We start from the raw sequence: 54,028 nt of genomic DNA on the forward strand, positions 1-54,028 counted from the left end.
ACAGTAATTGTGAGAGGGACCTTGGAGTCTTAGGGGACAATCACTTAACAATGAATCAGTAGTGTGCGGCAGCAGCCAAAAAAACCTAATATAATCCTTGGTTGTATAAACAGAGGCATAGAATCAAAATCATGTTAAGTATTAATATCGCTTTATCGCCTTAGTAAGACCACACCTGGAATGCTACATCCAGTTTTGGTCACCTCATTACAAAAAAGATGTTGAAACTTTAGAAAAAGTGCAAAGAAGAACAGCTAAGGTGATTAAAGGCCTGGAGACTAAAAGATATGAAGAATGGTTGCAGGATTTGGGTTTGGCTAGTCTAGAGAAAAGAAAGACTAGGGCGACATGAAAGCAGTATTCCAGTATTTGAGAAGTTGCTGCAAAGAGGAGAGGGTCAATTTATTTTTCAAAGTACCTGAGAGCAAGAAACAATGGATGGAAACTAATCAAGGAAAACCAACCTGAATGGAGGAGTGAGGACAATTAACCAGTGGAACAGCTTGCCTTTAGAAGTTGTGGGTGCTTCATCACTGGAGGTCTTTAAGAAGACACTGGATAGTCACTTGTCTGAAATGGTATAGAATCTCCTGCTTGAGTAGGGGGCTATGATCTTTACTGTACCTTAACTCTTAATAAATACTCTGCATATAAATATAATTTACCTTGTACATGTGTGCATACTCATATGTACACAGGCACAACACACACACACACACACACACACAAACACAAACACACCTAACCCAATGAAAAGACATAAAAGATTGTTTGGAGTGAAATACTTGTCAAAATATCTTAGTCTGGTCAGAACTATTTTAAGCAGACCTACCTTACAGGATAGAATTAGCTTAAAGAGGAAATTTGGATATGCCTTCTATCATACTTGCATTAATTTAAAGGTTCAGACAAATGGAATTAAATTGCATGCTGATAAATATTAATGTTTCCTAATGCTAGAAATATTTATATTCATTACCAATTGACCTTTTCACAATAATGTTGAGTTTTTGTTCTTTTTTCTTCTTGACTATGTATCTTTCTTTCCTCCCTAATAATCACTTTTGGATATTGCAAAAGAGGCTTCAGCAGCCAAGTGAACTCATTACTAACAAACCTGGATTCATTTTTCATTTTAAGCTCCTCTGGCACTCATCACTGTTGAAACAGTATTCAAAAACTGACATGCTTACTCTTCATATGTCCTCTTTCAACCAATCATTCAGTTATAAAGAAAAATTAGGTTGCTAGGCCTGTACTTCTGGTTTAAGCAATTACAGATAGCATCAGGATGAAAATATATCCACATTTCAACAAAGTCCCAATCCTATGTGAGCTTGCCTGCAAATAAATTCTGAGTAGTGACAGTCAAAATGATTGAAAAAACTGTTGGCAGGACACAGTCCAAGGGTCTAGGAATCATAGGTAGGGTATCAGATGGATTCTGTGTGAGAATTTTGACAGGCAAAACCCATATTTTGAGATGCACATTCCAGAGTGTTTCATGAACTAATAATGGCTCTTAAGTATAGCCTATGCCAGAAATTTTTCAGTCTTGCAAGACAGAAATTAGCTCATCAGAGTTATCCAAAAGAAGAGCAACCAGGAACATAAGCACCATCTGTATTGTGAGGTTACAATGTAATGACATATAATCAATCACTCATTGGAGTTCTGGTTTTAGGTAAGGACTGGGGTAGATGGGAAGTGAAGGACAGAGGGGGTGGAATGCATTACTTGCTTTTCTCCTATCCTTAATATAGCCATAACAAATGAGGGGCAGGGGAGGATGGAAAATAAATACAGTAAAAGTTTTGGTACAGCACAGCATAAGGCAGGCATTTCTTCTAAATCAACAGTGGCAATTATATTAGGTTCATCAGAATTAGACTGCAATGCTCTAGATGACTAGGAGATGGTAGTAAAAAGATATTTAAAACTCTTTGCTGCCACTTACTGGTCTTCTGAAGTTTTGCAACCCATGTAGCATGTGACAACTTTGAAGTGTATATAAAGAGGGGAAATCAAATATTCCAGACATGGACAGGAACAATTTATATGATATTTAAATGTTAGGCTTCTCTTTGAGAATTTGTTTTTATTTATTTGTATCCTGCCTTTATTATTTCTACAAATAACTCAAGGCAGAAAATATATCCTATATAACTACAATATCCCCACAATTATAACTCTGTGAGGTGGGGTGGGGAGAGAAAGAGAGAGGGAGGAGGGAGGGAGGAGAGAGACTGGCTCAAGGTCATCCAACCAACTTTCATGGGTAAGGTGGGACTAGAATTCAGCCTCCCACTTTCTAGCCTGGTGCCTTAACTATTAGACCAGCATGATTATCCTGGATAATATTAATGCAAAATTCAAAAAGCATACTGACAGTAATTTTCTCTCTTTCACAGAAATCCATATGCATTAATTACTTCTGATAGTAAAATCCTGAGAATAACTCACAGAGGATACAAAAAGAGGTAAAACAGATGGTGATTCATGACACAAAGAGGAAAGAAGTATTGGTCAAGAAAATTGCAGTAAGAAGGCGTAATTGTTCCATAGCTCAGCTCACAAGCTACTTAACAGATATCTGATTTTTTCAGTGTACTAAATTACTTTATGAATTAAGCTTCCAGAATCTTCAATAAAAGGGCCAAATAAAAGTAATTTCTTCACTGGAAGTTGAAATATCATGTTTATCGAAACTACACCAAGAACAGCTGGTACCATGTCCCCTCAGATTCATTAAAGACCCTGAACAGTTAGCAGAAAAATTGGTTTTAGAGAATTAATATTCTTAGGGAGAAGTTTGGTAAACTCTATTGGCTCCTATTGTTGCTTGAATTACTTGAAGAGGGTGTGTGATTTCATTTGGAATATGCATATGTTTACTCATCACTGAATGTCTTTTTTAAAAAATATGCATGGGGATCAAATAAGCAATATATTTTGAGAATTATTTAAATTGATATAAATCCTGAAAAGTAGACATTGTTTACTTTATTTACTTCTGGAATATTTCTCTGCTTTCCAAGGCAGAGTCCTCCAAAATCAGCTCACAGAATTAAAACAATGCCATTTGTAAAGACTGGGAGTTGAATTGTTGTAATATATTTAACAGATCAACAATCTTTGACACATTGCAGATCCTGAAACCAAAATATCTGTAGAATCATTTTATAGTTAAATGTGGGAAAATGTATATTTCTTCAGAAAAAACAAAAGTCCAAACTAGGAGACAAACTAATAAACCAGATTTTTGGGGTGATTGCAGGATTACAAACGGATCTAAAATCTAAATATATAAAAACGGCTGTGTGTGTGTATGTTCTAGCACAGTGGTCCCCAACCTTTTTATCGCCACGGACCAGTCAGCCTGTGATAATTTTACTGTGGCCCGCTGAGCGTGCGCAGGGGTGGGGGGGCATTGTTCGCGACGACACATTGATTGTTTATATATCAGATTGTTTTGATTAAACAACTTTTATTTTATTGTATTTAAACATGCCTTACAAAATAAAATACAATTACATAAATATAAAGTGCTTTAACATTTTAACAGTTAAACTTTAACTAAGCGCTCTAGTTACTAGAATCTAGTGAATCAATGAGAACCCTGAGCTTGTTTTTCTGCAACGAGACGGTTCCATCTGGGGGTAATAGGAGACAATGACACCCGAAGTGTCTTGCTTATGTCCAGTTTATTTCGTTGTTTTGTTTTGGTTGCTGTCACTGCAGAAAACCCCGCTTCACACAGATAGGATGTTGGAAAAGGCAAAAGGGACTTAAGAGCTGTAGTGGCAATCTCAGGATATTCTGCCATGACTTTAATCCAGAACACCGGCAGAGTTGTTGTCTCAAATGCAGTTTTAAGGCCGCCGTCATTTGCAATCTCCAGCAGTTGATCTTCTTCTTGTACAGACATGCTACATTCGTCTGGTTTGTTGACAAATGGGTCGTGGATCCATTCCTTACCAGTTCGTGGGTCTTTTGTGGTTGGGAAGTAGCGCTCAAACTCTTCTAAAAGCAAAGACAGGTGATCGTGCACCAACTGGGAGAATGAACGCTCAGGCTCAGTCTCTCCTAAAATCCCCGCTAATGTCTGAAACATGTCCAAAATGCCTCTGTTCACACGCCGTCCCCACAACTCCAGTTTGGCTTTAAATGCAGCTACTTTGACAGCTACCGTCAGGCTGTTGCTTGTAAACTGGACTAACTATTTCTAGTTAATTTCTAACTATTTGAATGGAAGATTATATGCTTATAGTTTCTATTCTTTTGTTAACACACAACCACATTTTTATTCTTCTACAGACACCATTTTTAATTACCAGGATAGTACACCAATGACAGCACCATGATCAGAAAATGTTAGATGTTGCATTATTTTCAATATGTATTTGTAAATATATGCCAAATAGATTGCAATCGCTTTCTGGACTTCCTTTAAATTTGCAGGTAAATGCTGCAATAGATATATAGCTCCCATCAGATTGATGATCACCCAAAAATGTTATTCATTGAATTCACTGTGAATCCTTTCTTAGTAAGTGCATTCAAGCCAGCCTACTACTAGCTGGTAGCCTCTCTGTCCATTCACCAAATTATCTGGGACAGGGGTGTCAGAGTGACATCGAAAATGTCAAGGTAATAGCCATGACTATGAAATTAAAAGCCTATTTATTCTTTTATTTGCATCACATAAAAACCAAGATGGTTCCCATCTTGAATTTTTCTAAATACATCCTACATACAACCATGATGCAGGAGTTTTCATTCAGCAAGAAAAAGGAACCGGTGACTTGAGCCAAGTCAACATCTGGAAATCTTATCCCAGTCATATCCAACCTAGCTTATTTTTTGAGATAACCTCAAGGCGAGCTGGAGCGGGACGCGCTGCGCCACGAGTTGGAGAGCTTGGAGAGGCTGAGCGCGCAACTTGGAGAGCTGCGTCTCCGCCGCCTGGAGCCCGAGCTGGCCCGGCGGCGGCAGCAGCTGGAGGGGCTGTGGGCCGACTGCGCCGCTCTGGAGGCGCTGCTGGAGCAGCTCCTGGCCGAGCACGAAGGGCTGCAGGAAGCGCGCAAGCAGCGGCCGGCCGCGCTGCTGTCTGCCCCGCACGTCCTCCGGGCCGGGCGCTCCAAGAAGCGGCAGCTGGCCTCCGACTACGCGCTGGTGCTGAGCTGGAGCTGCGCGCAGAGCCTGGAGCGATACGAGGCCGAGTTGCGGGCGATGCAGGAGCTGAAAGGGGGCCGCCTGGGCCAACAGGACCTGCGCAAGCTGCGCGCGCAGAACCAGGAGAGCCGCCGGCGCCTCGAGGAGCTGTGGCGCCGCTGCCGGGAGCTTTGCGCGCTGGGCGAGCGGCTGGAAGAGGAGCGGCTGGCGCAGCAGGAGAGCCACGGCGCCCAGCTGCAGGGATCATGGCCCCCGGCCGCTGCGCGGCCCGGTGCCAGGTACTCCACGGCCCGGCACCGGTCCGCGGACCGGGGGTTGGGGACCACTGTTCTAGCATAACTCTGGAACGCTTCTACCGTGTTTCCCCAAAAATACGACATGTCCTGATAATAAGGCCATGCCATATTTTTCTGGTGGCCAAAAATATAAGCCCTCCCCCGCAAATAAGGCCCTTGTACAATCCCCCACCTCCGGCCAGGCAGAGCACCGCTCACCAACCTAGCAGTATCCCGAAGGTGTCAAGCGGCGGGAACCAGGGGGGAGGCAAAGGTGATTGCATTGCTTGGCATTTTCGAGATACCGCTAGGTTGAGCAGCGCTGTGCCCAGCTGAAGAGGGGGGTTGCTGGGCAGCTGCTCTCTTGCAAGCGGGCTCTCAAAGACAGCCTCATGGGTTGCGCTGTCGCAGCAGCGCAACACAACAGCCATGAAGCGACCATGCTCACGAGCAGCTACCCGGCAAACTCCCTTTCCAGTCGGGCACAGTGCCATTCACTGACTTAGGGGTATCGCCAAGCCACGTGAGCGCCTGTTCGCCACCGCCCGGCTCTCGCAGCTTGGTGCCTTCAAAATGCCAGTGAAAGGCACTCTGCACAGCTGGAGAGGGGGGTTGCATGAGCAGCTGTTCCTCTCCTGCTTGCGCGCCTCCCAGCCTCACGATGCCCTGGCCCAGCTCTCCCTGCAGAGCCAGGGCACCTCTGCTGCCGCCGCCATCCCAGCATGGCTTTTTCAGTGGCTTCCAATCCGAGTCTTCCAGCAGTGGCCGCTCTGGGCGTACACTCTATGGTTGTGAGCCAGATGTCGGCAGAGCGTACAACTACAGAGTGTATGCCCAGAGTGGCCACTGCTGGAAGACTTGGTTTGGAAGCCACGAAAAAGCATTGAGGCCCATGAGGCTGTGCCCGGCTCTTTGGAAGCCTGCTCAGAAGAGAACAGCCGCCTGGCAACCCCAAAACAATAAACCCTCCCCTCATAATAAGGCCTAAGCCATATTTTGTGGATAAAAAGAAAATAAGACCCTGCCTTATTTTTGGGGAAACATGGTAGCAATTTCAATGAAAATTGGTAACAGATGACTTACCTTCTGGAAACAAATACTGTGGGGATAAGACACCCCTAAAACTTCTTGGGGTGTGTGCTCTGTTAAGATACAGCCTGTTGTGCATTAAAATGGTTTCTACTGTACTGCTGTAAAATGGCTTCTAGTATACAGAGCAGTGAAGTTGCCATGGTAATGGCTTTACAGTACTCCACAAGGGGGCTCCCTCTGATAAGTGGGAAAATACAACTTTAGAAATTACGTTCAGTCTGGACATTTCCCCCTATAAATAAATACCCGGGCAACACCGGATTATTGGCTAGTATGAGCTCTAAAGGCAGCCATATCTAGTCTCTTGGAGGGGAAGCAGCTATGAATTTGGGAGTATGGTAGAGAATGTTATGTGTCTTGATATCACACCAGGTGAGTCATAAGGTGTAGTCCACCATGGTGCCAATTTCACGATTGTCTACAAGACCTAGGGAATGCTGATCTTGCTCTGCACCAGTGTCTAATGGTGGGGCCAGAAAAGAAGAATACCAAATGCAATATTTGTATAATGTTCCAAACAAATGATTTTCACATTAATTAGCAACAAATTAAAATGTTTGAACTACAGTTTGTTCAAAAACAGGACTTATAGTGAAGAGTGCAATAATTTATACTGGATACTAATGGAAGATAAATAATAGTGATAGATTTGCTTTTCAGAAATAAAGTCTTACATGCTGAATTAACTGATGTTTTTCAAAAATTCTGAATCTGGAAAAACTCCTAGTCGACATGATTTACTTTTTAGTGAGTTCAACCCCCCACCCTCTATATATACCGGTATCTATCAAATATTGTCTGATACACAGAACATCTGAATTTTCTGCTTTCACTGAGCTGCCAAACTAGCTTAAACCATTTAATTAAGAAAATAAACAATATTAATAATTAAAATTGTTATAAATATTTTATTCTTTCTTTATGCAATAAGAAATAATGATTGATGAGCTCTGTCTTTGTCTTCAGTGTAAGAGGGAAATGGCTTTGCACATTATATTAAAAAGGAAGCTTTACTATTGTGCTGAGAATTCACTTTAATATGTTGCATTAAGCATTCATAATAGTTTCAAATGACATAAACTTTGGCTCAGCTTTCCCCTCGAGCAACATTAGGAACTATGCAATAGAGAAACAGTTCTCTATTGTATTTTAGGATGTCATCTATTTTAAGAGGCTTCAGAATAAATATGTGATATTAAAAAGTACATTTTGAAAGTACATTTGGCCATATCAAAGTTCAGTTCCACCCCCCTTTTAATGTTGTTTGATTTAGCAATTAATAGTAGATATTTCAATTCATTTCTAGCAGAAATATCAATTAGTGGGTCCTAGCTAAGCCTTGAGAAGGGAGCATCTAAAGCAGGGATTCCCAAAAGTTGTGGTATTTTGATCTAATAAAATTATAACTTGCATGATACATCACCACCACCATTACACTACCCCATTATAGAAATACTGGATGCCATATTGGAAGTCACCAGCTGGCACAGTCCTAATAAATTTATGAGAATCCCTTTCTCAAAGGAAGAATGTATAGGGAAGACATATTCCCTATACAGAGACAGAGAAAAATTCAGGGCAACTCCAATTTTCCATGTTCTGTTAATTTAAATTTGCATATAAGTTGATCTTCCCAGTAATGGTGTACATGTGACATACTTGCAGGATCCTTGCTTTTACAAAAGGCATAACCAAAACTGCAATCACAATCTCCCTATCTCTGTGGGATTCAAGAAGTTCAAAATTACAAAAGAGAAAGTTTTGCTATCGAAGGGCAAGACAGAAAATCAGCTTGACTATCCATTAGGGACAGTAACATGACAGAGGGACCAAGGCAGGGGTGGATGGAAATGTTTAGGTAAGGTAAAAGTTCCCCTCACACATATGTGCTGGTCGTTCCTGACTCTAGAGGGCAGTGCTCATCTCTGTTTCAAAACCGAAGAGCCAGCACTGTCCGAAGACATCTCCATGTTCATGTGGCCGGAATGACTAAATGCCGAAAGCACACGGAACGCTGTTACCTTCCCACCAAAGTGGTCCCTATTTTTATACTTGCATTTTTAGGTGCAACCTAACTGCTAGGTTGGAAGAAGCTGGGACAAGTAATGGGAGCTCACTCTGTTATGCGGCACTAGGGATTTAAACCGCCAAACTGCCAACCTTTCTGATCGACAAGCTCCGCATCTTAGCCACTGAGCCACCATGTCCCATACGTGAAATGTTTATGCAGACATAAAAACATATCATACCTTCATTATGTGGTGACATGATAATGGTGATAAGAATAGTAATAAATACTAATTAAATTATATATAATAAATAATGATGAAGAAATATGGATCATGGAGACAAAACCATGCAAATTAATTTACATATTGGTGCAGCTGGTGCATATTCCTCAAAACTAATGGATCAGAGACATTTGTAACCATTTCCACCACCCTTCCCTCCTTTACCCAAGTTCCCTTGTTATATTTGTCTTCTGTGCATTTGTATCCTCCTTTTTGGAAATTACTGGCAGAGAGATGACTCTGTCAAAGAAAAACCAAGCAAGCATAATCCCAGTGCCTCTCGCTCTTAGATTTGAGTTTTATCACAGGGTCATCAGGATGCTGCCAGAATTTGTTCCTCTGAGCAACCTGGGTTTGTAAGATGTGACTCTGTATAGTTTTGTCCTTGGACTCAGTATGCTTTAGCCTCTCCATCATTTTTTTCTGTGGATCATTGCTGATCTCTGCAGGTGCAGGTAGAGATGGAGAAGAATACAGTATATCCCTGCTCTCTCAGTTGTGTCAGCCTAAAATTTGCTTACAACCTCTGCATATTTCAAAATCCCTTCCCTATAGTGTAATACACCATAGGAGACACAATCATTTTGTGAAAATGTAGATGTATTCTTGACAATGAATATATTTTTGCATTTAAAAAACCCTATTCTAGGTTACTTTCTAAATGGTATTTTAATTGCATTTTCTCCTGTTGTGGTTCCTATCTTTATTGTACAATTTCATGTGAATTAAATGACTAAAAACCTGCCCTTTTCTCTGGATGTTGTTTACAGGGTATAATATATAAAGAATATTATATGTACTGTATATTTTAGATACTACAAGGTCAATACAAACAAAGAAAAAAAGCATATAAAGCCTGACTTTGAGATTGTTTTCCCCAACTATTTTACTAGGAATGCAGGGTTTTTTTTCTGCTGCATATCGCATTACGGTACTCTGTGCATTTCTGCTCTCTCTTCATTTTGGACTTTCACTGGTGTCTTTATCCTGTAGTCTTCAGAGTTATCCAGACGCAGACTGACAGACAGAATTCTGAATGTCATCAGACACATTTCCTTCCAACTTTCCATTAGGCTGGAAAGAATAATAAGCTTAGGAAAGCATGTTGAGCATTGCTTTGGGCATTTTTTCTTTAATAAAATTTCTGCTTTAGAGTAGCCCACTCTAGGGAACTTAGAGAAGAATTATTTCTTGAATGATATTGACCTGTCACATGGGAATCTAACCTATTTTCAAACTGATTTCTTTTGGCCACCTTCTCTCCATTTGACTGCATTTAATTTCAGTTTTGGAGGGTTATCCCACTGACAGATGGATAAAGGTCTGATCCTTATAGTGGTGGTTTTTTTTTGCAATCTCCAATGGAAAGAGGTGTTGCACTACAAGTTCTGCCCTTATTGTTCATTCATGTTCATAACAAAGGGGTAGATATGTTTCATGAGGAAACATATTTTCAGCATTCTTCCCCCATCTTACTGTTCTACAGTACATGAGGAGCTTTTCCAAACTTCTTATATAGTTTATCTATTTAACACATTAAAGCATAAATGAACTGTTTCTTTTTCTGCTCTGAATAAACTACGATGTATTAGGTGATGTATGACACTGTACCTTGTGAATTTAGCAGCAATATCCACTGAAATAATGGAAGTTCTTACAATATTTGATATTTCGGTTCAACTGCAAAAATCCAGGGATCTTTTCAAGAGTTGTCTTTTTAAAATAGACCAATGAGTGTTTCAATAGAGCTAATGACAAAGCATTGCTGAAAACTGAACAGTCCTTTGCTACTTAAAATAAGCCTGCCTACCTAATAAGCAGTATTCTTTAAATATCGTTCTTCTTCCAGGAAAGGTAAAGAAGTGATGACTGAATTATTCTTTAAAACAGGATGTAAGCCCTAATAGGGGAACCCTAGCCAAAAATATAAAGTGTAGTACCTTTTTCCAGGTCTTCAGATACTGTTTACAGTTTCAGCCTTTTTATTAGGCTGAAAAAAAATGGCTAATGGATCAAGGCTGTCTCTCTCTCACACACACCCACACACACACTTTTTCTAATTACCAAGGCAGAAAAAATGGGGCAATTTCTGTTTTATTTAATAATTGAACTGAATAAAGTACCCAAATCTACCACATACTCGCCTTTTTAAAGATATTTGATATAGCATTGAAGGTCTGTTTTTCTGGGATTAATAGAGCAAATGCATTCCACCTGACATTGTTTGGAAATATGCCCACATGTTTTCAATTATTGTAGTGCACTGATTTCCTCCCTCCACATTCTGAAATTTATTGGTCATCTTATTCTTAAATATCTCAGCAGCAGATATTGACATTAGTCCAATACACTCTACATTTAATCAGATAAGATTTCATCAATAGGGCAAAGCATGGTATCTAGATGCAGTGTAGTATAGCAAGGCATAGCACAGTAAAGGTAACACATGCCCTCCAGCACAATCCTATTCAAAATAAAGAGCAACTAAATTGAATGGAGTTCTCATGAATAAATGTACAGACTTTAAGAAACTAATTACCAAATTCAACTTAAAACATGATTATATTAAGATTCCACTGCAGAGTCTATATAAGTAAGAAAAAAGGTCATATCTCCAGAAGCCTATTCTTTATACAACATTTCTTCTTATTTTTTTAGCATTTTGGAATATACTGCATTAGAAACGCGAACTTCAAAATAGGGGGAAGTAGTTGTGAATTTCAATTGTAATATTAAGAAGAAAATTTCTGGATTTTTTTTTAAATCCAGACTCTTAACATTTCTTCTGAGTTTAGGAAAGGATATTTTATTGCTGATTTGGAATAGTGGAGAACTGCATCAATAGAGAGGGATTTTTGAGACATGACCTTCAATAGCAGTTATCTATTGTAAACCAAATTGGGATAATTTCTCTGTATGTAGACTAGAAGAAGAGGATTCAATAGCACTCCTGTCTTATAGCAAATCAATTTCTCTTTGTTTGTTAAGTCAGCTTTTCAACTCCTTGTGCATGTTTTAAAATGTTACAAATACAATGCAGGATATTTGTTGGGCAGTGATATTAAACTATTATGATTTCTATTCATCTGCTTAAAACATGAAGAATCAGGATGACCTCTGGAATCACTGTATGCTTTTAAATTTCTATGACAAGAGATCAGCATTATGGCAGGAAAAATGTCCTTGTAATTCATTTCTTTTGGATTCATAATTTTTAAGAAATTCTGTAGAAAATAGCTCTATCAGAAAATTTAGAGGAACGTTCAAAAGCAGCTTGATGAACACAACCATATGGCGATTCATGTAGCCAAAATACTTTTTAGACAATCTCTTAAGAGTTGTATCTTTTCTGAACTATTCTTTTCCAGAGGAAGATGCAGAGTGACCTGAACAGGATGTACGGAAGGCTAAGATTACCTGTTGTTAAGAACATACCTTTGGCTCATTCAACTATTATTATTACGGAAACTATTTATGTTAAGAATGACCATCTTCAGGTCAGCATTTAATATATAACTGACTTAAAATCATGTCATTGAAATGATCTGCAATATCTGATTGGAATAAACTAAATGATTTTAATAATAATAATAATAATAATAATAATAATAATAATAATAATAATAATACTTTAAAACTCCGCCATTGCCGGTCCCAAGCCCGGATGAGAAAGGAGGAAGGTTGGGATCAGGTTGGCATCTGGTCCCGTAAAAAAAAAACCCCGCCAACCCATACAATATGGTGAAAAAAACAAATAAGAATTCCATACCGCATCGGTCGTCGCGCGGGTTAACAAGGGCCGCGGCGGATGTTGGGGTCCCTGGACATCCGTCGACAAGTGGGCTACAAGTGGACCAGCCAACAAAACGACAAAAAAATATAGTGCAGATGAAAACCGTGCCATAATGGCCTGTTACTACAACTCAGAGCCAGAAAAAAGAGGCTATTTAAAGCGAATGTATGAATTATGGAAACAACAATATCCAGATTCAAATGTTAGTGAACAACGACTAGCAGATCAAAGGCGATTTATTATACGGAATAAAGTGTTTAGTGAAGTTGAACATGAGGAAATTCAGGCAAATTGCAAAACCCAAAAAACAATATCACAAGCGGAAATAACTGATATTCAAGACACAACTAAAGACATTATAGTAGAACTCCCAGAAGAAGCTCTTGGGGAGGAAATAACATCACCACCACTAGAACCAGTTATCACTGAACCAACTGATGAACTAACTCAAAAACAAAAAGAATTGAAGGATAAGATCATGGAGCATTTTCTGCTTAATGAGGAAAGGCAACGTTTACCATCACTAAAAACTGTGCCGAAGAAAATTTTGGCCCCTATCATGAAAATGGTTAATGCAGTGTTTTCAACAATTGAACCAGGATCCATCTTGGAAACAAACCAGTTAATGTACAGCGCAGCTGTAATAGTCACTAATGAACTAGGCATTAAAATTAAAGTACCTAGTCATACAACAGAAAAAGCATCAAAGCCAAAGTGGAAAATCCGTTTAGAACAAAAAATAAAAAAATTAAGGGCAGATGCTAGTAACTTAAAGAACATGCATGAGCAACGGCTTAAAAACAACAAAATCATAGATCGGCTAATCAGGAGATATAGATTGGATACAAGAAACATCAATGAAGCTGTAGAGATTGTAAAACAGCAGATAACAGCAACAGCTAGAAAAATTGAAAGATATGAGGCACGAATCATCCAATATAAACAAAATCAGCAATTTCGATCAGACCAACAGCGTTTTTATCAAAGTCTTAATGTAAATGGTGACACCAAAAGTGAAAAACCAGAAAAACAGGCCACAGTTGAATTCTGGAAAGAATTGTGGGAAAATGCAAAGGACTACAACAAGGAAGCAAAGTGGATACATGACTTTGAGAAAAGCATTGGCAACAAACAAATGCAAGTATTAGAAATAACAACTGAGATGGTCAAAAATCGAGTTAAAAAGGTAAAGAATTGGACATCACCTGGAAAGGACCAATTACATGGTTTCTGGCTCAAATATCTGACCAGTTTACATGCAATATTGGCCAGGCAACTGAATGAAATTTTACAAAAGGGCCAAATTGATGAATGGTTGACAACTGGAAAAACATACTTGATTCAGAAAGATCCAACTAAAGGAACAACACCTGAAAACTATAGACCAATAACATTCTTGCCAACAACCTTCAAATTACTCACAGGCATTATTGCAGATAACATGATGGATTATTTGGAAACAAACAACATCTTGCCAGTAGAGCAAAAAGGCAACAAAAGAAGGAGCAGGGGCACAAAAGATCAGCTTCTAATTGATAAAATGATATTAGAAAATTGTAAGAACAGAAAAATGAACTTGAATATGGTCTGGATTGATTACAAAAAGGCATTTGACTCACTGCCACATAGTTGGATCATAAAATGCTTAGAAACAACTGGCATTAGCAAAAATATTACATCCTTTACTGAAAAGGCAATGAAACAATGGAGAACTGAGTTGGCAGTAGGGAATGAGAGCTACGGAATGGTTAATATCAAGCGAGGAATTTTCCAGGGTGATTCACTTTCACCTCTTCTCTTCATCATCGCAATGATCCCACTATCAGTAATCTTAAAAAAAATGAAATTAGGCTACCAAACAGCCAAAAAAGCTGAAAAAATTTCGCATTTACTATATATGGATGATTTGAAACTCTATGGAAAGTCAGAAATAGAAATCCAATCATTGACAAATACAGTCCGAGTATTCAGCACCGATATTTCAATGCAGTTTGGCATGGAAAAATGCGCCACTGTATCCATAAAAAGGGGCAAAATCACTGCATCTGAGGGAATTGAAATGCCCAATGGCCAACTAATTAAATGCAAAGAAAATGAAGCCTACAAATACTTAGGCATTCTGCAGTTGGATAACATCAAGCATGGAGAAGTAAAAACTATTGTCAGACGAGAGTACACCAACAGAGTTAGGAAAATTTTGAAATCTAAATTGAATGGTGGAAATACAATCAAGGCCATAAATACCTGGGCAATACCAGTTATAAGATACACAGCTGGCATAGTTAACTGGACACAAGCTGATTTGGACCTTTTGGACCGAAAAACCAGGAAACTAATGACAATGCACTACAGTTTACATCCACATGGTGATACTGATAGACTATATCTGCCCCGAAAATCAGGTGGCAGAGGATTATTACAAGTGAAGCAAACAGTTGAAGAAGAAAAACGTGCACTGGCTGATTATTTAAAAGAAAGTCAAGAACATCTATTAATCGAAGTAAAGAACAAAAATCTACTGAAGGCCCAACAGACAAAACAAGAATACAGAAAAGATGTGATAAAATCAAGAATGGAGAGTTGGCAGAACAAAGCACTGCATGGTCAATTTCTGGAAAAAATAAAAGATAAAGTGGACAGGGAACAAACTTGGTTATGGTTAAAAACAGGTACATTAAAGAAAGAAACAGAGTCACTAATCCTGGCTGCGCAAGAACAAGCTATCCGCACAAATGCCATTAAGGCCAAAATCGAAAAATCCTCTGATGATGCCAAATGCAGACTTTGCAAAGAAGCTGACGAAACTGTTGATCACATACTCAGCTGCTGTAAAAAAATCGCGCAGACTGATTATAAATTGCGGCACAATTCAGTAGCACAAATGATCCATTGGAATTTGTGCAAAAATTATAATATTAAAACAGCAACAAACTGGTGGGAACATCAGCCTGAAAAAGTCACCAAAAATCAGATGGTCAAGATCTTGTGGGATTTCCGTATACAAACCGACAAAATACTGGCGCATAATACACCAGACATCACACTGGTTGAGAAAAATAAGGTCACAATCATAGACATCGCAATACCAGGTGATAGCAGGGTCGCCGAGAAGGAACATGAAAAAATCGCAAAATACCAGGACTTAAAAATCGAAATTCAACGACTATGGCACAAACCAGCAGTGGTAATTCCAGTGGTAATTGGCACACTGGGTGCTATTCCAAAAGCACTGGAATTACATTTAAAACAGTTAAAAATTGACAAAATCACCATCAGTCAAATGCAAAAAGCTGCACTGCTTGGATCTGCACGCATATTACGAAAATACGTTACGACGTCCTAGGCCCCTGGGTGGGGCCCGACTAGTAACCAATGCCAAATCCGGCGAAACAACTGGCCGCTGTGATACAATTGTACAATAATACTTTAATATCCATAATTTACTTCAGAATGGCTATCTTTGAACTAAACAATGCTAAAATGCTGAGATTCTTTTATGGATCCTTTTAATCACATTGAAGATATTAATTTAACAATGGCAGTATTTATTTGCTACATTTATATAATATCTTATTCCCATAGGACTCATGACAAAATGTTTCTATTATCACTGAAACTGCCTTTTTTTGACATTATCACTGTTTTGTCTTTTGCTGTCTTACGATTTCACTACAATTCATTCACATCTTAGTGTATTATTTAAGATTTTGTAAATTGTGCAATCCACAAATTAAATCTATACATATACAGTATCAATATATACAGTATACAATTTTGAGATCTGCTATAAACATGTATGTAATACAGTAAATCTGCTGTAGTGTATATACACATGCATCCCCAGAGAGAGAGGAGGTGGGGAGGAATCAGGAAAAGAGTGAGCTAAAAGACAGGATATAAATGAGAATAAAGAAATGAATTAGCTAGCTAGCTAATTGACATGCTGAGCGGGAATTCTGGAAGTTGCAGATCTAATGCTTCAACAAAATGCTAGGATGGAGGAAAACAGACATAGGTCAACATCCCCAATACAGTACCATGATGTTACCTCAATTTTTAATATAAGGTACCGTACAATTATATGTGCAGATATTACTTCGTATTAAAATCTACCTTTAGGGAAAACTAACATGTTTAGGAAGAACTATAACTCAGCTTGTCCAAACACCATGTTCTGTATAATGGTAAAAGTCAAAAATCTGTAAACTTATCTTGGAATATAAATCCTTTTCAACTCAGTAATGCTTGTTCAAAGTACACATGTATAAGATTATATATGCATGCAGAATTTTCTGACAAATTATTCTCACTTTACCTATTATAAAGTCTTTAAATTAAACAACTTCTGCTAATCAGAATTCAGATATAATTTACAATAAAGCATGATTACAATTTTTTGATTCATACACCAAAGAATCAAGATGCATATTATTTAAGCCAATCAACACAAGCTAAGCTGTATATCAATACAATATGGTATTTAGTATAATTTTAGAGTACCTTAGTCTCTGCTGCATTATAAATGCATTTCTTGCAGAAACTGTTCAAAATTTTGTTTCAACACATTCAAAGTGGGCATCTTGTCTATTTCCGTGCCAAGGAATATAAGTACATGCCAAAATAGGGTGGATTTGAATTTAGGCCACTATTGCTATTTTAAAGCTGTATTTTACCTTAGTCTATTTAGTAAAAAATGGATCTTAATAGGCAAAACTGTACTTGCTTTGCATTGTGAAATATGACTTTTAACAATGGACACTACAGATAGTCCTCAGTTAATGAAGGCAATTGGAACTGGAATTTCTGTTGCTAAGTGATACAGTCATAAAGTCATTTAGCAACAGCAGTTCCAGCACTTCCAGGTTGTTGTTGTTAAGAAATCCCAGACCTCATAAAGTGAGGACATCACGTGGTCACCATTCAGCACCGTCCTAAGTTTGAATACACTAAAAAAACCTGGTAATTAAATTAGGTTCCCCTCTATATAGTTATCATTTTTATAACTATTACATATGTATAACTTCTTTGAATAACCTCTTGATATATTATAGATGCACACTGCACATTTATGATCATATATATACCAATCAAAATTAGGAATTGTATATTGATACAGAAAGGAAGGAAAGTACACAAGAATGTTCTTTTATTACTTTTCAGAGGAACAAATCAACTACAATAATTATGTAACAACTTTTGAAGAGCAGTGTGTGTTTTGATTTATAATCACATAAATATATTGTTTTGTCTATATAAGAGAAGTATGGTTTCTTTACAGGACAGAGGAAATATGAAACAAAATCTTCAAAAATTAATAAAAACAGTCTGAATAATAACTTTTAAAGGAAGTATTAAGAATTAAATTCATGCTTTTAACAAAAAAATATCTTTTCAACAACAGCAAGAACAAAAACACTATTTCAAATCACTTTTGTTGAGTGAACAAATATTGGAGGTTTTTTTTCATCCCATTAGGAAATAGTAAATAAACCACAATTCATGACATGTGCGGACAATTGAATATATGCTTTAGAGTGAAAGTGGAAAACTCTTGTTGCACCTGCAGTCCTTCACCTTTTCCTGTCATTGCTGCCTTAGATTGGAGTTGGCAGATGACCAATATGTTTACAATTTTATTATAATTATAATTCCTGGTTTAAATTGAATGATAAGCCAGGATTTGAATAAAATAAACCAGAATCCTATTTCATTCTTCCTCTTAATGCAGATAATTCAAATTGTATATCTGCACCAAAAACTTCATGGTTTTCTTTCTGCTGGGATGTAGAACAGTTAGCATTGCATATGAATAATAGCAGTCTGTTTGGTCATACTAAATATACATTCAGAACATAAGAACTATAGTGGAGGTTATTGCCTTACTGTTTTCATTATTTTCAATGCAAATATTTCATAAGCATGTGTATTACCGTATTTGCTCAGAGAATATCCGTTATTGGCAGCTTAGAAATTTAATCAGTAATTTTAATTTACACATAGAATAACTATGTTGTATGAGTTGGATTCTATGCACGAATTGGAGACTTATTTGTCTGTTTGAATGTATATGGTTTCTTGACTGCTGTGGGAAAGAAATTGGAACTTGGCCATTTTCTAATCATAAATTATTCAATCATGAAACAGGAAAAACACAATATGAATTAAATACTTCAAGTTTTAAATGAAAACACCACCACCACCCTTTCATGGCATAGTTTTCACAAACCTGCTGTTTATTTTCTCTTTTGCATCTTTTTTCTACTTTGATGATTTACTGGTTCTTGATTTCTTAGGTTTTGCATAGCTTTGTTCTTTTTCCTGTCAATACAATATATTAAGCATTAAAGTAAATTATATTTAAGAAATTAAAGAAACCAAAATTGCTATCACAAATGTCATCTCTGTCTACTACTAATTTATGTTAAATGCATATGTATGTATGTATGTATGTATGTATGTATGTATGTATGTGTATATATATATATATGTGTGTGTGTGTGTGTGTGTGTGTGTGTATATATATATATATATATATATATATATATATATATATATATATATATATATATATATATATGAATGATTTTCCAATAATGGTTGGCTTGTTATCATTCATTTGTCTATCAAAAGCTATGATTTAAAAAGTAATCAAAGTATCCAGTACATCTTAGGCATAAAACTAAATGTTTTACTATCAATAACCATGTAGCTAAAATAAAAGCTGAAAAAGCAGTGAAATGAGTTTTGGGTTTTTTCAAATTTATGTAGGGGGATCCTTATACTATACTAACAAATCAATACTTAATAATCTTAAAGAATATTTCTTGTTACATTTCTTGTTACCTTAAGATAAGATTTATTCAAAAATATTTTATAATATTCAATGGACACGTCAAAGAAAGTTTAAAATAGTGAGGCACATTTGCTTATGTGATATGAACCTGATCTACTGTCATCCCATTTGATTTATGTATGCCAAAATAGTTTTGGGAAGAGTAATATGATTTAAAGATGTGGATGTCATGATGAATTATAAACCAAAAAAAATGGATTTTATCCCTATTTAAATCTCTGAATTTATTGAGCAAAAAAGAAGAGTGGAAAGACAAAAAAGAAAAGACTGTGCTGACCCAGATTTACAAAACTAGATTGATATTCTTCTTTTGAGCTGGCTCTTTATTCGTGTAATGGAAAGTCTGATCAACATTATTTTCTGTGCTCAAGGCTTAAAGCTATATTTAAAAACTTATGGTTTTTTTAAAAAAATCCTTTTTGTTGCTTGTGTATAACCTCGCCTTTTTGGATATAAATAAAAAAACACAAAATCAGAATATGGAACAGGGAATGTGAATATGAATATTTGTGAACAAATATTTATAAAAGCTGTACAGCTATTTTTCAATTAGTCTTGTTTTAATCTATTTTATTTCATTAGTTGCTATGCATAATAATATTCATCCTGGACCAGTTGATCCAAAATGATGTGGTTGCTTTTCTTGGGAAAATAACTTAGTAAAAGATTTTGAGACTTATTTTTGCAAAATTATTTTCTGGACCTACTTCTTTCAGGCTTTCTCTCAGGGTATGAGGCTGAGTCTTCTTTGTTTATCTCAAAAGATGACCTATATAGAAGGAATGTAATTCTGCTAGTTCTATTGGACATGTTGGCATCTTTTGCTATGGTCAAACATGATAACTTGAGCTGTCTGGTTGTGTTGGGCTTTGGGGTAATTATTTTGCAGTGGCCCTGGTCTTTCTTGTTGGGACTTGATAAAAAGGTGGTGGTGGGGGGGGGGACAATGATTCAATATCTAGGCCAGTAATTAATATATTCCACAGGATTCTTGTCTGTTATATTAGCATTTACATGGAACTTCCAGGCATGGTCACTCATAATTCTAGAATGGGACGCCATCAATATACCAATAAGACTTAACTCTGCTACTCCATACTCTCTAATTTGAAGGGACCATTGAGCACTACCTAATTTGAATAATGGGACAGGAAAACAATTTGAAATTTAATGCATAGGTGGTCCCTGGGTAAGGAGAAAGCTGAATTTCCAAAACGAGATGTCTCCCTTTCACTGAACTGTGAGATTGTGGATAGTAACTGTGATGTGGGGCATGTCTTATATAATTATGCTTCCTGTGCCAGATGAAGTAAAGCGACAGTTAACTATCACTTTATCTTGTTTACAGCTTTCTTGATGAATGCAATTGCTTTATCGCTCTCTCTTTCTGGGTCTTTATTAATAATCTTACATTTCTATAGCTTTTTAAAAAATGCAGACTTCAATTCAGTATGAAACAGCATGCTAATATTATTTTCCAAATAGTTTTATAAACAAAATTTGGAATATCAATGACTTGACAATATCAATCTAAAATGGTTATATGTGCTTTTAAATATATTTGACGTTTACACTGAAATTCAGAAGTATGTATAACAATCATTAAATAGTTAAATGAATTATTGTGGTCATTCATTCTTATGCAACATGAAATAGTTTCCTTAGGATCAGCAATAGAAATCCAGAGAGCTATTTGCCATCCCCCAGATTATACAACTGGGATGGACTACAAATGTTTTGAGCAATCCTCCAGCTGTTTATCATCCTGGTTGATGGTGATCAGACTGAAATATCTACATGGTACCAGTTTTACATTCCTAGCTTAAAATATTCAATTCTACAACCAGTTTTTAGGATATCAACCATTAGATTGCATATTCATATCAGTATCAATTCATATAATGTTGATTTTCAAAGAAACAAAATATATTCCTAACAACCACTTTCTCTGTTTCTGTTTGTCTCTATATAAGACAATAGAAATTCAGAGAAAAATTTGGAAAAGTTGATAATTTTTCCAAGTTAGTTCCTAGGCCTGAAATTGATTCTGAATATTAAAAGGTTTTAAGTTGCTTTGAACTTTTTTCTTTGAAAGATTGATAATGGAAATAAATGTATCCTAAAATTAAAAAGAAGTGTACAGCAGGTTATAATATTTTAAATTAGCTTTTGTGAGAAACATACAAATTTCAAAGGTTATAACAACTAATATTTTCTGCCATCTAATGTCATATAGTTCCTATTAACTATTCTTATTAAAGTCAGTTTCTAAGATTTATTCATTTATAACCTATAAAAGGAACTTCATGAAAGGTAACAAAGAGTTAATTTTATATTATGCTATTGCACAAATCAATACTTTTAATTTAAGAAGCTCAGAGATTCTCATGATATACAGGCCAGGTGGTTTTCTATCCTGGTGCTCACTGCCAATGCATTATCAATATCTGGTTCAGACCAATGTTTAAAGAAAAATCAATACATAACTTTTCTGTATAGCTCAAATACTCCCTTTTTATGACCCTGTAATCCTTTAATTCGGGATAGAGTCAGGGTGACTGGATGGAGCTGAGTGCTTACTGGCCGGATGCCCTTCCTGATGCCATGTGGAGTTCCCATATTTCTTTGCATTCGAGGAGAGAAACATCTGCTGCTATCTAGGATTGAACTTTCAACCTTCCGAGTGGAAGGTGAGAGTCTTCACCATTAGGCTACCATGCCCACTCTCTGTATATCTCAGATCTGATTTGATTAATTGACTTGATACATATAGACCACATAGTTTCATATGAAAAAGCAATAGTGTCATTACAAATTTCTGGTTAAGCATGAGGAGTAACATACTAAAAGTATACACATGGAACTCAGCAGTCACATGCTTGCTTTTTATTACTAATTGCATAAATTGGTATAATGAAACGTTCTTGGGCTGCCATGTTATGGACATCTATATTATTTACTGTACCTGCAGATGAGGGCTTGAGGTCTCAGTGATGTCTTGATAGTACACTGGTTCCTTCCAATCTCTTTTTCTTTTGGATTTATTGGATATTGTCAGTCTTTCAAATCCTGAACTGGTTAATCTGTAAGCATTTGTTTTTGTTTCCTTCATTGGATTTTGTATCCGATTTTGAAATACTCTAAAAGCTCCTTCAGCTATTTCATTAGTTTTCTTCGACAGAATATTTTGACCAGCACTGAGATGTGCAGGTTTATTTGAAAGCTGACAGATGCTTGCTGTGTGATGCTTTGATTGGTTATCAGCAGATATCAAAGAAAAATGTAGCTTTGTAGCTTTGGTTTTGCTGGAATGTTTCGTTAAAATTGTTCCATTAAGTAAAGGGAAGTTTAATGGATACCCAACATCTTTATTTTCTTCTTTTAATAGAAATTTGTTAGCTCTAATATTTTTTCTCACCTTCTGAGAAACAGTTTTATTTATAACATTTTGAAATGATGTATCAGGTAGTGATTTGTTAATCTGATCTGCATTTGAACTGAATACATTTGATTTAGAAATTGCATGATCTGTTACTAGTTTTGATAAATCTTTTGAAACATTTTTTCTTTTCTTTTCATGGATTCTTTTAGTGAACTGCCTATCCCCTTGCAATAACTTTCCTTTGAAAATGGGTATGATTCTCTTGGCGTCATTTGATTTCAATGTTGAACCAGGTTTTTCTGATGTTTTCCACTGTTGTCCAATATTTTTTTTGTTTCCTACTCCAACATGCTCATCATCTGCAGAAGTATGTAATATTTAAAGAAAATATCAGTTTTCAGATGGTTGACTTTAAGCTCCACCTTGTGGCTATTATTTGTATTACATGCCTAAAGTTTGAAATACCTTTCTTTGGAACTACTTGAGTCAAAGGTACCTTGCAGTTCCTTCCTACAGTAAGGTTGGCTGGTTTAGAGTTTGCTTTCTAAAACACAGGAACCAAATAGAACAATTTTAATCACATTATACAACACTAATTGATTTTATATGTAAATATTTTGGAATTAACAATTATAAATGAGTAATGCAATATCAGAAAATTAATAGGAAATGTAATTTTCTAGATATTAGTAGCACATAAAATACTATAATCTTCTCATAAAAATTGACCCTAGATAAAAATCCATTCAAATGGACCTATACATTTTACTGAGAGACTGAAAGTGAACAATAATCCGATTCCAATCAACTGTATTGGAATGATAATTGTACAGATAGTCTTTGAGTTACAACCATTCATTCAATGACTTTTGCTGTCAACGACAGGTGTTGAATGAAAGAACTTATGGCTGTTCCTCAAAGTGCCTTTGTGATCAGGTGAACAAAATTTGGATGGATGCTTGGCAACCAGTTCATATTTATGACAGGCTGCAATGTTCTGCTGTCATGCGATCGCCAATCTGCAACCTTCCCTGATGGCTTCCCACAAGCAAAGTCAATGGGAAGGTTCCAAGTCGCATAAATTTCCTTCCTGGGGCCTTCCTTTACTCTCACTCCCTCTTTCCTGGTGTAGGAAGTTAATACTCACCCCTCTCCTAGAAAAATGAAATATTCTAGGAAATATTAAAACGGCAGAATATTATATTTCTCTGGATGAGAAAAGGAGAAACATGTTTTTAAAGACAAAGCAGCTTCCTGCAGCTCCCACCCCCACCCCTTCAGCTCCAGGGTGATGGGATTAAGACATGGCCCTCAGGACATGATAGGATTAGCCCTCTACCCATCTCACCACATGTCACCTGGGAAGATTACATCATTCAGCAAGGCTCAGGGCAGCCTACAGAGTTGCCCCTGCAAGGAGGTTGTAAAGCAGAGGTCTGTGATTCACTTTCATATATGATAATTAAACTGAGTTGTGAATTGACTGAATATGAGAATAGAAGGACAACTAAGCAAGGGTTAAAATATAAACATGGACATATATAGAATTTTTAAGATGATCAATAAAGTGAGATGTTTACCGCTGTTATTCTATATAATAGATTAAGAGAATTGTAATGAATATTGAACATCGAGGATTGCCATTTAGACAATTAAGGGTAATCTAATCTAAGATTGAGAGGGAAGATGAAATACACCTACAATGGGAAACTATTGAGATTTAAAGTCAGAATCACTAACTGGAGACATGTAAGGATATAAAGATAATGACGAGAATAGCTGGGAATTGTAATCAGGTGTACATCTCAGCCAAAATTAGGCTGGGGTGGGGAGGGTTTTAAAAGTACAATGAATATACATATACATACACATACATACATACATACACACACACACACACACACACACTTTTTTGTTCTATTTTTTTAAAAAAAGGGGAGAATACATGTTAAAATTAAGTATGTATATTGAAAAGGAATTATAAATACCATCAACATAAAATGGAGCTTGCTCAGAAGCTGAAATACATCAAGTAAATGAGATGAAGAATGGGAAATAGAGGAGAGAGCTAAGGGAAGAAGAGAGGGATAGGAGAGAGGAAAAGAGGGTACAGGGGCTGCACTTTGCAGGCTTCCTACTTTGAAAAAGAAGAAAGGAAAAGAAATAATAGCTTTAAGCCACAGCATGCCCAAACACCTGTTTGCACAGAGATCCTGGATGGAGATGGGTATACCCTGCGCAAAAAAAAAAAGGAAACGGGAAAAGCAATCAAAAGCAGGGAATCAGAGGGCTAAAAGGGCATAAATGGAAGGAAAATAGGGTTGCTGCAATAGTTGTGCCTTTAGGCACAGGTTCAAAATCCCATCTTTCAAAACTGGTGTAATTTCAAATGATCGCTGAATTAATGGTTGGAAGTCAAGGACTATCTATAATTCATTCTAGCTTCATTGAATTTGCTGGTATCAGCACTTTTCACTATAAAGCTATATTACCAAAAGTAAGATATAGAGAAATTTTGACATAACACCTGGCAGCTATATCATAGAAAAAATATTTTCTAAGATGAATTACCTTGTTTCCACTATATAATAAAGATACTATTGTTAAGCATTTCTGAATAAGATAGCAGAGTAAATTAAACCCCTTTAGCCTTGTTCAGATTGGATGCATTGATGTTTTCATTTCAGGTTTCAGCACAGATCAGATATATAGCTAGTACCTGACCGGGCATGATACAGCATCTGTTTTCATAGTAAAGATGGGACAAGATGCCATCTACATACTGATAGCACCTTCAGTATCAATTCCATTGTTCATCACTGCTTGGTGTGGTGAATTTCTTCCAGAAGTATCTAGAATTCTTTGTTAACTATGGACAGATGGGAAGCTAGTTATATTTCCTTCCTCCCTGGAAGCTTGTCATGTAAAATGATGTAATCAAATTCCACCTCTCATCCAGAAAATGTCAGGTGTAGGGAACTTGTTTTTATTTTTGTGCCAGAAACAGTACTCATGGCTTTTGAACTAAAAAAAAAATGAAGAGAGGCATAACCTGCCTTCAATTACTAGCCAAAGACAGTACAGATTCTTAAATGCTTCTTTTCATGCGCCCAACTTTCTTTTTTCTTTCTTTTCCATTACTGTAACATGGTGAGAATATTATTTTATTTTTTAATGTTTGACCATCACTGAAAAAAATATTAGGCAATGTATGCATTCTAAATAACTAAATCAATAGCAAGAGCCATCTTGGTTTACTATATTTCATATTTATACAATAGAGATTTTAAAAATGGATGGAAAATAAAGTATAAGCACAAACCTTTAGACAAAGCCCTTATGTAAAACCTCAGAGCCACATCTGTAGAGAACAGGCAATGCTAAGGTATAATGTGATCAACAGCTAATAGGTACAAGAAAACCCAACTGATTTAAGATACAATTCAACTACAGTTTTTAGAAATTACTGAGTATCTAGCCTTATTATGGAACATCTCAAAATACCAATAAACAGTTTTGTCAGCTCTTTCTCCCTTATTTCTATTATTCATTTAGATTAGACTTGTGCCTGATTGCTATCAAATAATAATATTGGTACAAAACTACATCTGGAAGTAATTAGTGCATAATTCTACAAGGAAGTCATTTTTTTTATTTATTCTGGAGGTTTCTATAGAAAAATAAGTGGCATAGTAATCAGAATTTGCATTTAGCTAGTCCTTAAGGAATCATTTTAGCTATTTATAGATATACCAGTTACATCACTATGTCTGCTCTACATGTTTACTATCACACTTTAGCTGCCTTCTAAATTATCATAATAAAGCATTAGAAAAGATATATTGAGAAAAGTGAAGATAATCGACTATTTCAATGTTTAATCAAGTATATGCCAATAAACGTTATACACAATATTACCTGTACAGATGCCATTATAAAATTGTTTGTAGTACACATTGCTTTCTGTGTCACCTTAAAAGGAAATCCACATATATGAGGAATGACAGCATTCAGATCAGTAACAAAAGAATTTAAAATAGCTTCTAAATCTGCTCTAGGAAAGTACTGTATGGGCTGACTTCTGATGCAACTGGAAGGATATCTGAATCAGTATTAAGGAATGAAATAAATAATTTGACAAATTGATATTAAAAAGCATCAGACACAATTTCTTGAACAATAGGGATTCATTAAAGTCATGACAGCGAGTAAAATCTGCTACAAGTACTTTCTGCACGTTACCTGATGGTAAAGAAGATGCAGTGAAACCAGTAAACAGAAGTAGAATGACTGTGGCACAAGGAAGCAAATATGGCATCAATAGTAATAGGTGCCTTGGGAAAGATCCTAAAACATCTGAAGCACCAATTGAATATCATCAACGATGATAAAGTCACCATCAATCAATTGCCAAAGACAGCTTTATTTGAAATAGCTTACATCCTGCAATGATACCTTTAGTATAATTAAACAACATATCTCTAACCTAGGTTTTTAGGAAGGACTTGCTAGGTGGACAGAAATACCAAATGAAATCTAAACTTCTGGCTAACTGTGCAACTGCCCATAATAATGGCAAATCATTAGATACAGGTGAGGTAGGGTATGAAATAGGGGTGGGTTTCAATTTTTTTCACTACCGGTTCAGTGGATGTGGCTAGATGGGGGGTATGTGACTTAGTGGGCGTGACCAACTTGATGTCACTCACGCCCACTCAGTCACATGACCCCCTCACCAAACTATGCCCACCAAAATGATGGTGCAAAGTTTTGAAGGGGGGCCCCTCCAGCCTCGCCAGAGCTAAGGGAATGCCTGCAAACTAACCAGTAAGAAAAAAAAGTTTTTGTCCTCTGCAGGCTTCAATAGGGCTAGAGGAAAGCAAAAACACCCCCGTTTTTGCAAAAAATGGACGGAAAACAGGCCACTTTTTTTGCAAAAACAGGGGCATTTTGCCTTCCCCCAGCCCTGCTGAAGCCTGCAGAATGATTCTGGAAGCTGGGGGAAGGCAAAAACACCTCCATTTTGCAAAAAAGGCCCATTTCTGGGACCTCTCTGGGACTGGCATGTGCACATCATTAAAAAAGGGGAAAATTACATTCTTTCAATTAAGAATGTTCTGCGCATGTGCAGAACAGAAAATAAAGATGGTGGTTCCCAGGATAGAACCGGTATGGTCACATGTCCCTCCGAGTTACTACGTATCCAGCCAAACTGGTCCGAACCTGTAGGAACCCACCTTTGATATGAAACCTACAGCCATACAGACTTATCAGAGTTAAGCCAAAGTTAATTGTTTGCCTTCAGACTTGTATATTCTAAACCAGGGGTGTCAAACTCACATCATCATGGCATTGTCACGTGATGTATCAGGACTTTCCCCCCCTTTGCTAAACCGGGCATGGCTGTGGCCAGTGTGTGACGCATCCAGTCTGCGGTCTGCGAGCTTGATAGCCCTGCTCTAAACAAACTTTGAAGTATTTTGCAGAACTTTCCAGTTAATTTAAAACTGACCATGATGCAGAAAGTTGGAAGAAATAAATAAATGGATGGTATTTATACTTCACTAACTTCTGAAGAAAAATGGCTGCAGATGGGTTTCTATATACGAAAACACAAAATGCAGAGAATTTACAATTATAGCACAGAATTCTGCTTTAAGAAACTCAGTTTATACTGGAAATGCATTGATTTATTTTACATTTATCTCATAAATGAGAGATGACTATGACTACAAATGTTTATTTTTCATGTGGTAAGAGATAAATATTTATTTAACTTTACAGCAAATATTCAGTAAGAGAGTAGTTTAATAGCATATTTTAATACTATAATCTTGGCTCATCATGGCTCATGTTCCTAAGAAGGCCCCACAAACAAATACAACATATAAAGGATATGTAAAGAATTGCTCTCCTATTAGTTTAAAATAAATGCTGAAGTACGTCTGGGAATCCTCTGGCAGAAGGTAGCCATACTAAAAATAAAATATATACAAAAGATAATACATAGCAATGATTTTGTCAATTGATTTATTATTTATCAATGAATGATAAAAAAAAACCATAAGTATACCCTTACCAGATTTTCCCAGTGCAACTGTAAATCACTGTATGAATGAAATGGAGAATCAGGTGGAATTAAATGACTGATACTCATTATCTGACCCATTTTCATACTGGCAGAGATACAAAAAGATCATTGGAAAATTAGTATTAATCGGTAGAAACCATAATTATGTAATAGATATTTTAAACTAGATTAAAAAATGTGGGCTTCTATTACCCTAAAATAAGCTAAGAAATTGAATTTGTCACATTCTATATCTTATTTAATGCAATATACTGGTAGACATAAGGAGGAAAAGTAGACACAGAATAAAATATATAGAAATAGAAACTTGTAAAGATAAAATTATATACATACATATATACATAGTTTATTTTTATAAATCAGCATTTAGCATCTGAAAAGAGTAGACACATCTGGATTTAAACAATCCAAAAGCCTAAAGTAAACATTAAAAGGGACACCAAATTCTAAAAACAGTTGGGCATCATAATTTACTAGATTACTGCAAATGTTCTGGCTGATTAAGAGTTATAAGATATGGGACTGAGATTGCTTGCGTGGAAAATTCCATAAAAGAGGAATGACCTGTTATTCAAATATGTCTATAAAGACATACCATAAAATAACAAAGTGACTATTTCCACTTCACCAATCCAATAAAGTAGAAACGTGGCTCAAGTGATATACCAACATCTGCCCCTCATTAGTATTACACATAGAACTAATGAAAAAGTCCTATTGTAATATCACATTGGAAATGAAGTTGGTAGAGGCAAGGCTGTTAAAAACCAAACCTGCATACAGTTGACTGGAACCCTTTTGTAATTCCCAAATATGTTGCTTGACTGATGTTCTGGCATTTTTAAAATAAAAAAAAATAAACCATAGAACTGGAATTTTTCTGTATGGTAGCCTCGCTCACAGATGTAAACTTGTCATTTAGAATTAAGTGTAAAGAACTAAAGATTATACTGAGTTTTCAAAAAGCCTGTTCAAATTTAAATAAGATATTTGCTTTGTCATGTTACTACTCAAAGTAGTTTTTTTTTTAAATGTATTAAAAATAGTCTAAATATTCATGAAATTCTGAGAATGAAAAACTTTTCTTAGTGGCTCCTATCACTAATACCTTTACTATAATAAAATTATATTGTAGGAAAAGTTTAGTTCCTCTTAATACAATTCCTTGTAAAATATGAAATACACACCTTGGTAAAACATAACACCAATTACTTAAAATAGAACCTTCTGAAATGACTGCAGTAGTATCGTTGTTAAAGTTCTTTATGATGTTTGTTGAAATATCAAAATCTTCAAGCTAAAATAGAAAAAAATCAATACAGCAATTTTTGAAAGGTTAAGTATAAAAGTATAAAATGTAATGTATGTTAAAATAATATTGCACAAAAACTTTCATTAAAAGCTTTAGTTATTACATTTGTAACTGAAATTACTAAATCCCTTCATAAAATCATGCTATAAAATTAAGGGATGCCTAATTGTTTAATACAAAGCAGTCATTTAAATCCTTTCAGACTTTGAAATTATTCTCAGTATGGATCTGTGATTTACAATTTACTGCAATAATACACATATCAAAATAAATTATAGCATTAAAAGAAAAATGTATGTTTTTAAATTAAACTACCCATTTTCTTTCTAATAAGTTAAAATAACCAGTAAACCCTGATTGTGGTCATCGTCAGAAATATACCTATAGATTGTGTTGTTGGTTTTTTCTTTTCTTTTCTTTTTTGGTCCCTTCAAGTCAGTGTTGACTCTTGGAATATGCCTGGATTAGCAGTTTTTGTGGCAAGATTTCAGAAGTGGTTTGCCATGCCTGTTTACAATGACTGAGAATGAGTTACTGGCCCAAGGTCATCCAGCTGGCTTTGGGCTTAAAGTAAGACTAGAACTCACACTCTCCTGATTTCTGGACTGATGGCTTAAACTTTACACTTAATTAGCTCTCTCAATTCCTGGATACCTTTATTTAAAATTTCAGTGATATATCAAAAATCACAAGTACAATTCTTCAGTAAGATGAAAATTATGCCTGATAATTTTTGTATGCATCTAAGAGATGTAAAGATATATTAAAAATACTTGTTTTCTTGGCAAATATTCACCTAATAATGTAATTATTAAAGAAAAATGTACATACATACATACATACATGCATGCATGCATACATATATTCTTTAAACCACAAGAATACATATAGTTTGGAGAAAAGAGGAGAGACAGAAATTAAAAAGTGAGATGAACTGCTTAACAATTGTTGATTGTTTTATTCTGAAAAAGAATCTTAAGTAGCCCTAGATACACAAGCATCCATAAAATGCAAATGTAAAAAGTTATATTATTTCTGTACCTCAGGTGGTGATGAACATATCCTGCATATTTCCACACTGATGCAAAGTTGAGTTTCGGATACACTAATATCCACAACTGAAATAAAATTCATAATGTCCAGTATACAGCATTTTCATATATCCCTTATGTACCTTATGCAATCATATATTTTCCCCATTAGTGCATAAGACAAAAATTATACTGAATTCTAAAACAGGACTGACCAAGTGACTTAACTATATGTGTCCATATAGTTTAAGCAAAATCACAATTTTTACTTTTTAATAATTTTAATCATTTTAATTTAATAATTTTAATAATTGCTTGTGGTTGCTTACATCTTTAAATATTGCTTAACAGGAACAGGACCAACAGGTAAACAAAGCAGTGGTATAGACCTGCATTATTTGCTTGCATGATGATTTTCAGTCTTGATTTCAATCATAAAACGTTTTGATAAATAAATTTATATGCCTAACAGTTGCTCAACTGATAATCTCTGTGCGTTACATCTGATATACCATTGATTTTCTTCATTCCTTTTTTTCTAACCCAGGGTATGTGTAAAATATATCTAAGGTAATTCCATGTCTTTAAGAGTGAGAAAAATATTTATTCATAGTGTACTTACCAACTGCATTTTGCTTTCCCATCTGTGATAAAAAATTTCTCCCTTAAAAATATGAAAGTGGTTTATTATAATTCACAGTTAAAACTATACCAAAGCAATGTATAATGAGGAAAATATGTTTATATTTTGTTATACATTGTTTATGTAGTGTTTGCTTCACAACACGTTCCTTATGTATAAAAGATGTATGTATTATGTATTACTATTATGTATTATTTGATAAATGGACACAGGGAGAGAAGCATGATTAGCTCTGGGTACTAGTTAACTCCTCCTTGGGAGAGGGAATGGTCCCATCAGTTCTTAAAGAGGCTTAAAGATTCCCCACCTTTGGCCTCCAGCCTCCCCTCTTGACTCCAACTAAAGCTTGGAGTTAAAGTCCATTAACTAAGATGACATGGTCTGGTCTTCCTGCATTCTGATCCAAGTTGTATGCCAAGGAGCTCTTCTTGACTCGGCCTCCAATCTACTGGAGGAAGTGGAAGCTTCTCATGAATGGCCATAAAAAAATCCTAGGGAAGATGTAGGAACTAAGATAGTGGTCCCAATTACCTGATGGTTCCTGGCAAAACAACAACTACATCACTGCTCCCGAACTTGCTTTTTATAAGCTCTAAAGGTACCATCCTCAAATACATGTCATAACCTAATTCAGCAATATTGAGTCAGCTAACCTAATTAGAGATTTAGGTTGCAATTTCAAGAGGAAAGTGTAGATTTTAATAGTATCCAAACATATTTGAGTTGACCATAACTGCGTACAAATAAAGCAATATTATGTATTACTCACATACAAATAAAATATTCCAGTTTTGAGGACTTTTCAGATGTTATAAAGAATTGGAGGTAGAAGTGGCTGATCTTAAAATTATACAGGCCTATGGTCATGTGACCATATTTTGGGTGATCACCGAGCAACCCACATTTATAGCCATTAGCAGTGTCCTATGGACATTAGATCATGATTTATGATGCTTTTGCTGGTGTTTACTTATCATTTCTGACAAAAATAACATGCACAGGGAACAATATATTCATTTAATAACTATGGTGTTCACTTAACGGTTGACACTCTAAAAGACATAAAATTGGCATAGTCACTTGATAAACCACCCTAATGACCATCATGACTTAAGATCATAATTGCAGGATCAATTACCATTGTAAGTTGAGGACTACCAGTAGTCAGATTTACTGAACAATTTTGTAACAACTATAGCTAATAATAAATATATGCATCATGCAGAAAATATTTAACACTATAAAAACATTTTCACTATCATAATTTCCAAGTAATTACCTTGTATCAACAAGTGACCAGCTTGGTTCCAGTTAGGGGCAAGTTTGGCTCTAAGAGTATAAGAAAGGCAGACTTGAAAGATAGTTGGGGTAACTCTTTCTGGCATTCCTACCTAATAAATAAAACAAGTTGTATTGTATTTTCTCTTTGCAAAAAATTTCCTCCTTATGAAATTGAATATTATTATTATGGAATACCTTACATTTAATCAAATGTAATCCAACTAGCAGAGGAGAATGTATTCTCCAATGGTTAAGAGTCAAACATAATAACCATGTTACTGCTTTTTGTTCAGTAAATAACCCTTACAGGATAGTTTAGTCTGATAGCGTGCTGGTTGTTCCATTGAGACTGTAATTTGCATTCATGACTAACAAGATAGGAATAGACTTAAAGTTAGGGCTGTATTGGGAGCAAAGGTTAAATCCTCTCTTCCACTCTACTGGTCTCAATCAATATTATTCTCCTGTCGTAGTAATTATATACTAAGCAAAAATGCATTTAGACTGACCTTCAGGCAGAGATTGTTCTAGTCTTATAACCTGCTTCACTGATTTTAATATATAGAATATTTCTGAAAAAGGCATTTGCAAATCAGTTACTGTACAGATTGTTTATTTAGGTCCAACATAATGCAGCTAATTTGCTAATGATATGGTGAATGCAATCCAAAGAAAAATGTTTAATAAATAATATGAATTCACTCCAGTGCCTCAGTATATTTTGCAGAGAAATAAATTGCAGTTGCAGGCATGACAGCCAAAAGATTATTATCAAACTATCTAACCTTTCATGCAAATCTGAATTCAGATTTAAATATATACCTTACATTTAAAACAGTTACTTTGAGTTATATGCCCAGTAAAAGAACCTTTGTTACATTTTAGCTGATTATCATCCTAACCTTAATTTCTGGTAGATAGAGGCAAGGCAGATATACCCAAAGTGGATGGTAAAAAGGAGCTAGGGCACTTACGTTTTAAAAAAAAAATCAAACATTTATAGATACATAACACAAAACCTATACATGTACACATATATTGAAACACACATTGAGACAGATTAATAGTCACTGAACCAAGCATTTATCAGGAGGCAAAGGATATTCCTCTTAGTGCAAATAATTGGGATACTAACAAATATCCTCAGAGATTACAGGCACTGTCATAAGAGGGCATGGCACCATTCAGCTTAATTTGGACATTGAGCTAGCATTTTTCCAAAAGAGCATAAACCTTCATTCAGAAATAGCTTGATTGAGAGGTTACAGACATGGAGGACAGGTATTGCAACATGCTAGATGATCTTCACAAGCTCTCCGTGTTATCTGTGTCCTGTCACTAGTCGTTGCATGTGCCAAACCCATCTTTTAAAAAAGTAGCCTGATTAACCAATCATAGGTGCAGAACATTTCAGTATCTGCAACTTGTCACTTGCAGAGCTTGAAAGACAGCTAAAACTCACATTCCAGACACTTGCCTACACTTGCCTAGCTTGTCCCATCACATACTTGTTTTTCTGGTAAGCAGATAAGATTCAGTGGGAGGCAAAATAAAGCCAAGAGAATCCATTAAATGTTTTTCATGGCTTGAGCTACATTACAACTGATAAGGATGGCACCATTTCCCAGCCTTGCTATTAAGGGAGAATAGAGCTCAACAATCAGGGTAATACAATTTATGTCAGGCTACTCCTATGCAGATTCCATGACTGGAGGAATGAACATAAACAGAACATTAAAAAGTATAAAATCTAAAACATATAGCAGTCTCATATGGTGATCATGATTTGAGAGCCACAGATGAACACAAAATACCACTTATCAGAAAGCAAATTGATGAAATTGTCCCCCACTTCCTTTAGACTTTCAGGATGCTCTCTACCATCTTAATAGCAATAGCAATAGCAGTTAGACTTATATACCGCTTTATAGGGCTTTCAGCCCTCTCTAAGCGGTTTACAGAGTCAGCATATTGCCCCCACAATCTGCGTCCTCATTTTACCCACCTCGGAAGGATGGAAGGCTGAGTCAACCTTAAGCCGGTGAGATTTGAACCGCCAAACTGCAGCTAGCAGTCAGCTGAAGTGGCTGCAGTACTGCACTCTAACCACTGCGCCACTTACTTACAGGTAATCCTCGAGTTATGACCATAATGGAACCTGCTCATTATGGCTGTAAGTCAACATGGCCATATTTTACAACCTTTTTTGTGGTAGCTGCTATGTGACTGCCGTGGTCATAAAACTAACCAATGGTTTGATATGGAGTTGGTTTTGCCTAAAACAGGAAGTAACTGCTGATTTTTGGCAAAACTGTAATAAAATATGGTTATGTGACCGCAAGATGCAGCAAATGATCATAAACATAGCCCATTGCCCATGTGCGGCCATGTGACTGTGGGGGGTGGCAACCATCGGAACTTTGAATCTGAGTCATAAATAGCTCTCAAGTTGTATTGGAGAAAAAGGGATTACAAGAGAGTAAGCATGCACACAATAGGAAATACAGTGAGCTATTTGTACAGTTCACTCATGGCTCCCAGCCCCAAATGCACTCTTTTCAAAGTGTATTCCCCATCTTTCTTTCTTATAATTCCTTCTTTAAAAAAATGATATACACATTTTCTATCACAATTGGAAGAAAAACATGCATATTATTATTTTCTGATTGATCCATTAGGCTTTCACATCTTGCTCATTGACATATATTTTTATTCATGAAGCATAAAATTACCACTGCATTTATGTATGTCACCAAATTTACAGTAAAACAATCTTGGTCAACATCTATAGAGTGTATGGCCTAAGATATATATTTTTAGTTTATCGTGGATACTCTTGTTCACCAATCAACCTGACTGCATAGTTCTCTGCAAGGTTTGACTCAGTTATAAAGACTCAATAATATTTTTGCTACTTTGTCATTACAACTTATTAGCATAGTTTAAAAAGAAAGATCCACTTTGATCCTATAGTTCAGGATTGGATAATTCATGGCCATGGACCATATAATATCTCGATCACTCAATTTCCAACCCTCCCTACCAGCATACCTGCAATGGCCAATTTTCAGGAACACAGTTTCAGGCCATCTTTAAAAGCTTAGGTCAGTGTTTTTCAACCTTTTTTGTGCAAAGGCACACTTTTTTCATGAAAAAAATCACGAGGCACACCACCATTAGAAAATGTTTAAAAAAATTAACTCTGTGCCTATATTGACTATATATAAAGTAATTCTCTTGAATCCTCCGCGATTGTTGCTATGGGCGCACGCATGGGACATCAGTGACGTCCCTGCGTGCGCTACCTCCCGGCGGTCCCCGCGTTTTTAAAGTAAACGCGGGGCCGCAGGGACATAATAGAGGCATCCCTGTGTTTGAGCGGCATATTTTCATGCCTGAGCACCTGAATTTTTTTCACAGATGTCACCTAAGACAACAACGAAATCAGTATTATTTGAAACTCAAAGTTATGTTTATTCAAGGTACCCGCTTAATTAAAATAGTTATATAATATCAGAATCACTTAACAACGGTCCTGCTTAGCAACCAAAATGTTGGCTCAGAAACTCTGGCATTGAAGCATGCAAGTCTTAAAGCTGTCAAGTTACAAGACCTTTTCACCCCTAACCCTTTAGAAAAAAAAATCCCAAGGGTCTTCAAACCTGACAGCTTTAAGCCTTGTGGACTTCAACTCCCAGAATTCCTCCTCCAGTCATGTTGCAGCAACGTCATCTGCGTGGATCTGCTCTATCTTCGGTTTTTTTCACAGGGGGCAGGGCTGCCGCTGAAGATGCCAACGAGCCCCCGCCGCCACTAGAATAGCTGCTGCCACCTCCTCCTCCTCCTCCAACAGCACCAACATATTTGCTGCCCAGCGCTGCAGCCGAGGTGAAGCCTCCAAAGCTCCCGCAGGTGCCCCCACCCATGGCAGCAGCGGCGGTGCCTCCCCCTCCGCTCGGAGCACCTCAGCTGGGCTCTGGGTTACCCCTGCTGCCGCCTCCACCTCCGCGGTTTTTCAGAAGCCATGAGGCCTTTTTCCCTGCTCCCCCCCCTCCGCCGCCTTCCTGCTAGCTCCCGCGGCCAAATGGCTCCTCAAAAGCACGGCGGAGGAGGAAGGGGGAGGGATAACACGGGGGCCAGCTCAGGTGCTCTGCGTGGAGCCTTCACACACAACCGGTGTGCTCCACAAACGTTCCTGCTCACTAGCTCAAAAGGGTCCTCGCTGTTTCTCCAGGCAGCCCTCGCCCCTCCGTCCAGCCGAAGGTCGCTCCTGGCCAGGCAGGCTCCCCGCAGCTGCTCAGAGGCTCGCTCTCCACCTCGTAGCACCGTGAAATCCTTGGGTGGCTCCCAGCTCCTCTGCAATACAGCCAGTCCTTGACTTAGCCTCCACGCAGAGCACCTGAGCTGGCCCCCGTGTTATCCCTCCCCCTTCCTCCTCCGCCATGCTTTTGAGGAACCATTTGGCCGTGGGAGCTAGTAGGAAGGCGGCGGAGGGGGGGGAGCAGGGAAAAAGGCCTCATGGCTTCTGAAAAACCACGGAGGTGGAGGCGGAGGCAGGGGTAACCCAGAGCCCAGCTGAGGTGCTCCGAGCAGAGGGGGAGGCACCGCCGCCACTGCCATGGGGGGGGCGCCTGTGGGAGCTTTGGAGGCTTCACCTCGGCTGCAGCGTTGGCGGCAAATCCGGCAGTGCTGTTGGAGGAGCCGCACACCTTAGAGGCAAAAGTGGACACAGAGATGTCCCGAGGCAAAAACACCTGGCGGGTGTTTTTCCCACGGCACACCTTACACTATGTCACGGCACACTAGTGTGCCGCGGCACAGTGGTTGAAAAACACTGGCTTAGGTAATGATTTTAAGGATGAGAATAGTATTGTTTTCCAGAAGCTCCCCACACCTTTTTAATTGTTATTCCTCCTCTCAAAGACATAACACCTTTGGTCAAACAGTGACATAATTACATTATTTCTAAGGTAGAATAAGAGATTAAGTCGGAATTCCTGCACATCAAATCTGCCACCACTTATATCTACTTTCCATAATTTGGTCAGCTTCCAAATATTTAGATTTCATTCCTACAATTGTCCAGTTAGCATGTCAATTGCTAAGAAATCTGGCAGATGAAGTTCATACAGAAAAGATTGCCAAGTTTGTGGAAGAATATTTTATAAATAATATATCATCAGTAGAGTGTATGAATTGTACTGAATTAAATGTCCATATCATAATGTCATAAAAATGAAATTTAAATATCTAAAACTCAACTACAATAAACAAGCATTCCATTTTTTTCAAATTTTAGTAAATAAAATGTAATTTTCCAACCTGTAGCAATATACACACCAGTGGTGGGTTCCAACTGCTTTGGACTGGTTTGGCCGAACTGGTAGTAGTTTGGCAGCCTGGGTTGCTGGAACCGGCAGTGACCCAGGCCTGCCACATCCCCGAACTGGTTCTCCAGGGGGCGCCATAGGTGCCACAATCTTGTTTTGCACTTCTGCGCATGTGCATAACAATTTTTATTGCACTGAGCATGCACATGCAGTGCACATCAAGCACGCCCATGAGCAAACCGGCAGTAGTACCTGCCGGAACCCACCCTGATACATGCATCTTGTATGCAGAAAAACAACCAGAATAAATAATGTTCATCACTTACTGTAGCTCCATGTTTATCTATATAAGCTTGAAATGTTCCTGATTTGTAAAAGGGTATCTAAAACAAGCAAAAAATAAGTTAAAGCATATTTCTTTTTAAACTTTTTTGTATTTTACCTGTTCTTTGAATAAATCCTTCTGAAACATGAATTCTTTGGGAAATACAATTGAAAGGTACTGTTTCTACTATAGGACAGGCCCTTGGCAGTTTTTTTGTTTAGATTTTCTTAAATAGAAGAAACTCATTTAATACTACTGTTAACATGTCAAACATTGAAACCAAATGTAAAATCACTGAGCATTTAGTCTGAAAAAGAACTTAAATAAAATATGTAAGAAATCAATAGAGACAAATCAGAGGTTCTGAGATATAAATTTGTAATTAAGAAAATATAGCCTTTAATAACAGGAAAATAGGGAGGAACTATTGATATAAATAAGTTGACTGATGCAAAGTTGTGATAAGATTCAGGGCACATTCACATAGGAGAGATTTCACTACCCCCCACCCCATTTGTCTGTCATAAGCCAACCACTGAAGGCAACCTTATATGATTTCAATTTTAATTTGCTTCAGAACTCTGTGACCAACAGAGCTCTTTAAAAAAGTGGAACTCAAACACTGGTTCCAACCCTTTAACTACCACAGCCTCAGAAATAAGAAAAAAAAACCTCTTAAATGAAAAACCATACCACATAAATGAAAAAAAAAAGTAGTTTGCCTTTGGACCTTTGAACAGACATTAAGTATGTATACTTCCCTTTCTAATTACTTTTGGAAATTGCTGCTTAACTGCTTTTCAGCTATTATAAACCTTTGGATCATGTCTGATTGCACCTGATGAGTTTTCTTTAATCCTTTTTAAGTTTCAATTACAAGTATAACAACTTAACTTTTTTAAACAGCTACAGAGAACAACAAGAACCCAGATCTACTAGAGCTATAAACCCTGTATATAAAGTATAAATATGTAGGAAAGAAAAATGATTACAATCAATATTATGGACTTAACTCAGCAATTAAAAGAAAGAAAACATTTCATAAATTAGAAAAGTTAAAACTTGACATAATCTGCCTATAAGAAGTACATATTCAAAAGAGACATGAACACCTACTAACTCAACCAAAGCTTGGGAAAATGTTTTCAATACTGGCGAATTGCAAGAAAATAGGAGTGATCTTCTATATTAAAGATAATATTCCAGCAAAATTAATCTATGCAGATGAAGAGGCAAGAATTTTGATGGTGGAAATTATGGATATCAAAAAAACACTCCTAATTGGAATCTATGCCCCTAATGAAAAACAAGATGAATTTTATAAAAAATTGCATAAAAGAATCTTGGACTTAGACCATGTTGATGTTTGTATGATGGGAGATTTCAATAGCATTGTGAACTAGAACAAGGATTACAAAAAACACAAAACAAAGCTAAATAGAAAAATGCTTCCGAAATCTTTCTTCAGGATGATAGATGAAATAAATTTAAAAGATATATGGAAAGAAAGAAATGCTAAAAAAGAACAATATATTTTTTATTGAAATAGATATTAATTATTCTCCAGAATTGATATGATATGGGCTTCAGCAGAATTGATTTGCAACGCACAAGAAATTGTGATCGGAGCAAGCACTTGGGCGGACCACAATCCAATTACAATTAAATGGAAAGGCCAAAGGACAAGATCTAGATGGACATTAAATAATACTATATTGAAAGAAAAAGACTTTGTACAAAAAATGGAAAAAGAGTTAGCCTTTTCCTTTAAAGAAAATAGGAAAGAAAATACATCAATGCAGAATCTTTGGGATACAAAGAAGGCTGTCACTAGAGGTCTGATAATAGACTATACAAGGAAGAGAAACTTAAAGAAAAGACAAATGCATAAAGCTTTAGATAATGACTACAAAATACTTGAAAGAGAGTTACAGAGATCGCCACAAAAAAAAAAGATGTTAAAATAAAAATGGATATAATTAAATATAAAATGGATCTACTGGAAAAGGAAGAACTGGCACAAAAAATTAGAGGTGCTAAACAGAATTACTTTGAAAATGCAAACAAACCAGGTAGATGGCTGGCATATAAACTGAAAAAAGAGAGAGAAGCGAAGAAAATATTCCAATTAAGAGATGAACAAGGACAAATTCAGTATGGAAACACTGAGAAAAAATATATATACAAGATTACTATGCTAAGCTCTATGAACAAGAGAAGGTGGAAGAGGGAGGAGTTAAAAGTATTTACAGGATGCTATATATGAAGTGACTATTTAGAATACCGTATTGAAAAATGAAGGAATAACATCTTTGTTTGAATGTATAATGTACAAAGACAATAATGAACATAAGCATACTTGATTGGTGGAATTATACATAATTGAAAACTGCGATATACAAATATAAATGGTTGGTAAATCTCTTTCATATTGGGATCTGTGATTATATAAAGGTATACTGTTACTATATAAACAATCAAGAATGTAAGGGAATTAGGTTTATTGGAAAAATATTAATTGTAATTGAATATACATTGTACAATGGAAGTGAGGTATTTAGTTATACTAGATGAAAAATCTGCGATTGTAAATATAATTGAGAATATGGATGCAAAAACACTTGTAACCAAACAACATGCTGTATGTAATGGATGAGATCACTTTTGTTAATATTGGTTTTTTTACTGTAAAAATAAAAAAAATGGATTGCAAAAAAAAGTGTGATATAATAAAATAGTGTTTTTGAAAAAAAAACTTTTTTAAACAGCAAATGAACAGTAAAAAGGAAATTAAAACTTTGATTTTAGAAAGTTACGAATAGCTAAGGGTACCAATATTACCCTTGTACCCTAAATTTATTTTTTGAATTAATTATAAAGAATTCTTGCCATAGAAAAATGCTTTTGTTTTGAATTTTTTAAAAACAGAAGATTTAAACAATTGGACTCTAGAGGGAGCCAAAGATTACAATTAAAGGACAACACAAAGTTGACCAGTAATTACAGAATGACGCAATATATTTTAACATTGGACATAATGAAGGATATTTTTAAAAAAATTGACTCTGGTGTTAAGTGATATCTGCCTGCCAGAAACTTTATGTGTAAAATATGTTATGGAGGAAGAACACATTTGGTTTTACAAAACAGTTTGTTAAAGTTTAGAAGAAACTCATAAGAACAAAGAAAAAAATGAAGATATCAAATTCTACATTATTTGAATGGACACAGAGTAATATGGTTAGAAGAAATGAAAGGAATATAAAGTTGGTTTATCTGATCAAAGTTAAAATAGATTTTATTTTTTCCGCTAACCCTTAATAGACTTTAGCCGGCATCAAGACTGAAATAACCATGCTTTGTGAATTTGTTTATAGATAAGGGATGGAATATGGGAAGAAAAGCTCATCTGTTGTATTTTAAGAGGAGGCGATAAGTTGCTAAAATTGTTTTTATTTATTGTGAGAATAGATGAGAAGTCACTTCTTTATATATTTCTTTTCTTTACCTTTACTATAGTCTTATTTTCCTTTTCTCTTTCGCTATTTTCCTTTCTTTTTTGCATCTTTGGCTCTTTTTTCCTTTTTTCAAGTTTGTATTAGTTTTTACTGTATAATCTTATAAAGTATAATTAGTACATTAATATTAAGATTATAATCTTAATATCATTACTATAAAAAGAATAATGCAATTTTTAGATGAAAAAACCCTAACATTAACAGGGATTATGAAATCAATCAGAAGCATTAAGATTGGGTTTCATGACAAAGTTAGACATATTCTTTCCTTAATAGGTTAAATTGCAGAAGTTGAGCAAAATGTTTCTGCAATCAGCATTTGAGAAATAAAACTAACATAAAATCAATCCACCCAGTCATTTTGTTCACTTACAGAGAACAAGATGAAATTCAGGAGACATCTAACACACAAGGGAAAAGAAGTCTAAAAGGGCAGATGAAGAACAAAAATAGTATTGTTTGCTGTTGATGAATAAAGAAAAACAAAAGGCTGATCAGGGGTATTTTATAATAGATGAAATATGTTATGATCAATATAGTTAAGTTCTTAGATCCCTTTTTATCAATTTAGTATAAATTGAGGGTGTGAAATATATATCTGCTTGCCTTCAGTAGGCTAAAAGGGGAAAAATGATTTTTGAAACAAAGCACTCTATGTGAGACATATGTGAGTATGTGAGAACTTCCTATTGACTTTAAATTTTTAAGCTGCATAAACTTTATTATTTTAAATTAATAACATTAAGTATTTCTGACCGTCATAATCACTGAAATTTGATTCAATGTTCCAGGAACAGGCGAAGAAATTATACCTTGACACAGCAGCAGGAGTTGCCTAAGTAAAATATTAAAAGCTTGTCACTAATCTTAATAATTATATACTTTTTAATTAAGATGTATATATAAGGCACAAAACCTTCAACAGATTCTTTTAAAACTTGCTAACAATTTTCTTTTCTTTGACAACAGAGGAAAGTGATAAAAATAAACACGTAATCATTCAAACAGTAATACATTAAATTTACTATTTACTAATTTACTATTAAACTAATTTGGCCTACCTTTTTTTCTTGACCCTCTTAAGTTTGGAATGCTTCCACAAGCATTAAAATCAATGGCCCTTGCCCTGCCAAATTAATAATCACAATGATAGCATTCCAGTCCTCAAAGTTTTTTCTCTGAAAGGATAAAAACCTACACCCTTTTAGTAGAGTTAAAAAAAAAAACACTTTAACAGCTTAAACATCTTCTAATAATGAAAGCAAACATCATGAGACATAGAAAATAAGCAAAAGTAAAAAAAATGTTAGGAATATAATCTAATGGTTGGGTTGGCAATATATAAATCATGTAACAATGTTGTACCTATTTCTTTAAAGCATACTGTTTTTCATTAAGTAACAGAAACCATATTGGGAATAATGATCCATGACACTCAAAACATAACAGGCACCTCCCAAACTGGGTTTCTTAGGTCCTATTATATCAGCAAAAACAACTTCCAGAGGTTCCCTTGTTTTAAAACCATTCAGTCTGTTTTCTGGAGTAACTTTGCTTTTCTCCTGATTGCAAACATTGCAGTTTAAGTATGGTTTTAGTTTTACTCCTTCTGCTAACTTAACAGTTTGTTGCAGCATCTTGAAATTAACGTGCCCCATGCTTCTATGTAGTAAATGTATGCATTCGTCATGAGGTTTCATCATGGGTTTAACCCAGTGATGGCGAACCTATGACACGCGTGTCAGTGCTGACACGTGTAGCCATTTGGGGTGACACGCACAGGATTTCATGCGATTCATCCTCGGCTCCTGCACGGCCGCCGAGGATGAAAGAATCTGTGCTGGAGGAACGGGGGGGCGGGACGTGTGATCTCCCCCGCCCACACTCACTTACTGTATCGCCGCCGCCCCTTTCTGAGCGCAGGGGCTGCTGGTAAGGCGTGCGTGCCGTGCGCACACATGTCATCAGTGCGGCGAGGGAGGACCCGCAGGAGAGGAGCGCGGGAACAGTGCGCGCCTCTCTCCAGTCAGGCCGGCACAGAGAGTCTACTCCTGGGACTGTCGGTTACGACCGTACCACAGCAGGGAACAGCAGAGTGCCAACGGGAACTGTGAGCGCCATTAGCAGCAACTATAAATTGCGCAAAATTATGTTTTTGTCGAAGTGACACACAACGTGAGTTATGCTCGATTTGTTGCCGATTTTTGACACACCACGCCAAAAAGGTTGCCCATCACTGGTTTAACCAGTGGTGGGTTTCAAAAATTTTTGTAACCTCTTCTATAGGTGTGGCCTGCTTTCCGGGTCCACTGGTGGAACCTCTTCTAACCGGTTTGGTAGATTTGACGAACCTGTTCTACCAAATAGGTGCAAACTAGTAGGAACCCACCTCTGGGTTTAACATTATGATAAGCTGTGTTAGCCATCTGGCCATCCAGTGTAACATACAAACCGTTTTTTAAAGTAGCAGTAACCCTGTTACCCTCCTTTTCAATTATACAGATATCTCCCTTAAAGGTTATCACATAGCCAATGTTAACCAGAGCCCTAACTGATAGTAAGTTGAATTTCAGGTTAGGTACATATAGCATTGGTAACTGCTCATTTAGGAATGAACAACATGCATTACTTTCACCAGACGCCTTCACCTTCCATCCATTTGCCAACAATGTTCCTTGCTCGTGGTCATTTTTACAAACCTTTTTTTAATCTCTAGCAATGCACTGTGATGCTCCACTATCAACAACCCACAAATCATGGTTTACTGGTGCATTGCTAGACATAGCCAAAGTAGACATAGCTAAGTTGACATTAGCATTTTTTTCTGAGATTAGGCAATATCTTGGGTTAAAGATAGATAAAACTAGGGGAGGATACAAAATCTCACAAACCAAGAAGATTAACCAGCTACTCAGAATGTTTCGGATGGAACTATGTAAACCAGCTAAAATTCCAATGGGACTAGAATTTAGCCATGATGATGTAAAAATCCCTGTGTTTGATAAGGGTATTTATCAATCATTAATTGGTAGTTTATCTTATCCGAGTAATTGGTCAAGGCCCGACATAGCATATAGTGTAAATCAATTAGCCAGGTTTAATGCTGAACCTACTGAAAGGCGGGCCGGGCGAAGGAGGGGTGGTGGCGGCGGCAGCGGCTGCTTTAAGCGCTGCCTTGTCTCGCAGCCGGGGCCGCTCCGGGCTGCCGGCCGCTGGCACGTGCTCCTGCTAGAGCCTCTGAGCAGCACCGGGAGGCCGCGGAGAAGCTTCGCTCTGCTTCTCATTATTCAAATGTTTTATTTTCATTTTTTCATTTTCATTTCATACAGTCACATATATACTGTGCATGATTGGGGCCATATAACATTGGGCAATAAACACAGCCATCCTTGTACTCCCCAAAATACAAAACCAATATACCACTTCAACCCTCCATACACCCTTTTTTACTCCCCCCTCCAACTTTCCTTTCTCCCCTCCAACATTCCCCTCTCCTACTTCCCCTCCCCCTCTGTCACTCCTTTCTCCCCCTCCCTTCCATCTCACCCTCCTTCCGATCCTCTCTCCCACCCTCTCTACCCCTCCCTCTTCTTTCCCTCTGCTCCTCGCTTCGGTGTATTTCTACTATCTATCGATATATTCAGCTTCTTATTTTTATACTAAAATTAAAAAAAGCAACAGTATACAAGTGCAATCATGTTACTTTAAAATCTGGCACATACTATATTTCCCCCTCCCCCCTATGACCCTATGACCCCACCTCCCTTCCCCCCTCCCGACTTCCCAGAGCCCGTACACGGTATAGCTTTTTATCAAACACAGTCTAAGATGTATTAAAACCAAAAAAGTTGGGGAAAAAAAATAATAAAGAAAAAAAAAAGGGAGAAAAGAAAAAAGAAAGAGAAGAAAAAAAGTCAGTAAAATCTCTGCGTAGAACTCAGCTTCTTACCATTACACAAATCTTAAGCAGTTTACATTGTTCCTAATCTTAATTGTTTAATTACCTGCAGGTTTTCCCCAGAAGTTATTTGTTGATTCAGCTTTTGCCTGTACTCTTCTTAGGGGCCTTATCTCTTTATCTAAGTATCTGTCTGTTTCTAAACCCTTAATTTTGTCCCCTTTGTGCCTCCTTCCTCTATAACACAATTTAGATACATTTCAAATTTTTCTTTTGGTATCCTCTTCCAACTCTTTTTGTTTTTACCCTTGTTTCTGTCTATATATTTTTTTTGTATTCATCAGTACTCCTCTCATATATGCTTTACTTACATCTCCTACAAATTCCCTGAATATACCCTTATTCATATTCAGAACAAAGTATTCAGATAGAAACTTTTTACAATCATTAATATACTTTTCATATCAAAATAAACTCCCATTCGACCTCCAAGACCTTCTTGCCTGCACTACCCTTCCCAATTCCGTCCAGACTGGGTTATGATCCAAGAGAACCCTCGCCGCAATCTTTGTCTTCTTCACCCTAGAAGATAAATCATTAGTGATTTGTATAAAATTCAAAGTTGTCCATCAAGTCTTTTTCCCTTCTAGAATTAGGTCTAATGCGATATATCTTCCAAAGGGATCTGCTTCAGTTCACTCAGCCTTAATGTCTTTTCTTAAGTATACAACTATACCATTTTTCTTTTGCGTAGCAGAGGTCACAAAATATTGACCAAGTTCGAGGTTGAACAGATATTTTGGATCAGTTAATTTAATATGAATTTCTTGCAGACAAGTTATATCGTTCTTGAACTGTTTGAAATAGTAAAATATTTTCTTTCTCTTCTGTAAAGAGTTCAGACATAACTCCTTGATCAATGGCCGATGATTATTGAGGTTGTTGCAATCTGCCTTGTTTTCCCATTCGTCTGGTAGTCGTACGGCTAGGTCCTTGTTCTCTGGTCCCTTGCCCTTCCGGAAGGAGGAAATGGTGCTTTCTGTCTGGTAGTTGTGTGATTTGCTGTTTATCTTGTCCTTCTCGTAATCTTTCTCCAGATCCAGATGATTCAGGGTGTCCCACCTTCAGGGTCTTGTGATAAAAATCTCGGGCTTCCCATACAGAGTTGAGACGATATTTTTGCTTATCAAATGTAATTATAATACCAAATGGCACATCCCATCTATACTGTATCTGACGGTTTCTGAGTTCTTCCACTAGAAAAGCATAATCTCTCCAGGCTCTTAGCATTTGGGGTGGTATTTCTTTCAAAACAATCAAGTCCTGTCCGCCAATTTGTAGCCTGGTATTATAAGACTCTTGTAGTATCACGTTTCTAGACTCTCTTGTAGTAAAATATATAATTACATCTCGAGGAAGTTGTCGCTGTTTTGCCGCCCAAGAGTTAATGCGATAAATTTTTTCGATCTGCCAGTCAAAGTTGATCCCCGGTCTTCCCACCAGACGATTAAAGGCCTCTGAGAAAATCTGCTTCAAGTTCTCCTGTTCGTTTTCACGCAGCCCCCTGACTCTTAATGCAAGCTCCATCTGTTTGTAGTGTATTATAACAATTTGTTTTTCTGCGTTCTCAACTTTTTGTTGCATCACTTCAATTTTGGATGTCAAGTTAGTGTTGGCTTCCTCAAGAACCTCTAGCTTATCTTCCATTCCAGCAACATATTCTGTCAATACAGTTACAAGTCCCACCATATCGTCCTTTGTTTTGGCAATCCTAGTATCAAGCTTATCACATAAGTCTGCATTAAGTTTCTTTATCTCCTCTCTAAATTCTCTAAGAGTCTCAAAAAAAATATTCTTTCGTTAGTAAATCTCCAGTAGGGGGCGTAGAGGGTGAGAGCTGCAACTTTGTGCCAAGTGCGTGAGGTGTATTCCTAAAAGGACGTCTCCCCGACTTTGATTTTGATGCCATTATTTCTTTTCTTCAAACAATTATTCAACAATTATTCAAACTCTGCTGGCCCGTTGTGTAGCTTGCGAGAGAAGAAAGTATTAGGTCCCCCCTTTATTTGTTCTTAGAAGTTTTTCAAAAGGTTTCAGAAAAGAGCATTGTAACAAAGCAAGTTTCAAAAGATTAGCATTGTAATGAAACAATTCATATTCATCTCTGTTTAGAATGTCTCTATATTAACAAGGAGGCTTTTACAGCTTTTAAAAGTTGATAAGAAAAAAAATCTTGGTAAGTCTTCAAAGAAACAAAACTAATTAGTCAGAGAATGCCATCTGGCTGTTCCTTTGATCTTTCTCTGTCGGACAGTTAAGAATGTGGCATCCGCCATTTTAGGAGCTTATTTTTTTAGAAACCCGATGCACAAAGAAAGCTCTTTCTTTTATAATAAAAAATAAAAAAAAGGGGACAGATAAAGTTCTCGGGTACGGACTCTGCTTGTATTAATCTCAAATAGATATATCAAAAATTGTCCTAAGCGGGGGTTCCTTACTTTGCGCCGTGGTGGTTACGGCAGAAGTTCCTGGCTCGGAGGTGTGATTCAGCCTTCGGTAGGCCCCCCTTCCGTTCGCAGCAAAGAAAAAAGCTGCAAACTTCAAATAAAAGCTCTTGCCAGCTGGATCTCTCTCTCATCTTCTTTGCCTGAAGAATGAGTTTATCTACCAGGTATTTAGGCAGATAACGCAGCCAGGAACCCGGGGGCAGCTCATTAAGCCACCGCCATCAGCAAGGTCCCGCCCTGGAATCCGCTTCGCTCCGCTTCTCACCCAGCCTTCCCCCAGAGGCGATCCGGGACTTCTAGTGGCGGAGCCTGGAGAAGAAGGCCGGGCAGCTGGCGGGCGGCAGCATCGGGGGTGGTGGGGCACTTTGCATCACAGGAGCTGCCAAGCGCCCAGGTCTGCAGCAAAGAGCGAGCCTCCTCCTTCTCCCTCACGGCAGCCGTGGGGTGAATGCCGCGGCCATCAATGAGAAACCCTAGGAACTCTATCTGGGGCACCACGATCTGGCACTTGTCTCTTTTGACTTTGAGCCCCACTTGTTGAAATTTCCGGAGAACCTCTCGCAGGCGGGCCATGAGCTCATCAAGGGATGCTGCAGATACGAGGACGTCGTCAAAATAGGGGACGATGCCTCGGAGTCCTTGGAGCACCCGCTCCATCAAACTTTGGAAAAGTCCTGGGGCGATGCTAACCCCAAACTGCAATCTGCGGCAACGGAATGCGACCCGGTGTGTGACGATTGTCTGCGCCTCAGCTGCCTCATCGTCCACCACTAGTTGTTGGTACGCTAGGGCGAGGTCGAGCTTTGCGAAGATAGACCCCTCGCCCAAGGTGTGGAGAAGGTGCTGAACCACTGGTACCGGGTACGCGTTGGAGGGCAGAGCGCGGTTGATAGAACAGCGGTAGTCTGCGCAAATCCTCACACTGCCGTCTGGTTTGATTGGTAACACGATGGGTGTTTCCCATCGTGCATGGCCCACTGGCTCTAGGACGCCTTGAGCCACGAGCTTATCCAGCTCGGCATCCACCTTCGGCTTGAGTGCAATGGGTACTCGGCGTGGCTTCATTCGCACCGGTTGCACGGACGGGTCGAGGTTGAATGACACGGGTGTGCCAGTGTATTTGCCTAATGTGCCATCAAACACGGCAGGGAACTCGTTGACCAGGCAGTCTAGGGCCGACGTGCTTAGATGGTGGATGCCGCTGATCTGAAGGCCGAGGGACTGGAACCAGTCGAGGCTGAGAAGGCTGGGCAACCGCCCCTCGACTATGATGAGGGGTAACCGGCCATCGAACCCCTTAAACTGCACCCTGACCTTGCGCATGCCAATTACTGGAATCAGGTTGCCCTGATAGTCCCGTAATGTCAGGTTACAGTCTTGTAATTGGTGCTTTGACAGCTGGGGCAAAAGGCGCTTAATCGTGCTCCAAGACACTATGGATGTTGCGGAGCCGGTGCCCAGCTCCATTTCGCAGGGCCTCCCTTCCAGGATGACTGTCAGCTGAATCTTTTTCTGAAGATTGTGGCATGAGAGACCCTGGTTAGCGTTCCGGAGGATGGCATGGCAGTCCATCCTAGCCTTCTTGGGCCCTTCCGTCCGGTTTCGAGGTTGTTGGGACCGATCGGCCTGGAACTCTGAGGAGGAGGAGGACATGGGCTGCGCGGCTCGGCACACCTAGCGATGTGGCCCTTCCTGCCACACCGCTGGCAGAGGGCTTGCCTAAATCTGCACTCAGCTCTCTCGTGGTTGCCTCCGCACCCACTGCATGCAGATTTAGGGTCGCCCTTCCGCCGTGGTAAGCTCTTTCTGTTCGCCTCATAAAGGCGGTTAATGTCCTCCTCTTGTCCTTCAGCGTCCGATTCCTCGCTCTCTGTATCAGGTAGACCGGCAGCTGTATTGAAGGTATTGGCGGTTTGTGCGGTCGAGGTAGACCGGCTCTTCGCAATGGTAGCTAGGGATGCTGTGGCCATTTCGGAAGCTCGAACTTCATCGAATGCCATTGGAAGGAGAGGTCTGCCTTGGTCAACAACCGCTTTTGTAGTTTGAGATCTCTGAGGCCACACACCAGGCGGTCGAGGAGGGCTTCGTCAAGATCCCGGAACTCGCAGTGGAGGGCGGCCGATCTCAGGCCGGCGACATAGGCGCTGACTGACTCTCCCTCGGCTTGGCTGCGTTGATGGAATGCGTGCCGACGGGCTATTTTGGACGGGGACAGTGCGTAATGGCTCATCAGCTTTGCCATCAGGACGGGCCATGGCACGGCCTTGATAGGTTCAGGGGCTGTGAGAGCCCTGGCGGTGTGGAACACGTCCGTTCCGCAGACTGACAGGAAAAATGCGCATTTCCTCTCATCCGTCAACTCGGTAAGGTCGTGGGTGACCAGGAAGCATTCGAAACGGGCGGTGTATGACTCCCACGTCTTGGATCCATAATTGAATGGCGCGTTTAAGGTGGCCATTCCTGTCAGGGAATCAGCGACGTCTCGTCGCGGCAGGTTAGAAAGAAAAGCGTGGTTCTAGTGACTCAGCGAGTGACTTCAGCTACTCACACCTCAGTTGGCAAATCCCATCCTCGTCGCCAGTGATGTGTACCAAAGGACCGTGGGTAGCCAGAAGAACTGAGGCGGAGACAGGAATAAAGGCTAACAAATTTTATTCCCTAACAATAACAGGCTGACTTTCAGAACCGGCTCATAGACAGGAATGCGCGCTGCTCGTTTGGACAGCTCCCTTTTTATACAGGAGCTGTCAAACGATCAGCCAATCGGGTGTCGAGCGCTTCCCGCTTAAACTCTTTATTTTAGCGCATGCTCAGAACGTGACACTTCTCCCACCCTTTAACAAAAACTTTATTGGCTTCAGTCTCACTCTACTTCAGTGCTTGTGTGAAAACCAGCTTTTCAAGGCTTCTCAGGACAGTGATGGCGAATCTTTTGCACTTGGTTTGTCAAGTACCGTATATACTCGAGTATAGGCCGACCCGAATATAAGCCGAGGCACCTAATTTTACCACAAAAAACTGGAAAAGTTATTGACTCGAGTATAAGCCTAGGGTGGGAAATGCAGCAGCTACCGATAAATTTCAAAAATAAAAATAGATACCAATAATGCCATTGCCCATTGAATAACATATACAGCCTGCCTGTGCCCATTAAATATACAGTAGCCATTGTAAAAATTTGCTCTGCATAACAAATTACTATCACACAATACTGGTGTATTCAATGAAATACTTCACTCACCTCATGATGCTGATGTCCCGCTGTGATGATGATGTCCCGCCTCCTATGACACACGGCACAGTGATTCCTATCATTGGATCACTGTACCAGAGGAGGTGGGACATCACTATGTGGCTGCTTGCCATAACAAGGAGGAGGTGGGACATCGTTGCAGAGCGGCAGGAGGGGGAGGAAGGGGAGTCGTAAGATAGCCCTGCATTACATTAGAACGTGAGGAGGGGGGATGGTGCGGTGCACGCTGCGTGGCAAACTGACAGAGCGAGGGGAAACTCAGGGGCGCTGGGCCATTCACGAGCGTCACCCAGCGGCATGGCCCCGCCCCTTTTTCTCCTCCATTTCGGGCAAATTTTTCACTGACTCGAGTATAAGCCGAGGCGGCTTTTTTCAGCTCAAAAAGTGGGCTGAAAAACTAGGCTTATACTTGAGTATATACAGTATTTGGAAAATGCCTAACTTCACTCTGCTGGCTTGTCTCACCCATACATGTATCCCAAACAAAAGAGAAACATTTTTTAAAAAATTATATTAATTAAAAACACACCAATGATGTGCGTTACTATGTATTGTATAAAGAAATGTCCAATAATTATAAAAATTAAATATATGTAAAACAAACTCATTTTCAGAGAGTTTAGAGGCTGCACAAGAGTACACCCCATTCTCATGTGGCCTCCACAGCGTCACCCCCATAACAGAAAGGGGCATGCTTTCAAAAACAGTTGTTTTCAAGTGTTGGTGAATCTGGTGTGTCATCATGGCATGTCACCTTTGACACATGGGTCATAGTTTCACCATCACTGGTCTGCCAGACATCTGGTAGATGTCTGTCAGATTTCAGGAAGAAGGGTGCAATTAAGTCAGATTCTGTGCTGACAATGCTTTCAATCAAAGTATGATAAACATAAGCAATGTGTCATCCTCTATTTTACATTTAAAAAAAACCTGAATCTATTATGAATTTTACTTGCACATCTTCCATTGTTCTGTTCTAATTTCAGTTGCTGCCAGTTGAGAACTCAATGTAATCTTCACAGCATAAAGCTTCTGCAGGTCAGGCAGACTACTGAAAAACAGTGACTGACGTCTAACATCATTCATTTTGTTTTGCTAACCATGAGAAAGTAATCCAATCTGTAATATAAAAATATGATTATAAAAAGCTGTAAAGATATGATACAATTCAAACTATTAGAAAGTTATTTTAATGTCATTCTCTTTGATAGTGAAGTTGGATGTTTGAGTGTAGTAGTTATCAATATGAAACATGATGTTCAAAGCATAAGATGTCTATATATCTGGAACATACGTATAATTGTATTAACTTCCCTCTTTAAACTCGGAAGGTTATTTCAGATGAAATGAAAGAAAATATCCCAAATGCTACTTTCTTTTCCTTCTCTCCAGAATGACCCATCAGCATATAACACAGAAATGTAACTCCAATTTACTGTTTTCTTCATTTCTCTTACTTTCTAAATAAAACTATTCAAGATACTTGTCCAAATTGGCTGAGTACTTATAAGTATATTCTTATAATGTAAATAAATTATGGCTTTTGAATGCATTCTCACTTGAATGTCACTATGAAATATAATTATGAAGAATACTTTGTCACTGTACTTTTAATTGAGAATTTTAAATAAAATGAAAGTAAATGTAAATGTTCTATCTTCAATTAATCAGTCAAACCAAATCAAAATCAGATCAAAATATTCTTGTTATCTTATTCTATGCCTAAATTGGATCATTTTAATAAATTCATTTAGTACTTCAGTATATGATATTTTGAAATTATTTGCAAATGGCTCAAAGTATATTTTAACTATTCAGAAGCAAGTCCTATTTTTCAATTCATAAAGCTAGTACTAATGGTAACCCATTGATTTGGTTGTGGGAAGCCAGCAGGAGGTTGCCTTGCTTAATGACCATTGTGGTTAACAATGGTATCTGGGCCTGCAGGGACTGCTGTTGCTAAGTGATGCCATCATAG

At 37.7% G+C, this 54,028-nt stretch overlaps 1 protein-coding gene across 1 annotated transcript; it reads right to left on the minus strand.

Moving 5' to 3' along the window:
- Positions 1-17,916: 17,916 nt before the first annotated feature.
- Positions 17,917-53,136, minus strand: C8H18orf63 (chromosome 8 C18orf63 homolog). The gene is given in 14 exon segments (XM_032222874.1): positions 17,917-18,944; positions 22,445-23,236; positions 23,239-23,315; positions 23,318-23,405; positions 26,780-26,954; positions 28,751-28,836; positions 28,941-29,037; positions 30,140-30,249; positions 31,306-31,382; positions 31,918-31,959; positions 33,218-33,329; positions 38,876-38,932; positions 43,149-43,227; positions 53,003-53,136. Coding segments are annotated over 14 exon segments (1,986 nt in total). The 3' UTR covers positions 17,917-18,884.
- Positions 53,137-54,028: the final 892 nt, after the last annotated feature.

This window comes from Thamnophis elegans, chromosome 8 (assembly GCF_009769535.1).
Source record: "Thamnophis elegans isolate rThaEle1 chromosome 8, rThaEle1.pri, whole genome shotgun sequence".
Taxonomy (NCBI): Eukaryota; Metazoa; Chordata; class Lepidosauria; order Squamata; family Colubridae; genus Thamnophis; species Thamnophis elegans.